Raw genomic sequence first — 70,402 nt, 5'->3', positions numbered from 1 at the left:
GGCTCCGCGCCACGCCACGGGGGACCGGGGCAGGGGGAGGTGGGGAACGATCGCGCTCGGCTTAATGGCGCTGGACGGGCCCTGGGCAGCCGGGAAAGGGGGTTGCGAGGGGGGACCCGCCACCCACGGGCCGTCGTGCCGTTAAGCCGGGCGGGGGCCGCGACCGCCCGAGCATCCTCTATCGCCGTCCCCGCCAACGCCTTACCCACAGTGCGGGATCCGATGCAGCCCATCACTCCGGCGGGGCTCCGGGAAGAGGCGGCAGCCTCAGCAGCGAGGGGGCGGAGGAGGAACGGAGCGGTGGGAGGTCAGAAAGGAGCCGGGGCTTTTCAGCGGGAAACGCCGGGATGGCCCAGCCGGGACCGGCGCGGGGTCATGGCCAGGTACGGGCGCGGGGTGCCCCCGCCGGGGCGACGCAGGCGGGAGGGCGGCCCGGGGGGCTGGGCTGTCATCTGTGTGTGTGTGTCCCCCTCCCCAGCCCCCACCGCGCCTTCGCGCTTTGTTCCGCTCGCCTTGCGGCTCCGCCGCCGCGGCCGTGCCGCTCCCCCCGCCGCCCGCTCCCCGACGGGGAGGCGGGCTGAGATTCGGTAAACGGCTCCGATTGGCTGCGGGGCTCCGCGGCCCGGGGGGGGGGCGGGTCGGAACGGACCGGACCGGACCGGGCCGCGCCGTCCGCCCGCGGGGAGCGCGGGACGGGGCCGGTGGCGGAGCGGAGGCGGGGGCGCGCCCCGGTGGGCGGACAGGTGCGGGCGCCGCGGGATGAAGGCGGGGGGGGGGGGGCGGGGGGGGCGCTGCGGGGCCCCTCCCGCCCACCGGCGGCGCGGAGCGGGGCGAGGGCTAGCACAGGTGAGCGGCGGGCGAGCAGGTGGAGATGGAGATGGAGGGGGGGGGGGGAGGCGGGAGAGGAGCGGGAGCGTCCCCGGAAGAAGAAGATGCGCGGGGGATGGAGGCGGCGGGGCGGGCGGAGCCGGCGCTTTGCCGGTAACTACACTTGCCGCCCCGACTCAATTACAAGCAGCCCCCAGCGCGGCCGCCTCCCCCGGGGCGGGCCCGGCGCGTTCCCTCCCTCCCCCCCTCCCTCTCGTCGCCGGCTGAACCGGGGCGGGCGGCCCGGTGCCGGGGAGCGGCCCCGCCGCATCCCTGCGGGAGATGCCGCGGGCTCGGCCGGGAGGACGGTGGTGCCGTGTCTGAGCCGCCCCTTGCGACCCCCGGGGGGCTGGGGTTTGTCGCAGGGTTCCGGACGCGCGGCGCTGCCCCCTCCCCGTCCTCCTGCGGAACGGGGAAAGACGCAGGATCAGCCCCGTGGGAAGATTGGTGAGGCCTTTTCCCACGTCCTCCCCTCTACCGTGGCAGGGAGGAGGGATCTCTGCAGATGGAGGAGATGCTGTTAGTTCCGCTCCCTTGACAGCCCAAATTCTTCCTCACCTGCTAGCAACAGGCAACGTTGCCCTGGTCCACCTCGCCAGCATCCTGGACTGTTCCCCAGTCCGCTCCTTCCACCCACGCTCAAGGAGATGCTCGTGATGAGGCTTGGGGCAACCTGGTGTAGTGGAAGGTGTCCCTGCCCATGGCAGGGGGTTGGAACTGGATGATCTTTGAGGTCCCTCCCAACCCAAACCATTCTATGATTTCTCCCTGTCCCTTTTGTGCTTCTGTCACCCCAAAAACCTCACTGATCTCACCAGCTTCCTTCCACCAGTCTCTAGTAACATTAAATTTGTATTTGCTGATCCTAAATGAGCCATTTTGTTCTCATCCTGGGGCCTGGAAAATTCAGGTTTTGTCTGCATTGCTGAGAAGTCACTCAAGACAGCTGAACAGCCCTGATTAACAGCAGTAACAGGGAGGAGGTAAGTTCCTTCATTTTCCTGTTCACAACTTAGTCAGCCTGAGGAAGGAAGAAAAACAAAGATTTTTTTATATATATATTTTTTTTTAAAAAAAAAAAAAGGAGTTCACATAGAATGTATTTTGCCTGAGCCTCTGAAATGGTGAGCAAGTCTACTCACACAAAATCAGTTAACAAACTGAAATTTAGGTAGGAATAAATACGTTCAGAAATAAAGAGAGCAATGTCTGAATATAAGCAGCTATTATATCTTTTCTCTTCTTCATGGTATGGAAAATTTCCTAGGTATGGTGAACATGACACTGCTGAAGTGTAAGAGATCATGGTCTGCTCCTGCTTGGGTGCCTGGGGGCCAGTGAGAGTCTCCTCTGGTGCTATAATGCTTATCACTGGGTACAGCACATTAGAGCTCTGCTGAGGATGAAATTTTTCCACAGCTAGAATTCTTTCCCTATTTCACTCCTCCTACCTCCCCCATTTCCAAACCTATCAGTTTTCATCTAGTCTTTTTGAATGACTCGCTAAAGATACCTTTCCCAATGTGTCTCCACTCTTGAAACCTAAGTTGTAAAAATGCTGGGAAACCATAGACCTGGTAGAACTTTTATGTTAACCAGAGGCGCTTCAGCATCTCTGAAAAGCGGATCCATGTTGACTTCCAGGGCTAAATGCAAGAAAAGGGGAAACAAAAGCAAATTGGAATGGGAAGAGTGGTGTATTAGGCCTGTCTCAGATGAATGTTTTGTAAGTTAGTAGCTGCCCAGCCAACTGTTGTCATCCACAGCCTCGTGTAGACTGATTGATGAGGACAGCTGTCCTCAGGAGTTTCACTGCAAACCCCACCAAACAGCATTTGCATCTCATCCTCGCCTGAGCAGATGTGTTACTGACACAGCTGTGGGCCATTTCTTTACCTCTGTTCTGAGAGATTTTGGTTTCATTTGAATCCCCTTCTCCCTGTTGCTCACCCACCCAATCTGAAACTGCTCCTCTGTGAACCTCCTTTCTGTGCTGACTGGTCTCTGCTCTGGTTTCCTTTTCGGTGAAGGTTTCAGGTAAGTCATGTTGACTCTTCTTTTGTTTTATTCCCCCTGTGTGATGCTTTAGCTTGTCTCTCACTTGGTCTCGAGCTCAAAGTCATACCCCAGGTCCTAGTGAGTGCACGTTTGACTTTCATTAAGCTACAATATCGTTTACATCAGCCTGTTCTGACTTCTGCCTCAGGGTGTGATTCCACAGGGAGGTGAGCAAGTCCTAGCACTTACCCTGCCTGAAAAGCAGCTTTCCAGTTCTTGATGGGTTTGTCTTCTGCTGCTTTAGTGGTTTACACAGGGATGTGGCAAGCATCTGTGCTGCTGCAAGTCAAGTGCCAGGCGTGCACAAGAGAGAAAGAGAACTGGAAAGGAGGAGGATTATACCCAATTGTCCCTTTGTTCACTCCAGAGAACTATTGGCCTGTCTCATGGCCGTCTCACATGTCCTGATGCCACAAGCTCTCTCCTTTTTTTTTTTTTTTATTTGGAATCAATATCACTTAGCTGCTGGAAGCACGGCCTGGCTTGGCACCTACAGCCCTGCTTGGTCTGACATTTTTAACATAGTTGATTTAATCAGAGGATAGACTCTTCACCATCTTCTGGTTCTTACTCGTACATGTATTCATTATGGACCTTGTGTACATAAATCTCTGTATTTAAAGTAAATTTCAATCTTATTAGAAGTTGGGAAGACTTTGTTAGACTATGAGCTTTTTGACACAGCTGCTCGGCTCTTCCATACCGTAGGTTCCATGCAACAGGGAGCTCATCATCAGTGAACGGCTTCTCGTTTTTAATAAGCCAATATCTAACTTTTACTTCCTAAATTGGGTTAAAACACGTTTATCATACAGTAGCCTAAGAAAACAGTAGCTATTTTACATTCTGAAGAAATACATCGTTTCGTGAGAATATGATTTCATGAGAATTATCATGTAGGAGGGAAGTGACAGGACTGAATCTTTGAACAAGGGACTAAAACAGAGCAGAAATCCAACTTTCCCCCCCAGTTTCTGTCCTTGCTCTTCCTGAGCAACAGTATTCCCACTGCTGCTGCAAGAACAGGAGGTAAATGACACAACATAAATTGTTTTATTTGCTTTATACGCTTCTCTGACAAGCTCTGCATATTTTCTCTAAGCATTGCAGGTACTTTCTTAATGAGACTGTAATTTCATGTAGGAAATTGTGTACAGAATACATTTTGTATAGTGCTGATTTACGTGCTGGCTGAAAGATCTCCTAAGTTTTCATATAGAGTTGGGAGATGGAGATGTTTAAGTTTGTAGAGAGAGGACCACGGATAGATTCTTTACATAGCTGGGTATCTCGGAAGGAGCAGTAGGAGACAGCCAGTTGCAGCATCCTAAATATGACAGATGAAGTTATTTGTGCCTCTGTTTATTGTAGAGCTGTAGACCTCCCCCTCCACAGACCCTGTTGTGAGAGGCATGCTGGGCAAGAGAGGAGGAAGAGCAGGGCTGTGTTCGAGCTGTCATGGGCTGCAGGTCACTGCCGTTAGGGACTTCTGCTTGTAGAGCAGAGCTTCAGGGCTGCCCAAACTAGGTCAAGGATGCTGCTGGTGGAATGGCAACATAAAGCTCCTTTTTTCCTCCCCTACCCCTGCACCTTTGCCACGAATGCAACAGAGAAATCGACTGAAACACCATCACTGACTCATTAAGCATGTGCTCCTAGGTGAGCAGTACCTGCTTTTGGGGCTGAATGCCAACGTGAGTTGGGAACAGACAGGATCCATGCCTCCAGTGGGCTCTTCCTCCCACCTCCTGCACACAGGCAGGGTGGTCACTCCAGGTCTGAGCAGGGATGAGGAGGGCAGGAAAACATACTTCCAGCAAAGCTGAAGATCTGACCTTGTGCCCTGTAGAAGGGCTGGTAATGGCACAGAGCAAAGCAGTCTCAGAACAAGCTCTGATCTTTAAGAACTTGTTCCAAGTCCATTCTGAGGCACCTCCATCATCATAACCCTGAAGACAGGCTTGTGTTGTAAATTGTTAACTGTTTTCTTTTTAAGAGACACCTGTTGAGCATTGTTTGTCTTTTCTATAAGCCATTGATGAATCTATTAAACCTTTTTTCCAGATGTTCCCTATAGCTCTCTATAAAGTTCTTATAAATTATAAATACTGGAACAGCTTCTTCCTAAGAAACATTACTTACAAAATACAGAGCTATTGTCACTGTCATACCCACTTAGTAAACGTATTCTTTTCATCAATTAATTATCAGGGATGCAGATTATATCACAGTAGGTAATGTACCCCTGTCGTGTCCCTTTGCTGCCATTTAAAACAGTTAAAATGAAAAAAAATACGAATATAAATCTTGCCACCCAATGTTCCACTTCCAAGTAAACATTGCCAACCCCCAAATCATTTAAAGTGTCCTCCTGCTGTCTGCCGTTCATCCTGACATTAGTTCCTGTGTCCAGAGGTCTCACTGGCAACCATCTCTAACCTCCCATGAAAAGGCTCTGAAAAACGATTTTTCACCTTCTTCTCCTTCTCTGATCCTTTTTTAAATCCTTATTTAAAATCCTGTGGCCTGACCAACCACTATCACAGAAAGACAGAGGGAAACTTCCTGCGTGCTTCCTACAAGATGTGTCTTCAGCTGTGGAAAATACATGGAGGCTTGTGAAGTTCATGAGCAGGAGATGTTTACAAAAATAGTATCTGTCTCAGATCTATAGAAGCAGGAATTGTCCTCTGGGGACTCTTGCTCCAATATGCTGCTCTGCTGGCCTCCTGCCATTGGCAGTATGGATTCCCCAGTAAATGCTGCTTCTGGCAGAGATCTCTCTAATTGCCTCACAGAAGTAATGGAGAAGATGCCACAAGAGTTAATTCTACATCAAGCTGCATTAGCTACTGATAGGATTTTCATGTGGACTGAAAAGGAAATGAGATAGCAAAATGACTCATACAGTTCTTCTTTCTTGTTCCGACCTCCTTCGGTGCAGGAGACAAACAGAAAGGCTTTTTATGAGGTTCAAAGAATGAAAAAAAAAGCAGTGCCAATGTAGTTGAGATCCTGCAAGTGCTGTAACTTACCTGACGTAAGTGGAAGGCTGGGTCTTTTCAAGCTGGGAAAATATTTGAGGCTGTGAATCAAGTGAAGATTAGAAGGGACAATAGATGGAGGTACAGACGTAGAATATGTTTGCATTAAATGATGATATGAGAAATGATGACGTGATATAAGCTCCTGCTTGCCTACACTCACATCTGAGGAAATGTGATCTTGTTCTGCCTGCACCCAGAGGTCATAAAAAACTCACTAGTTCTGTGCTGAGACAGAGCTGATCAATCCACCCCCTCAAAAAATCCTCCTGGGTATTTTGTCCCATATTGCTGAAGAGAGGGAATGGTGAACACCAAAACATTATTCTTCCTCTTCCCCAGTATGGTGAGTTCTCAAATTGGCCTGTGCTGCTGAAGTAGACACACAGGCTTTGGATATCCTGGCATCATCGATCGGAAACTGGACAGTGACGGAGTGTCCCGAATTAAGGACAGGCTTGCTCAGAGGAATGAAATGCTTCGATGCTGGCCAGATACCTTAAAAACACACACTCATTTCAGTGCAGGTTGGATTATTTTTTTTTAGTAAATTTCTGAAACAAATTTTAAGAATGATCCCTGTTGTGGTATCTCACTTTTTCGGCAGCGTTCTATTAAAACACAATCACCTTTCTTTATAACACGTAGGTTTGATGTATTGGTACACGGTTACATCAACGTTCGAAGCTCAGAGTTTGCCATTCTTTTCTCACCTCGTCTTGATATTTGCCTCCCATTCATTAGTTTCCATAAGGATTTGTAGTTTCATGGGTTTTCAGAACAACATCGCTGTTCTGCAGACTTTTAGCAAGTGTGACATTCTCTCAGCATCTTCATCCATGTTAGATTTTTATCCAGAGTCACGCAGAAGTGTCATGTTCTGTTCTATATATATATATTAAGTAAGATCTCATCTTTCATACAGTTCCCATTTCTAGACTTCACAGAAGACGTAGAAAAGGAATTTACCATCTGGAGCTGTGGTGGTGCGGGTTTGCCCTGTTAGGGTTTCACCAGTGCCTTTGTAGCACACTGACCTACTGCAGGTGATCCCACATCACCTTCCATTTGAGCATGGAGAACTGCAGCTCAGTATCAAAGCATTAGGAAGTCCAGCCTGCTTCATCTGTCACAAACTTCACCCGCTCAGCAACGCCGTTCTGGCGAGTATCTTTCATAAATCTGTTCTGCATCCTCATGTGGCCTTACCTGGTGTCTGACCCAGCTAAATCCCTGCTCACATGGAACGAGACTGGAGGGAGGCTGGGCCATGCTCTGAAATTCCAGTTTCTTCTGCCACGGCCTGGGGCTTTTCCAGTGGCACATAGAATCATAGAACCATCTGGTTGGAAGAGACCTTCAAGATCATCGAGTCCAACCATTCACCCTGCACTGTCAGGGTCCCTAAACCGTGTTGCTCAACGCCAAATTTACGTGTTTTTTAAACACTTCCAGGGATGGGGACTCCACCACCTCCCTGGGCAGCCTGTTCCAATACTTCCCAACCCTCTCTGGAAAGAAATTCTTCCTGATATCCAACCTAAATTTCCCCTGGCGCAACTTGAGGCCATTCCCTCTCGTCCTGTCGTTCATAACGTGGGAGAAGAGACCGACCCCCATCTCCCTACAACTTCCTTTCAGGTAGTTGTAGAGAGCAATAAGGTCCCCCCTGAGCCTCCTCTTCTCCATGAAATGGGAAGACAAGTGAGTTCACAGATGAGGACTCTTTCCCACTCCCTCCCTGCCAGGAAGGGTTCAGCAGATGCTGACAAACGAGGAGGGAGAACGAAAGGAAATTGTGGGGATGTAAGAGAAGAGGAACTTGGTGGATCTCTGGCAGTCAGTCACACTGGGAGTGTGCGGGTTCCTCACTATCAGGTAGGTAGTGCCAAGAGGGGAGGTCTGAGGAGGTGACTTCGGAGGGTCAAAAAGGGTACATGGTGTGCACCAGGAAAACAGACACCACCAGTGACAGAAACGTGAGGCGTAAATTAGGATGCAGGCATCTTTGATGCAGTCCAAGTCCTATTTTGTCTTTTTTTAAAACATTGACTCGATTCTCTACTGAATGTCTCATTTCCAAACTGTGAAACATACAGCAGCTACTTCTCCTAAATGTCAGTTGTATCTATACTGGTGGTGTTGCTCAAACTGCATTTTTAAAAATAATCCGCAAGCGGTTAATGTGCTTTCTAAATTCCCAGTGTTATGTAAAAAGGCACAATATTTTTAGCCTTACAAAATATCAGTTGTCATCTCACTCTCTCCCTTTCATACATTGGAGATAGGGGACTAGAAGCTCATAGAAGCTGTAGATACTAACGCTTTTAAAAATAGTTGTGGTTTTTTTTTTCTGAAATGGGTTTTTTTTGAGTTTTATGAATCTTAATAAAAACCTATAAAAATATCCAAAACCTTAAAATCAAGTCTGAACAAAGAAAGCACTTCTTTTTTAGAAAGCTGGTGAATCTGTCCTTGCTGCTGAATTCTTATGTCTGGAATGATGATGGTCTATCCACAAGCAAACGATTGACTTAAACCATTCCCTCCTGCCTCACATTTCAAAAATCTCCAGCAAGTACCCTCTGCCATATAACACAGAGCACACAGCTGCTGGTGAAGAAGCTCTGGCAAATCAACATTGACTCAGTTTATTTTTGGAAGCCAGTCAGGCCTGCTGCTGTTTCTGGAGGATGTGAATACATCCTACCTGCTCTGCAGCACCACGCTCCATAAGGAGTATGGTGGCATCTGGAATGCTTGCCTCTGTGCTTACTTGGAGGTGACCTTTCCATTCCCATCCGTGTTTAGAAATCTTCGGAGGTCAAATGTTTCCACCTGCTCTCAACCACCTTAATAAGCACATTTGGACCTTGCTGCTTTCTGTGTTTTCGACTGCAATTTGAGGAACAGGACCTCAGAAGAGGCTGCCTTGCTACCTGTTCTTCTTGCCATCTTGCAAGCCTTGACATCCTGCTGGCACCCTCAGGTGCTGCTGTCTAGGAGGCACCTCTGACCAGAAGCAGGCCAGGAAAGAAGAGCATCCTGTCCTCAAACCCATTGTGGTCGTAGCTGATCCTTGGAATAAATCCCCCTGACTTCCTGGGTTTTGTGGCACCAGTGCAATTCAAGAGGTGGTCACTATGAACTACTGGAATAATAATTGTTGCACCACACAGTACGTGGAGGGATATGTGGGATATTTGTCCTGGGCTAAGGCAAAGGCCCTGATGTCCATGTACAGGAAAAGTACAGGAAAGGCAATAGCCACCAGTCTGTCCGACCTGAAGGGCAGTGGCTTGTCCTCACCCAGCATCCTTAATCTTCAGCCAACCCTGTTCTGTCCATGTGTCCATGTTTTTGGCAGAATAGCAATTTTAAATGGAATCAAGGCATACATTGATTCAATATATGGGTTTTTTTTCCCCCCAGTATGTACTCAGCCATCATGGTGTTTCAGAAAATTTCCTGCTTCTCACACTCCCATGCATAGTAGGCTCATTCTTACATAGCGAGGCCCTGAAACATAAGGTGCAGTCAATGCCAGAGCATGTCTTCAACATTTTAGGGGATCTTAGCTTTTCTCTGCTCTCACAGAACGCTGCTTTTCCCTTCTATCTCCCCAAAGTTGGTTTTCATCTGCAGTAGGTAAGAGGACATTTATCATACTTTCATATTTACTACTTGTTCCTCAGTTTACTGTCAGCTGGGAGAAAGAATTGAAACAGTTGTAGATGAGAAGAATCCTGGTCTCACGGTCCCTCAAATCACATAAATAATTGCTATGTTTAGGAGAGTGGAATTCTTCAGGCACCAACTATGTAGCTTGAAATTCCATTCCTTGCTTGGAGGTGCAGGGATTTGGAGAACAACAATTTTCAAGTCGAAAGCAAACACAAACAGAGACTCTGGGACTCTGGTATAATCTGGTAAGAGCAAATCAGACAGGATGCAGCATGCTCGAGGCTTCTCATCAGTGTAGGCTGAAAAGACAAAATTAACTCTGAGTCTAATGAGGGAGTCATTCCAGCCTCAAAACCAAGCCAGGAACCTGAAAATATGGAACACGGAAGAGTCAGAGTCTACAATTGTGTGTCCCTCTAATCTTGACCACAAGCTAAGGTCGTTAAGTTGAATTTAGGCTTTTGGTACCAAAGGGCTGACCTGTCTGCAGTGATGTCAAGTCTGAGGAGTTAGAGGCAATGAACAACATCAACCAGACCAGACCTTCATCCATATTCTTCCAAGCATTCTGCTCAGTCCTGAACCCTACCCTCCACCCTTCTGTGTCCCATAAAATATGTGGTTCTTGCACTGTTACAAATCCACAGTATTTTCTGTTTTGCTTGAAAAACATGTTTTCTGTACAAATATATCCTTTCTTTTTATCAAATCTCATCTTAGTTTTATATTCTTAAGTTAGAGGCTTGACGACCACCTTGAGAGAACACAGTTTTGGAGACCATGGCCATAAAGGCCAAATAAACAGGAAGCGAAAGAATTATCGCTGGTAGGACCCAGCAATTCTTTTCATGACGTTGAACACTATGTACCAAGGTGTTGGGAAGAAAGCTGTTGGTGGGAGGCCCAGGAAAAGCAACACTGATTTGGAGAAATAACTTTGTAAATATCCCTTTTGGGATAGCTTTGTAAATATTTCTTTTGGCAGCAGTCTCTGGACCCACCCTATTTTCATTAGTAGCCTAATAAGATTCTGCTGGCTGAGTTTCCAGGCATCTTTCACTACCTGCTGCTCCCAACTTTTAGCCAGCACTGTCACAGACATCACCTGGGACTTGAGAATCCCAGGGAAGAAGTATATTTCCATATGAAGCCTGAACATCAATGACCTTCATGTGGATTTCAACTAGCCAAATGCATACCTCAGGTTGTTCCAAGAAACTTTTCATGAGCCATGGAAGCAAAAGGTCAGGAGGTTTGCCAAGTACCTAGGAGACATGGTCATCATATTGATGATTCTCCAGGCAACTGGAGAATGACTTGGTTGAAGGAAATGCATCTGCAGAAATCCACGTCCACAGCTGAGGTCTTTAATGCTACATCTTGAGCCCTTGCCCAAGAGCATCCACAGCTGACAGGCCGAGATGGTTCACAGTTAGGAGAGGAAAAAGCCCTTTGCATTGGTGTAAAGTGGTGGTAGTCAACTGATCCTGAAATTAGGCTATGCCTCTGCCATCCCAGCACACCTCTGGAGAACCCAATGTGCAAATTGTCAATGACTCAGTAATATGAGATGAAACACTTTGTGAGGACCTCTCCTGCCTTTTGAACAACAGCTGTGGCTACTGATCTCTCAGTGTCACTTAGACTACCTACAGAGTGCTGGCTACGATGGCCTATACGATGGCTACTACCCTCTCCTCCAAAATCAGGGGCTTTCATACAGTGCTCCATCACTTTGCTGGATATAGAATGAACTCAGCACAAATCTTCAGTCACACCCTTCTATTTTCAACCTCCTGAAAATCATACTCTGCGTGAAGACCAGCTCTCTCCACCAGCTTTGTCCCAGGGCCTTGGTTCCTTGATCATCTACACTGTGTACATACTAGGTTTTTCCAGGACTCCAGTCTGGAGTTAACCAATTATTTGGTTTTGCAAGGCTCAGACAAAAAGGTAGTTTCCTTCAAGATCCACACCCTATAGATAACGCAGGTGTGGACTACACCAGGCTTCATTCTTCCCGACCAGAACAATCTTCTTATGTATCCCTAATGTCCAACGTGCCCTGGCATATGCGTGGCACATCTTTATATAGCCACGCTACAGAATTAGCAGTCTCCAAAGCCTGTCCCTGCTTATTTGCAAGAAAATAATAGCACTGGGATAGAAAGGGGCCACATGGGGACTGGAGTGACCAGGGTCCTGTCCCAGGTTAATGTTACTGAGACCATAGCTTGGCATCGCTGTCCCTCCAGTATTGAGCAGCTGCACCAGATGCTTCTCTGGGAAGCCACCACAGAACTTCTATATGTGACATAGGAGGAGGCTCAGTAGGAGACCAAGGGAGCTGAGAACCTGCTTTTGCCTCTCAGCATTGTCACAGGGAGGATGTGAGGGAAGAGCCCTTTTCCAAGGACACGACAACCTCCCCAGACACATATACACACTGAAATTATTCCTGGAACTTTTTGTCGAAATCCCCCAGGATGCAACAAGGTGTGCACCCAGACCTGTTGAGTACATATCCCTGTTTGCAGGAAGCAGCGTGGCTCGTTTGCGCCATGCTTTGGAGACTGCGTAACGAAGTGAGGAAAGGAGACTCCTACCACGTCAGGGTGGCACTTGGGTGGAACTCCTTGTGGTGGAACTTCCTTGCGCCACACGCAGGAACTCTTGAATTAGCAGAGTGTCAGATCTGGTTCTTTGACAGCCAGCTCTGACAAGCAGCCTCTGCCACAGAACAGCCACAAACACATCGCCACGTATCTCGCCGGTGGCACGCCGTGGGGCATGCGGTTGAGGAAATGGCAAGGGTACCTTGGCACGTGGAAGCGGCTGCTTTCCAAGGAGAACGGGCTCCGGTGGCCATCCACGCTCAGTGGCATAGGTGGGCATGCCCCAGTCACCCATCCATGATTCAGCCGCATCCCACTGCCTTCTCCAGGCCTTGGCTGACTGCTCACGGTGTTCCAGAGCTGCAGAACAGTTCCTACTCCCCCTGGGGGAACAGAGATCCGCTGGGACACCCTGCTTGCTCCCCTTGTCCCTCGGGCACATGGCCCAGCAGCAGTGGGTAGGAGGTGTGGGAGAGCGGTGTGAGGGGGAGGATGCCTGCCGGGGAGGAAGCCTCTGGAGCCATGGAGCTGCAGATCTGCTGCGCCTCTGAGAAGCAGTCGGAGGCAGCAGCTCAGCAGGAAATCTTGGTGGCAGGAGACAAGGAAACAGCATCCGGGAGCTGCATCTCCTGCCCAGGAGCCCCTGCCATGGCTCTGTCTAGAAAAGACCTGCCAGCCCTGCTGGAGATGGAGCTTCTTGCTGGGGCAGGCACCACCCCAGATCCCTGCTCCCCTGGCTGCCTGGCCACTCCGGTGGCCTGCCAAGTGCTGGCATGACCAAGGTCATACCACAGAGACACTTTGCTCCCTCTTCCTCGTGTAGGGCTGATTTGCCTCACTCAAAAGTGTTTCCTGGCACAGTAAGGTGTGAGGTTTTTTGTTTACAGCTTATGGCCTATTCTGGTGTCTTGGTCAGGGTAATCCAACTGGATGTGTATGGCCAATGACCTCCGTGTGTGTGTGTGTTCCGTGCAAAACTTTCACAGCGGGGTGTGAAGACCTGCAGTGGCACTTTTCAGAGATCCTGGAGCTCCCCTTCTTGGGGAGGGACACTTCCAAAGTGTGCTTTGCACAGCAGGCTCAGTTTTGAGGGGAAGCAGCAGACAGACACCAGTTCTCTGTCCTGGGTAGCTGGTTGTTCAGGGACTTCTCCAGGAGGATACATGACCTTTGCAGACAGCGTTCCTGACTGCGTGCCAGATTGACAGATGCAGGAGGATGACTCGGCTCATCAGGACCGGAGGCTCTGCCGTGCCCAGCGCAGCTCCTTCTGTTTGGCACCCAGCTGTCGACACGCATCCTGCCATGGGACCGAGGCACCCCAGCTTGAAACTGCCATTTGGTCGGGAGAAGGACAGCTCTGCATCCATCACAGCCTCCACGAAGACTGGGAGCAGCAGCGGTGGCAGGCGTCAGCCTGTGCCAGATGTAGCCTTTCACATGGAAAACACCCTGCCTGAGGGAGAGAGGGGCACACCAGGAGAGGGATATGCTGTGGGTCACAGCATCCTACGAGAGCTCTGACCAGGGTGCATTACATCCTCTTGCCAGGGTGCATCACACCCGTTAGTCCGTACAGATGCAATTTGCTGCACATGGTCCTGCCCTGGACAGTGTGGTCTAACCTCTTCTGCACCTCTCAGCCTGGGGACCAAAGCAGATCCATGATTTGTTTCCAACTCCTCCAGTAGGCCCAGACATGGCATTTAATACAGGACAGAGAAAGCTTAGGAGGAGCAGCTTAGCATTAATCAGTAAAATGTGGTTAGACTAAACAGAAGTTATATGACTAAAGAAGTATCAGAGATGCAACACAGATATGAGTCAGAGCTTTTCGTTGCTTAGGAAGAACGTGGACTCCTACGTGGCATCACTAATTATTAACTAGCTCACGCTGAGATAAAATGGCTCTAATTGATCTGTTGATATGGATGGAAATTATACAGATGCAGACGGTTTGCATTATTAACACAACTGAAGCATCCTGTCCAGCATCCAGATTGCTTTCCTCTGATCTTAAACCTGTTGTTAACACCAAGATTCCCATCTGCAGCTACCTGAACCCTAGGCAAGGTTTCCTGCCTGACAAGTTTAATTCCTTGTTACTATTCTTGCAAATAATCCTTCCTTTTGCATTCAAGGACTTATTTTTTCTTCTCCTACACCTGTTTTTATTTTCATTCTATAGGCACCTAACCACTGCTCGCACACTCCTCATCTCAGTGCAGTCCATGACGTTGCCACGTCACTTCTGTATGGCATTATTCTTTATTTACTCATTGCATTACACGGCTGAATCACCAGTGAAGATTATATCTGTCTCCATGAAAACTTCGTCTCTCTGAGGTGGGTTCCTTGAACTCGTAAGAATTCCTAAGCTTTGATTTGACAGCCAGTACTGGGGCTTGCTTCCTGTCATTCGTCTCAAAGAAGCACCCAGCTGGAACTGGAACATTCTAAATCCCTCCAACATCTGCTTCGTAGTGGGCTGTCATTTCACCCGTGGTGCGCAGTAGCATTCCCACCACAATATACTCCAAGGTACCAGATCACTTTTTTCATGGCATGGGACAGCCAAAGTGATTTACGCAGAGGACTGCTGCTAATTCCAGAAATTACAAGGTCTGGTACAACCAGCTGAGTGTACCTGCTGATCCATCTCTCTACCCAGACAGCTAAATGCCTGTCCAGGACTCCTGTTTTGCTTCTGTTAATGAGACTGACTACCACTGTGCACATCTCAAGGCACTAATTTCAGTTTGCAGCAGAAAAACATCTACTCTTCCAAGCAAAGGATTGCATGAAGGAAGGTTGCTAGCATAACGAGATGCTTATTTTCTTTCCGGAGGAATCGGAACTAACGTAGGGAAGTTAGTTCATCTTCATTTCCGATTACAAAAGCACAAACTTTAAATCCACTTCATGGCAAGCACGAAACCACACTAAAGTTTCCCCCAGTGTATTCTGATTTGAGAATTCCAGCTTTCACACGTCCGACCTCCTCAACATTTCTCTGCTGCATACTTGTTTCCTTGCAGTGAGGAGTTAATACAAAACATCTGAGAGTGTCTGCTTTTCTTTTTCTTATTCCCACTTCGCTTGATGTGTCTTCACGAGCTTTTAACGTCAGCGTGTTGGTAAGATAACCAAACGTGCAAGCATCTGGATTTATGGGGGTGACCAGAAAATATGAAAGCTCAGACTTTTTTCCTATTCTCTCTGCACTTTTTAACTCCGTCTGAGACATTCTTTGTTTTCTCTGGAGTCAGGGCTAGCCCAGGGAACAGCAGCAGAGCACTCTGAGGTCAGGCTGATTGTGTAAGGTGTGCTGTCATGTGCCAGGATTTGGTTAGCAGTTCCACAATGACATCTTTTTAGCTCTGCACTGACATCTTTACCTGAACAAGCAGGGAAAATATTGTCTGCGCTAGAAAAGTGACGGTGTTAGAAGACCAAGCACAGAGATACCTTCCTTATCCTACATAATTACCTCGTGGATTAATCAGGGGAGGCAACAGGGCTGATGCCATACCTACAAAAGCAGCAGTAACTTCAGGATTAAGGGGTGATGTAAGGAGTGAGATGCTCAGTGCTACACATTGCTACGGGCGATTTTGATATGGTATGTCAAAATGAAAAACCTCACAGAGGGCCCAATTTTTCCAGCTGTATCAGCTGGTTAAATAAAATATATTACCTCTTTGTACAAACCTTGCTTGTATAGTTAAGGATTTGTTTACACTGAATTTCTTAAGCCTTGATGAATCTCTTTGCATAGCTCTCCAACATTAAGCATTTTGCAGTAGTGCACACTGGGAGTCTAACTGGTGTAGTTTGTGGCTTACTCATCCACCTGTGAGTAAATTACCAGTACTGAAAGGTACCTATGTTGGTAGCTAAGTCTTAGGAGCAGACAAGCCCCACATTTCCTGAGCATTACCAAACACAGTAATTCTCCAGGGAATTTGCAACAGCAGGGGTATTAACCCCAATATTAATGCCAAATTCCGGAGACAAAAGTACAATGATTGTGCAAAGCACAGGAATTCTGTCTTTATTGGTATCCCACCTCCCTGAGAGGCTCAGAAGCAAAGAGAAGAAGAAAAGCGTGGGATCAAAAATTACATATTCCATTGTGCCGGGTCAGGTTGTCCCAGGCCTGGAGGGGGGCTGACCCCCCCAGCCAGCACTGCAATAACAATAAACCCGATGTGCAGCACGGGCGACCCAACAAAGCAATTCAAGCGGCTGGTGCTTGGTACAAACCAGTTCAGCGTTTGCCTTGCAGCCAGTACGAGGACAACAAGTCGCTTTTCTGCGCTGCGGAGTCATCTGACGTTTGCTTTAATTTCTGGGAGACGGGGAAAGGAAAGGGGGTGGGGGGGAGCGTTGAGTCAGATGCTGGTTCGTGCGAGGAAGAGGCCGGTGGGGGGACCCTGACTCCCCAGGGCGGCTGAAGCTCTTCCTCAAGCCCAGCTCAGCCCCTGGAAGTGCAATCAGGGGCTGGAGGCGGCTCTGGAGTTCGGGAAGGCGGAGGAGCAGGGACGCCAGCCGAGGGGGCCGCAGTGCGAGAGGAAAAAAAAAACCCAACAACCGCTTCTTCTTCTCCTCCGGGACCGCGGGCGGAGAAACACCCCCCGTTCCCCCCTGTTCCGAGGCCGGAGGGGCCGCGCAGCCGCCGCCCCGACGAGCCGCCGCCGCCGCCATCCCCCGGTGCCGCATTCCCCAGCGAGTGAGCTCAGCCGCTCGCGCAGCCTCGCTCCTTTTATGGTCAAACAACTTTGCCTGGGCGAGGCTTTTTTTTTCGCGAGTTGTCGGTCGGAAGCGCTCGGGCTCGCCAGTTCCCCCGCCCGTCGTTCCTGCCGCCCTTCCCGACGGCTGGAGGCAGGCGGTGTGCGGGGCAGAGCAGCCGGATCCCGATTCCCGGCCCCGGCTCCAGCCCCCGGAGGTGAGTCGCTTCGTCTCGGTGTCGCGATAAACGCGTTTTATCCGGGCCGGCGCTGAGCGAGCCGGCATTCCTGCCTCTCCCCGGGGGTGCGGGATTCCTGCCGCTCCCGCCGGGAGGGCGGCTCGCCTCCTGCAGGGTCTCCCAGTCTTTTCGGGATTGATTTACGGTCGTAACTCCTGGTTTTTGTTTTGTTTTGGTTTTTTTTTTTGCCTTTCCGCAGAAGAAAGGTTCGCGAACGCGTGAAGCTGGGGAGTTTTCTTCCCTGCCGGGGAAATGGAGGCAGCGAAACGCCCCAGTATAGCTCCAGCGGTGGGGAAGGGGGGGGGGGGGGGGGGGGGGGGGTTTGCCTGGTTTTACTGGGGACAGGCTCTCTTTTGTGTGCGTATTGGCGAGTGAAACACCTTTTCCAGATGTGCTTGAGGGAGAGGAATCTGGGGCTCTTGTGCGTGAGGTTTGTTTAATTTATGAGTTTCTGTCTCTCCGGGAGCGCCCTGAGAAAGTGAAGACACGAGCGCTTGGAAAGTCGTGGGACTTCCAAGCGTTTTACATATGTTTGCATAGCTTTTTGGAGTTTTTTCCCCTCTTTCTGGCAAGCCCAGCGGATGTGGGAGAAGTTGGTAGCTCTGAATGCCCCCCCCCCATCTCCCCCAGGCCGGTTCTTTTACGGCTCTACCTTGCAGCTTGTGTAGCTGGTGGGACTTTGTTCTCTTTGGGACTTTGGGCCACGCTGGGAGAACTTTCTGGAATTAGCCTGAGAGGGTGAAGATAAGCATAACTCATACAGCCATTTAATCCGTTCGCTTCGTGTTCTGGGGTGGGTTTTTTTGCTAGAGTTCTTCTGACCCTCCTCGGTTGGGAGGAAGTTGGGAAATAGGGGAAGTACAGATGTGGTGTGTCAGCCCACGGTGCTGGGTGAGCTTTGACCTCCTCAGGTTCCTCCTCTTTTCACTACCCCAGGAAGGGAGCTGAGCTTTTGAAAGTGGTGGCTTGGGGTCAAAGAATTGAAAGCTGTCTGGATGCACAAGAGGTGGCAGGTCCACCATGGGACCTCCTGGGAGGTGTTGCTTGGTTCTGTCCTCCTACTTCCTCTCTGTTGGAGAGAAACCCTGTGTGAGGCAACTAAGTATCCTGACTGTGTCCTTTGGGGACATCTTTCTTCATGGCTCCACCTGAGTCATCTTAAATGCTGTTAACAACACGCAGAAAAATCTCTCCCCTCGGGGAAAACGTGAGGACAGAAGGATTTGAGATGAGGTCTGCTGGTGTGACACTCCCTCTCCGATAGCTTTTACAAACAGTTAGTGCCACAGGACTCACCTAAGTTTCTGGTAAGGCTTGGATGGTGTTGGCAACGCTGCAGAGCTGGGGGGGGGGTGACCCCCCCCACCAGACCAGCCTTCCTCAGCCTGTTTGGTCTGTGTGGGGCTGGACTGATAAACCAGAAGTGAGGATGAGCAGGGGCAGCTGCTGGATGGAGACAGCTCGGAGCAGAAAGGGCCCTCGGTGCGACGTAGCCTACTGCGAAATGGGCTGCTTTGGGTTAAGGGAGACAGCAGCTGCTGGTAGCAAAGCCAGCACTTTTTTGTGAAGTAGCCAATGTCCCGAGGCTGTCTCTGTGTTGACTAATCCCAGTATGGATCATGACCAGAAGCAACATCATCACTGTGGTGCCCTACTCATAGCGCTGTCAATTCTGGTAGAACTACTACCAAGTGGTTCGTTACACCATAGCGGAGGCAGAAGTCTCTAAAGAAAGGCTGGAGGTCTTTTCAGTGGCTGCTGGAGCTTGGTGGGAAGCTGCAAACCAGAGGGAGTTGGTCAGTCCCTTCTGACTTGCAAGACGGTTGGTTGGCCTCTGCAAGTCCAAGGGATCGAGGACAGACCTTGCTAATTACTCTTCTGCCTTGGCCCTTTCCATGCTGGATCATGTGGGAGATGCCCGCCGCAGCTCTCTGGCTGCTGCTCGCTGTTGCAGCCTCTTCCTACTTTTGAAAAGCCCCAAAGAGTTCAACTCATCAGCCTTGCACAACGGGAACAAACGGAGCAGCGAGACGGACTTCACCTTGTGTTGTCACACGCGTGTGACCTGGAGAAGCTGTCCCAGGTTACTGGATCTCGCCGCACTGCCATGGCAGTGCTTCAGACTGGGCGTGCAGGTCTCCACCAGCAACCACGGGTGAATTAGTGGTGAGCGGGTGTTTGTGGCACCAGGGCCCCCCGGTCCCAGCAGCTGTTATTGTCCGTGTGGGAGAGACCAGCAGCACAGAGGGGCACCGATTTGAACATGCCAACTGGAAACGCTGGCAGAGGGCCCCTGCGCTGGCGGAAGCGCTATTGTGCTGGGTGTTAAGAGGGCTGTAGGCATGCCAGGCTTCACAACAAAGCGTCTGGCTTCCCGGAGGTTTCTAGCATGGATGAGATCTCCAGCCTGGTTTGCAGGACTGAGGGCATCCTCAAAAACACGACTCTCGTCGTGAGACCCGCGGCTGCTGGAGCAGCTGGCTCAGTGTGGGGAAAAAAGGGGGAGAAGGTTTGTGTGCCTGCATGCTGCCAGGAGGAGTGGACCCCCGGGCAGGGGGTGGCGGGAGCCGCTGTCATCCTCACGGGGGGTGGGAAGGCCAGATCCATGGAGCAGAGGGCTCTGCCCAGGGCTGGGACACCGGGGAGCTCCTTGGCCGCAGCTGCCCGCGCTCCGCCGGGGGTAACGGGGTTGGGGTGGGGGTGAAGGGGGACATTATTAGGGCTGACACAGCCTGAGGTCGGGAGGAACCGGCTGGCATCATATCGGGTAAGCGGGGCAGAGGAAATGGTAATTCCAGTTCTGGGAGAGCGCATATGGGTGCCCCCTCCACAGGGTGCGTGGGGCACGGTGGGCGATGCTGGTGGCACCAGGGCCCCCGGTCCCAGCACCTGTTATTGTCCGTGTGAGAGGGGCCAGCAGCGTGGAGGGGCACCGATTTGAACATGCCAACTGGAAACGCTGGCAGAGGGCCCCTGTGGTGGGCGATGCTCGGCGTGGTGGCCCGTTGCCGTCCTCTCTGGCACACGTGCGTGCGGGGTTCTCGTGCAGCAAAGAGCTTGGTTTTCTTCGTGGCAGGAACCCCTTTGTGGTTAATGCTGTACTGGGTCGAAGTGGTGAAATGTGCCAGCTCGTTGGAGCTGTTTCTGTTCCTCCTTTTTCCTGTGCTGATGCTGGAAGTGCTCTGCGCTCTGCTTGGGCACCCCAGCCTCTGGCTGGACTTAAACTCCTCTGTCCCTCTGTTCCACATGGTCCCCTCTATTAATTTCCACTCTGGCCCAAGGCTGACTTCATACAGGTTTCCTCCCTCTTCTCTCCTGCCAGGTGCTGAGAAGATGGCCTCCCCGGGTGCCCCAGGGACCCGCATGACATCCACAGTCAGCATCAACATTTCCACCCCTTCCTTCTACAACCCACAGAAGAAGTTTGCACCTGTGGTCGCCCCGAAACCCAAGGTGAACCCCTTCAAGGCTGGGGGTGCATCGGAGTCGGCGCTGCCCCCGCCTCCTGGAGCTGGTGCCCAGCGTGCTCAGATAGGGAAGGTGGGGGAGATTCCATCAGCGCCCATGTCCCTGCTGGCAGAAGGTAGGTGAGGGCTGGCATGGCAGACGTGAATACATGTTTCTAAATTCTCAGGGTGAGGTCTGTAGCTGGGCTAAACATGACAGCAGGGGTGTAAGTGACAGATAACTCTTGCTGTAGAGGCTGGCAGGTTCCAGAATGAGATAAAACGATTGTAAAGGGATCTCAAAGTACGTAGTATCTCCATTAGGAAAGGAAGTGGGAAGGCAATCCCGCGTTGCACTGATGCTGGAGGAACACAATGGATTTTTCGTAGTATTCCCTGAGTGCAGGATCGTGTAACTGCAGCCAGTTTCTGGCCAGCATGTCTGAGAGCAAATACGTTGCAGAGAAGTTGACCTTGATGGTGCTGAATCGTGTTGTTCTCCTTGTTGATTCATCTCAAGTCAAGTTGGTTGTCTCTGTAGAGATCCTTCTCATGGACTCTGCAGTTGTCATCTTTGCTGCTGGAGATGGGGAGGAAGAAATAATTGCATGAAAAAATGGTGGAAGCTGTCATGAACAGGAAGTGAGACTTAGAGTTTGTGTGACTTGTAGAGTTTTATACTTTTTCCTGGTGGTTTGGGTTGGGTGTGTTTTCCTGTGTAGAGTGACATCTTGCTTTAGTGTGGTTTTCTTTCTCTTTTTTTTTTCTCTCCTCCTTTTTTTTTTCATTTCCTGTGATGGTGTGTGGGGGGGTGGTTTTGTGTTTCATTTTTTGTTGTTTGGTTGGCTTTGCGTCCTCTTAAGAAGCAGAAGATTCCTGGTTGTGTGGTTGGACTTGATCAGCATGGGGCCACCCGAAAGTTCCCTTGGGATCTCTTGCTGATGCTTGATGCTGTGTGGTATCCCAGGACTCTATCAGGGTGCACCCCAGTCGGGACACGCGTGTTCAAATAATGCTAACTGCTGGTTTAAATTTCTTTCTTTTCACTGTCCACCATAGACTGTGCAACACTGAAGGTTTCTAGGTTAGCATGTGAAGTTAGTGGGCAGCTGACCTGATGGTAGGAAGGCTGCCTCTGTGCTCAGAGGAGAAAAATTATTGAGCCCTTTTTTCAATTTCTTAAGTCACAAGGGCCTCAGCATGTTGGTGCTTCCATCTCCTAGAATTATACCAGCTAACTCTTTTTATCTTATGTTGTTGGCTGGAATCTTGTGTCTGTAATCCCAAGTCCCATCTTAGGCTTTATGATTTTCCACTGTAGTTCTGTGGATTAGGGATGTGTCTGTCGGAAGGTCTCATCACACAAATACGTTACCTGAAGTACAAAAGTAGCCAGGTGGATGCTAAAAATTATTTTTCAATATACAGTGCGAGTGGAGGGTTGAGTCTTGTTGGCTCCACTTCTCCCTTCCTTATAAAGCCTGTTATGGAGGAACTAACTTGATGGAAAGATTAGCAAAAGAACCATTTGGCTTAAGCTGCTGCGTCACCATGGGGTGAGGGCTGCCAGCAAGACATCTGAAGTACAGATGAACCACCAAAACTCAAGTTGTGAGAGAAATGCATCTGGGTTGCTCCTTCTCTGCTGCATCTCTTCAGTCTTTCTTTCCCTTTTTCATACACTTCCCAATCAAATAGTAGTAGGACATGAAGCCATAGCAGTTGGTCTCTGTCTTAAATGACAGGATGGCTAAGTTAGTATTGCTGTAGGAATGTTATATTTAGTGATCATTCCACAAATCTGGTATTAATTCCTTTGTGAGGAACTTAAATTTGTATGAATAATTCATAAAACAGGCTCGTAGTGCATCCGAAACAATGTGACAGCAGGCAGGGCCTCGTTTTTGCAATATTCTTTATCGTTTCAGTAAACCAAAGTGTATACAAACTTGATCCCCAAACAAAAAAATAATAATTTTTTTTTATTTTTTCAATAAATAAATTTCAAAAAAAGTTTAAAAGAAAAAAATACCAGCCTAGTATTACTTCCCTCTCCAAGCAGAACTGCTGTGGTACAAGAAGGCTTGGAAGAGGTGCTGCATACCAGTGCAGTTTATGCATTCCACTGGCTAATAAGATTCGGCTTCCTTTTTCTGAAAGGGCAGTAACATCTCCCTTAGGTTACAGCAAGAAGTCCTTATAAAGTCCGTCAACAACAGCTGGGTATAAAGATGAGACAATTCGATTCCGGCTGCCAAACGTTGCACATGGATTAGCAGGAGTGGAAAAAAAAAATGGTCTTTCACCCTGCTGCTGGTTGGGGCTAGCTAGGAGGAGAGGTGGGTGTCCAGGAAAAGGGATGGGGAAGTTACATCTCCTTGTCTTCAGTGTTCTCTGCTGCTTGGGTGATAAGAGGACAACTCTCCTGCTCGTGGTGGAGGGAAGAGGATTCACGTTTATTTGACCATGTTGTAGTAGACTGCCAGTTCTGTGTCTTCAGCAAATACAAATAGGTGGAAGCAATGGGTTTTTCTTCTAGGGGACTGAGGCACCTGCTTAAAAGGGTTCTGGGAAATGTCTCATGTCCTAAGCTGTACTGGGTATGGGACGTTTTAGCCCACAAAAGGAAAGCTGTTTTCATCTCCTGGAAAAACAAAGCAGTTTCAAAGATTCCTCCTATGCATCAGGGGTAGTTGGGGAGGGGGAAAAAAAAAAAAAGCAAGTCAGACCACTGGTTTCTTGTCGTGCTTACTAGCCAGCTGCGAGGTGCCAGCTTATTTTCCTGTGATAATGCAGGCTCTTCAGGGTCCTGGTTGTCCACTGGCACTTCTTCTAGTGCTGTTCTGTACTCAGCAATCTGAGCCAGTTACTGGCAAGAGAAGCACGTGCTAGGGACTGAAGAATGAGAGGAGGAGTGGGAAAGGGTGTGGTAGGACGTTTCCCACTTATACAATAACTATTCCCAGTGACTAATTGCAGTAGATGCTGAAGAAAGTTTATATGATGGCAAATGGCTTTCACCTTTTCCAAAGCTAGCCTCTGGAAAAGCTAGCCCCTCTAGTTGTCCTTGATGGGTGCTGGGGTCACCTGGATGGGATCTACTTGATGTAATACCTTCGAGACCCCTCCTGGGGTTTGCACTGGCTAAGAGTTAAGAAATGATCCAAACTTGCTTTTATGCTCGTTCTTCCCCATAGAGCTGCCGTTGCCACCGCCTCCCCCACCTGGAGAGGAGGCGAGTTTCTCCTCAAACTGTGCTTTTCCTCCACCCCCTCCACCCTTCGAAGAGCCTTTTCCACCAGCCCCAGAAGAAGTTTTTCCTTCTCCTCCTCCTCCTCCTCCTCCTCCACCGATGTTTGATGAAGGGCCACTGAGCAAGGTGCCTGCCCCACAGGTGAGTGAGGTCAAGGGAAGTATAGTTTGTTGTGATGCTCTGTGAGTTGGGACAGCTTCTCGCTACTCTGAGCTCAGCAGCAGGAAGCCCTGAGATCTGGGAAAGCAGAAAATGCCACCACCCCATGGACCAGCGTAGGTTAGGGTCAACTGACTGGGCTACAGCTCCACAGGTGAAGGACCTGGGGTTCCTGGTGGACAGCAAGTTGAATGTGAGCCAGCAACGCACCCCTGTGGCATTAAAGGCCAACCACATGCTGGGTTGCGTTCGTGAGAGTGTGGGCAGCAGGACAAGGAAGGTGATTTTTTTCCTCTTTTTGGTGCTAGCGAGGCTGCGTCTTGGAGGGCTGTTTCCAGTTGGGCTCCCCAGTATAATACCTCAGAGAAATACTGAACTAGCTGCAATCCAGCAAAGGGTCGTAGCGATCACTGGGGATGGAGCACATGGTGTAAGAGCTGGGTTTGCTCAGCCTGCAGAAGAGGAGGCCAAGGGCAGGGATCTAACTGCAGTCTGCAGTACCTAAAGGAGGACTGGAGAGAAGACAGATCCTCCTTACTGAGGCACAAAAAGAGAACGAGAGACAATGGGCACAGATTGCGGCAAGGGAAGTTCCTGTTGGACAGAAGAAAAACCTGTTCCTCTCCAAGGGTGGCTCAACACTGGCACAGGTGCCCAGAGAGGCTGGGGAATCCGTGTCCTTGGAGATGTTCAGAAATCACCTGGACAAGGCCCTGAGCAACGTGGTCTAGCTTGGGAGTGAGCCCTGCTGTGAGCAGGGTGTTGTACTAGAGACCTCCAGGTGTCTTTTCACACCTAAATCTGTGAGTTTCTTTGGGCTGTGTGTTTTCCCACTGTTTGTAGACCTTGGGTGCTGTGCCCTCTTCATCCTCACCAACTTGCTATCCGCTCAGAGCAAGGAGCAGATCTGTACCACGGTCCAAAGTGTCAAAATCTGCTATTGTTTAGGGGATACACCTGGTTCTCTGGCTGTTCCTGTAACGTGCTCTGCTCCCTCTTTCCTCATGGATGGTGGTGTAGGTACGTGGCAAGATGAGCAGCATTGATCTTGAGATTGACTCACTGTCCGTAATGTTGGATGACATGGAGAAGAACGACCCCTTCAAATCCCGGGTGAGCTCTCCAGAATGTCGCAGTTGGAAGGAGAGATGGCTGGTTTGCTGCACGGTTGTAGTGAGAAGAGGGCTACTGAAGATTAAAATGTCTGGATAAACCGTAGCGCAGAAGTGTACGTGAAGGACTAGGAAGCACAGATCTTGCAACCCGTCAGGACTGCTGAACGTGTAAAAGTGTGGGAGATCTTAGCGTCGTGGTTCTGGGATAGCTGCTGACTTACTGCTATAGAAGGGATATTTTCTCCTCCACTTTGCTGGTGACTGCCTGTGTCTCTCTTGCTTCTCTTTACAGATATCTCCAGGGTCCACAGGTTCTGTAGAGAAACCGTCGGCCCCAAAAGCCCATGCGGAAATACCATCTGCACCCAGAGATACTCCTCATTCCTTTCCTTCCAAGTTCACTCCAAAGCCAAGTGGAAGCTCACCTTTCAAGCCCCCTGGAGTGGATTTGACCCCCACCCCAACCCCATGGGCAGCCCCGCAGCAATGCAAGGAGCCCCTAGCACCCGTCCCTCCACCCACCTCTCTCCCTCCTGCTCAGCCTACCCCTAAATTCACCCCACCCCCTGTTTCTGGCTCTTCTAAGCCTGGATCCAAATCAGGTGCCAATGTTGCCACAGCTCCCTCAAACTCTACAAGATATCCTACCTCCCTCCAGACTCAGTTCACAGCCCCTGCACCTTCAGGTCCCTCCTCTCGGCCAGAGCCTCCCAATTTCACCTATGCCCAGCAGAGGGAAAGACCCCAAGTGCAGGTGAAGCCACGTCCTGCAGAACACCCTGCGGCTGCAAAAGACACGGTAAGGGATCGAGCCATGGGAGCAGCGTCTTTGGACAGGCACAGCATCACTGGGAGTGAAGTTGGAGGATGAGGAGGGAGGGTCTGTCCCAGGCTAGGGCAAGCTACTGCCCATCTGAAAGAGAGATGTAACTAGGGACAGTGGTGGAGAGGGGTAGGGCTTCATGTAAAGGTGGAAAGAAGCAAGCACAGTGGGTGGCAGATTGTTCTCTAGAGGGAGAGACAGAGAGAAGTAAAGGTGTGAGAAGTAGGTTCATTAGGGACAAGGTGGGACGGAGTCTGTCTATGTGTGTCCTTTGGGATTGAATGTTTCCACTTCCTGCAGCATAGACCCACAGGCTCCGGTGCAGATCCACCTAGGGGAAATTCCTGTCTGACCATGAAGGAGGTAGAAGAGCTGGAGATGTTGACCCAGAAACTAATGAAGGATATGGAGCATCCGCCCCCAGCAGAGGCTGCTACTTCTGGTGCGTTCCCTCAGCGGACAGCGGTAGGACTAAGACTGTGGTGGCTTTCATCTCTCCTAATCCCTTTCTTTTTCCATTGACAGAGCTCTGCGGCTTCTGCCGGAAGCCCCTGTCACGAACCCAGCCAGCTGTGAGGGCCCTGGACCGCCTCTTCCACGTGGAATGCTTCACCTGCTTCAAATGTGAGAAGCAGCTGCAAGGGCAGCAGTTCTACAACGTGGATGAGAAGCCCTTCTGTGAGGACTGCTATGCTGTGAGTCACTGAGATGAGAGCTGTGGTTGCTCCCTCTTGCTTTCCCATCCTCCTTCCGTCTTGCCTGTCTGTGGTGTAGCCTCCCAGGGCTTGGGGGACTGGATTAATGTGTTGTACTTGTTTCCTTTGGGCTCAGGGGACCTTGGAAAAGTGCAGTGTCTGCAAACAGACCATCACAGACCGGATGCTGAAGGCCACTGGTAACTCATACCATCCCCAGTGCTTCACCTGCGTGATGTGCCATACCCCTCTTGAAGGGACCTCTTTTATTGTGGACCAGGCCAACCAGCCTCACTGCGTGGATGACTACCACAGGTATGGAGGGAGCACGAGCACGTGGGGTCTGGCAGAAGGCAGATTCCCTCACACCTGTGTAATTTCACTGCAGTGTGGGGTTGGGTGGCCCATGGCATCTGTTGGACGCGAAGTTAAAAATGAATCAGCAACGTACCTTGTGGCAATTAAGGTCTTCTCCCACCTAAACGTCTTTGGGATTTATTATTCCTCTGCTGCTGACGCTGTTGGACAGCAGTGAGGAAGTTGCGTTGAACGTCACCGCGGTGGTCATGATCTCCGTGTTTTTGTGTGTTGCAGGAAGTATGCTCCACGCTGCTCCGTCTGTAGTGAGCCTATCATGCCAGAGCCTGGAAAGGATGAGACAGTGCGTGTGGTGGCATTGGAGAAGAATTTCCATATGAAATGTTACAAGTGTGAGGTAAGCCTGGTGGCCCCGCTCCTCCCATCTCTCCCATGCCCATCACCAACTGGGCACCTTTGTTGTCTGCCCTGACCGAACACTGAGGTTGTTTTGAATTAATTTGGAGCGTTTTTGAAGCAGGTTCGGAAAAATATCAGACATTTACGGACCACAGGTCCATGAACAAGGACTGTGCAGGGTTGTAGTCGCTAACATCTCTAATACCACAGCTCTGTGTTCCGGGAGAACGTGCTGGGATCACAGAAGGGTCTTGCTCTTCCCTCAAAGTAGTGTCTCCCATTAGCAGCATCAGAGACAGAGCAGTCGGCTGTGAGCCTGGTGGGGCATTTCTTACACCCTTGAATGCATTTACCCCGCTGTTGGCTGTCATTGAGCTCCCTCCCTCTTTTCCTTCCCTGTTTAGGACTGTGGGAAGCCCTTGTCCATTGAAGCAGACGAGAATGGGTGCTTTCCACTGGATGGGCACGTGCTGTGTATCAAATGTCACACCGTTCGTGCCAAAACGGCGCGCTGAGGAGCTTGGAGTGGGCATGCCCTCAGACCCCTGCACTCAATCCTCTTCCCCTCCCTGCTGTTGTCCTACCCCTCTGCCCGAGGAGGCAGGTTGCCACCAATGGAGACCATGCCAGCGCAGTTCTTTACTCACGTAGGATACACTGCTCCTAGACTTCGCGCCGCACGCCCACCAAGAAGGGGCCTCTTGTCCCGTTGCCACTCCCTGGCCACAGGGTATTCCAACATTACAATCTCTGTTCCCTTAAGACTCTGGAAGAGAAGGACCAGACCTTCACCACCTGGTGGAAGCGGCGAGAACCTGGTGACAGGTCCTGGGAAGGGCTGAGCGTTCTTCTGTTGCACGGAGCCAAGAACGATGATTTGACCTTAGAAGGTGGAAGCCTCTATCTCAGCACCACTTTTGTCTTTGATTTTATTTTTTCTCTCGTGCCACCTCATCATCAGGATGTCTTTCCCTGCCCCCTCCCTCCCTCCTGGGTTAGAGTGTGGAGGCAGAACGTATTGGGAATCTTATCGTTGCTGGAAGCAACTTAACCCACTATGCCTTTTCTCTTTCTAATGGATTTTACTGCCTACCTGTCTTTGTCACTTTTTTTTTTTTTTTCCTAGCCAGATTAAACTGGCACTGTTTGGAATCCTGTTCTGCTCCTGAGTTCGGAAACTTTTTTTTTTTTCTTTTAAAATCTTTTTCCTTCCCCAAAAGGAATCATTTCCCAGTGTGGTTTCTGGACAGCCAGGCTGGGCACCAGAGTAGCAAAGCAGTCCAAAGAATGCATGTTTACAAATAAAGACTGTCATAAGGACGGGCAGCACATGGTGAGGAGTCGTCTGAGCGCATGGATGAGGATTCAGGAGACTGAGGAACGCCTCCCCGTTCCAGTAAGGATTCTTTCACTGCTGTCAGTGAAAGCTGCAGTGTAATTGCAATGTACTGTCTGGCTCTAAGTGTTACTGCACTGAGCCCCCATTTCCTGGACTAGAAGCTCAAACTGAACAAACCTTTTGAATAACTACGCTGTCCAACCACTGTTTGCATTCAATAAAATGTGGGATTTTTTCCATTAACGTGTGTCTGCTGTATCTGTTGAACTGCCCATGAGAATTGCTGTCTTAGGCAGTAGGGAATGCGTAGCTGCTGTGCCACTCGGCCTCCAGAGATGAGAGTCTGAAAATCATAGAATCATAGAAGGGTTTGGGTTGGAAGGGACCTCAAAGATCATCCAGTTCCAACCCCCCTGCCATGGGCAGGGACACCCTCCACTACACCAGGTTGCTCAAAGCCTCATCCATCCTGGCCTTGAACACTTCCAAGGATGGGGCAGCCACAGCTTCTCTGGGCAACCTGTGCCAGTGCCTCACCACCCTCAGAGGGAAGAATTTCTTCCTTAGATCTAATCTAAATCTCCCCTCTTTCAGTTTACAGCCATTGCCCCGTGTCCTGTCACTACATGCCCTTGTCCAAACCCCCTCTCCAGCTTTCCTGTAGCCCCTTTAGGAAGTGGAAGGTCTCCCTGGAGCCTTCTCTTCTCCAGGCTGAACAGCCCCAACTCTCCCAGCCTGTCTCCATAGCAGAGGTGCTCCAGCCCTCGGATCATCTTCATGGCCTCCTCTGGACCCGCTCCAGCAGCTCCATGTCCTTCTTGTGTTGGGGACTCCAGAGCTGAACACAGTATTCCAGGTGGGCCTTTCTCTCTCCACTTCTTGGTCAAACTGTTTAGTTTCCTGCTTTTCTGTGCCTGAAGAGTAGCTTATTTAAAGCAGTGGAAGGGCAGCGTTTCAGTACAGCAAGATTGGTGGCTCATTGATGTGTCAATGGGAGGAGTTACTGGAATCTGCTTGCATCACACTGGAATAAAGTGGTCGATTTGCTTGCTTTGCCTTAACTACTGCTGCTCAGAAAGTGCTTGTGCTTGATGTTTATGGTTTTAAGCATGGTGCTATATTGGTCACTGCAGGTGAAACTCTTCTTTGTGGTGAGCATCAATGCTTCTACACTTCAAAGACATGAAACCTACTCTTGTTCTCTTGCCAGTTTCGGGAAATCTTTACTGACTCCTTGCAAATTGATCCAGTAAATGCTTTGAGGTTTCCTACAGGGTGAGTAAAGAATAAACAAATTGTAGGTTTGCTTTCCTTTTCTTTTCTTGTCTGACTTTTTGCTGGCTTGTAGGCACTGTTCTGAGTGGTTGTTTCTAGATGATGTGATGAAAAGTTCAAACACCAAGGAGCACAGAGGAGAGAAATGATGATGGGGGGAGAGAAGTCCACTAACCCAGCTCCTCCAAGAGGACTGTATCTTGGCATCTGGGTAAGAAACCTGTCCAACAGAGTCAATGGGAAGGGCTCTCTGGATCACCTTGCAGATGAAGGGGAGGTTAGTCCCTCTGAGGGGCATGGGGGGAAGAGCATTTGGGAACTTGTTATGGGATGTGTAAGGGCAGGATCAGAGGCAGGAGAAAGGAGTGATGAGGAAGAGGAAGCAGCATAGGAAAACTGGGAGGAAAGGGGCACAGAAGGGGCTGGCTGCACGTACACAGTGCACTTGTCTGGCCATGCCCTGTGTCATCCGTGCAGTCTGCTTTTTGGTGTGGGTGGTTTTTCCCCTGCGTGGAGGGACTCTCCTCAGCGCATGGAGAGGTGCAAGTGGCAGTAACGGAGACACCTGAGCTCATGCATAGTGTGTGGGTGTGCAAATCCATACGTAATCACCAGCAAAAATCAAGTCAGGACACTAGAGAGATCCATAGGATGTATGTATGTATTTCCTGCTAACAGGTTCATCCTGATGAGCCAGAGAAGGGAATAGGATGGGGCTGTTTGTGCTGTGCTTGCATGGCTGCTGTGTATCCTGCCTCAGGCCAGTGATGTACAGTGTGTGTGCACATATATACATGCACATATTATATACATGGATATTTTGCGTGCGTTGAGTGCCTGGTGGGAATACGTGCTCGGGCTTGCAACTGGCTGCACTTGAGGATGTGGAATGGAGCAGCCTCTTCTCTATTAGGGCAGCTGATTCAGCAGCTCTTTAACAGTTGAAGTTGGAAGGGACCTCCCTGCTCCGAGCAGGGTCAGCCAGAGCAGATTGCTCAGGAATACACATCATCTTTTTTTTTAATACCTCCAAGGATGAGAACTCCACAGCCTCCCTGCATAACCCGTTCCAGTGTTTTAACAGCTCTCACAGTAAGTCTTTTCTTACCTTCAAATGGAATTTACTGTATTTTGGTGTGTTCTCACTGCTGCTTCTCCTTTCACCAGATACCACTGAGGAGGATCTGGCTCCCTTTTCTTCACTCTCTCCCAGCAGGTATTTATACACAATGATAACAGCCACCCAAATCTCAACTCAAGGCTGAACAGTCCTGGCTCCCTCAGCCTCTCCTCATGTCAGGTGCTCTAATCCCCTCAAAATCTGAGTGCTCCAGCATGTCCACATCCTTCTTTGTACTGGGGAGCCCCAAATTGGACCCAACACTCCTGATGTCTGACCAACGCTGAATAGAGGGGAAGAATCCCCTCCCTCCAGCTGCTGGTGATGCATTTGCTCATGCAGCGCGGATACTGCTGGCTTCCTTTGCTGCAGGGGCACATTTCTGGCTCAAGTGCAACTTAACTGTTCACTGTGACCTTCAAGTCCTTTCCTGCACAGCTGCTTTCCAGCCAGTCAGCACCCAGCATGGGGCTGTTCCTCCCCAGCTGCAGGGCTCTGCGTTTCCCTTTGTTCACGAGTCTTCCTCTTCCCATTTCTCCCATCTGTTGAGGTCCCTCTGAATGGCTGCAGAAAGTTGCAGTTCTTTAGATCTCTGCTTGTTAACCCTTTTGTCATTTATGGTTAAGCAAGACCTTCCCAGCAGCAGGAGTGTTGATTGACAGCCTGAGGAATTTGGAGCATTATACAATTATGGAAACACTGATAGCCATCTACAGCAAGTAAATGATTGCTGAATGGTTAGCACTCACTTTCTTCACCGACCTAGACTTAGCTCAAGCACTGAAAAATAAATCTTGAGGTGACTATTCTTCCCAAGTAGGAAAAAGCCTTTGGAACATCAGTGAGATTTTTTTTTTTTTTAATTTTTTTTTTTTCTCCCTGTTCTGCAGTAGAAGAACACATTTCATCAAACTACAGCACCAGCTTCTGATACTGCTCGTGGTTTAGGGGTAAACACAGGAGCTGAAAAAAAGATGGACTCAGCTAATGGATGGATACAGCTGTAACTGGGTTTAGCAAAAAAAGTCAGAAGTGACCAGCTGCATGTGTATCCTTTAATCCTAATGCATTTCCATGTTAAATCTGCAGTTAAATGGAAAAAGCCCATCGGCTGAAACAACTAAACAGGGCTGTAAGGACTCTGCTGAAACTGAGAATGGAAAGTAAAGGTCTGTGCTGGGTTTGTGTGATGGGGGTTTGGTAGCAGGGAGGGGTTACAGGGATTGTCCCTGTAAGGAGCTGCTAGAAGCTTCCCTGTCTCCAAGTCAGACCTGCCCCTGGCCTGGTCAGGCTCCCCTCTGTCAATAAATATATTTAAGATGGGGACAAAGAAACCCACGCCATGTGGGACCTGCCACTGAGAGAGGGGGGAGCGGGGGGCCTGGCCCCTGCTTCCCACGTGGATGTCTGCCTGCACTGGGCCACCACTGGTGCCAGCTGTGCTCTGAAGTGCCCGGCTCCTGGGGTGTCCTGCCAGGACTGCTGCGGTTCATCGTGCCCAGCGTGGCTGCGGCGGGGAGAGGAGTGGGATGTGAGAGAAACAACGATGCAGACACCAAGGTCGGTGAAGATGGAACGGGAGGAGGTGCGCCGGAGTGGAGATTCCCCTGCAGCCCGTGGGGATTAATGGTGGAGTGGAGAGCCACCCGTAGCCTGTGGGGAACCCCATGCCGGAGCAGGTGGCTGTGCCCGAACGAGGTCATCTAGGACTGTCTCCCACGGACCCCTTCCCATGCTGCTGCAGATTAACAGTGGAACAGAAACGCACCTGCAGTCCGTGGAGGACCCCATGTCAGAGCAGGTGGCCGAGCCCTAAGAAGCTGGGACTTCATGGGAAAGCCTGTGCTGGGACATTCCGATGGGTAAGGACTGGATTCCGTGGGAAGGACTCATGTTGGAGAAGTCTGTTGTTGTATTTTTTCCTCTCCAGCCCATCGGCAGGGGAAGGGGTGCACAAGCAGCTGCGTGGGGCTTCGTTGCTGCCTGGCGGCTAAACCATGACAAGGTCCGAAGCATATTTGAAATAAGCCAGGGAACTCCAACACAGCCTGCTCTGCCACAGGTTTATTTACAAAATATTATTTACAGTCTCTAACTGTCTGGAGCTCTGATAAATAATAACATTTCCTCCACAGAGAAGGAATAAGACAGACCACCTACACATTTTTCTGTTACAAATACCCTACCCAGCCAAACAAGACTATTCTCTCTTTTAAAAAAGGGGCAGAGAAAAATGGGTAGCTAAAGGGTTTTTCTGTCCATGGCACAAGTAATGGTACGAAGCAGGTTGGGGAGATGTAAATCTCCCCGCTGAAGCATGCACATTGCAAAATAGCAACATGCTGAGGTTACGTGATCACACGAATTACAGCAGAGTGTGCTGCTCCTCCCAACTTCTCCTCCAAAGAAAGAAGTACACCACGAGTTGGTGTTCAAGGCAAGAAGAGCGGAATTAAAAAAAATACATCCCTTACCAGCAGCCTTGTGAAAGACTGAATCGTTTGTTCCTGTTGTAAAATAAGACAGACAGAAGGCTGCTGAAGTCAGAAGGTACGTCATGCCAGGGAGTGAGTGGGCCCAACCTCTACATGTCTCTGTTCTTCTGCACGTTCCGTGAATGTCTCGGTCTATCTGAACCCTCATCTCCAATCTGAAAGCACTATCCACTGCCCCCAGCCTGCTGTGCACGTATCCTTACGTTTCCATGGGATACTGGAAGCCCAGTATGTGGGCTGCAGGGATTACTTAGTGCTGTACAGAACAGACTATGGAAGAAGGAGCTGAGAACAGCTTCTAAGACCAGTGCTCTCAAACGTACTGGTGTTTGCTGCAGAGCTAAAGCAAGGAGGAACAGAAACGAGAGCAGGTGGTGTTGCCTCATGAACCTTTTCAGTCCTGGCTGTTTTGCTTTGCTTGTCCCAGTCACTCATTTGGAAGCAATTGCCATAGGAATGATTCCAAGTGATATCTGGGTAAGAATGGGCGTTTGGCAAGCTGAAGAGAGCAATGACCAATCACTCCTTAAAGCCTTGAATGCTACACAGGATCCTCTTCTGGTGGCCTGGAAGTGACACTCCCATTTGTTTCAAGTCCCTGAAGGAAATGGGAAAAGAAAAGAAATAATGAATTGCTTGTTCTTGTTCCTTGGGGACTGGGATGTGGGTAAGGGCTGAAACAGTTACCAAGCATTAGTTCAGAAAGCTTCCTTTCCCTTGGTGCCTCCTACTACACCTACAACTTCTAGATGTTCTTGCCCTTCCCTGGCTACCTCTGCCCATCCACCCAGCTTCTCCCACCTTGTGACTAGACCTGTGCTCCCATTAAATCAGGACTGTGTCCATGTCAGCTTGTGATATGGGCCATCTCTCAACCCTCTAGCAGGTGCCTGCTTGTTTGTTTTGTGTAACTGCTTTGGTTGGAGCTGGCTATACATCCCTGACCCTACAACAGAACATGCCTGTGTTGGTAGAGCTTCTGACCTGAGTCGTTCTAAGGTGCCCAGAAGAACTTTGCTCCATGACAGAACAGTGCCTGGCTGATGTGGGGGGAATATCACTAGCCCATCTGGAGTTCAAGGCAAGAAAATTATGAAGTCCTACAAGGGTGGGGAGATGGTCAGGTTAGAGAAATGCCTGCCATCTATTGTTTCCCATCTGTTGTGAGTTCAGAGCAGCTGAGGCCCCTGAAGAGCCCCAAGCATGGACAGTTAGGGAATTAGTCTCACAGTTTGGGCTGATCCCATTTCTCCTGGGATGATTCTTCCCTTTTAGGGTGAGAAGTCACTCCACGTCCTCTTAACTGTATAGAGAAGGATGGAGAGAAGCCTTCCAAGTAAATATGAGTGCCTGTTCCGACAGCACAAGGACAGACACAGCTATTTGTAGCACAGCCTGGGGTGTCCTGTAGGAGCTTAGCCTGCCCTTACTCAGCAGTGAGCTCCAGAATGGATTCCATAGTGTCCAGTCCGGCAGTGCGGAAGTTGGAGATGTAGCGCTTCATGCGGATGGATTCCAACCACTCAGGGATGGATCGATAGGGGATCCCATCAGATCCACTGCAGCTGGGGAGCCGGAGCGTTACCCTAAAGACAGATAAACCCCTCATTAGCCAGGTGACTACCTTAACCAGCCAGCACTATGACCCAGTAGCTGAACAGCAAGCACCCTCTGCCAGGGCTTGGCCAACTTATCCGCTCTCTGCCCAGTCGGGTCAGAATTCCCACGCCAATGGCTGTGCCCTCTGTCACTATGACAGAGATGACCACTGTCTTCTGCACACAGAGCATTCAAGGTGCCTCTTGCTAGCACCACCTCTCCTCCTGCCGGAGTCAGGGAGGTGAAAATCTCCCAGTTAACCTCTCCTCCTCCAGTGACAGCCTGCTTACCTGGGATCAAAGTCTGCAACAGGCCGGAGGAGCTGAGGACTTGAGATGAAATGTTGCAGCTGTGCCCGGATTTCCTGAAAATGAGGTCTCCTCCTCCGATCGTGTGACCAACAGCTCTTCATGAGCTCGTAGAGGATGGACGGGCAGTCCACAGGCGGAGGGAGACGACACCCATCCTCTAAGCTTTTCATCACCTGCACAGAGGACAGAGAGAAGTTTGGCCAAGAGCAGAGAGGGGGAAAGAGGAGCTGGTGACCTCTGTGGGGCTGGGAGCGGGCACCATGTGCAGTCAGGGAGGGGTTGAAGCAGGTTAGACGTGTATGAAGTAGGGTTTGGGCAGCACAGCAAAGGATCAGGACACCGAAGGGATGTCAAAAAGTGAAGTGGCACATGCAGGTACTTTCAATCCTTTACTAGCCTAGCTCCCGTTTGCCATTCGGGGCACGTGTTCGTTAGAAGTGGGGAGCAAACGATTCTGGCGCAGACCTGGTGAGAAAAGGGGAACCAGACTCTGAGGAATCATTTCAACAGCATGTGTTGAACCTAGGATGAGTATGAGACCAGGCATAATACTCTAGAGCCAGGGGAAGGAGAGAAAGAAACCAACAGAGAACATCTCCAGACCCAAAGGCTATGGCTGATTCAACCAGTCTTTAATTTGGGTCATTGCTGTTGAGACCTGAACACAATTCAGAGGTCCAAACACTTATCGCCCTTGACTTGGTTGCACTGATTTTTAGCAGAGAGGGAGACACAGTAGATACATGTTCAAAAGAACATCAAGCCTGCAGGCCAGGGGAGATCTACAAAAGTTGGGCCCACCTGCCTTGTTTACTTCTTTAAATCAGCACTTGAGCTCAGTGTCTGTTACCTCTTGATTGGACATGTCCCCGTATGGCTTGTCACCAAACGACAGCACCTCCCACATGACAATTCCAAAGCTCCAGACATCACTGGCCGAGGTGAAAATCCGATGAGCGATGGCCTCTGGGGCTGTCCATCGGATGGGAATCTTACCACCCTGTGAAAGAGCAGAGACACAGTGTCCCCAGCACGTATCATTAAGAGTTCTCCAGTGCTTGCATGCAAGGAGCCTACAAAGTGGTTCAAAGACTGCAACCTGATCTAGTTGTAGATATCCCTGTTCCTTGCAGGGGGGTTGGACTAGATGACCTTTGAAGGTCCCTTCCAGCCCTAACCATTCTATGATTCTATGATTCTATGACTGGGCCCGCTTCACTTGAAGTGAGGTGTAACCACCCCTGGGGAAACTTCTCAAAGGGACAGAAAGGTTCTTGGGCCATGAATGAGGTTAAGCCCTCTGTTCAGGTGAATGCTACACGAAACCACTGCAGTGGAAGAAAGAGCCTGACACCAGTCACAGCCCTTCTTCAGATGACACCATACACTGGAATCACTGGAACTTTCATTGTAGATGTCTCCAACCCAAACCCCCGACCACAGCAGGGCTGTCTACAAAGCCAGATTTAGTTAATTGAGTCCAGAAGATCAGACCTCTTATTTTGCTTCTTGTTTCAAAACCACGATCGCTCTGAATCTCTTAACAAACAAAATCAACACGGACTCCAGACAAAAAAGCACCACCTTCTGAGCCATCCACACTGTGACCTGCAGTCTTACTACGGGTTTTCCTCAGAGATTTTTTCCATCCAAATCTTCCCCCGGCCTGGTGTTTCCCATCGTGAAGAAATTCTGCCATTCCTATCTGGCAGAATCCCAATCCCCCTGAGACTACAGTTCATTTACGAGACTGGGATGGTTTTTGCATTACCTTGGTTTCGTAGGTTCCCTCTGCATCATTCTCCAATATTCGGGAGAGACCAAAGTCAGACACCTTGCATTGAAGACTGCGTGTTACCAGGATGTTGCGAGCGGCCAGATCCCGGTGCACGTAGTTGTGTTCTGAAAGGTAGGTCATGCCAGAGGCTATTCCCTGCAGCATGCTCACAAGCTGCACAGGGCTAAATTTTTCCTCGTTCTCCTGCATGGAAGAAGAAGTGAGAGAAGATCCTGGTCAAGGGACATCAGTCTGCTTGGTTTCTAAGTACTGGTCTTATCAACTTGCAGAAGTGGGCATTGGTGAACAAGTGAAAAGGCAATGCTGCAGCCCAAAGGACCCAACGGGTTCTCTCTAAGGGTCTGGTAGTGGTCTCCAGAGTCATCATAAGGCATCTGCACTTCAACTACCAAAGACAGCTCTCCGGACACTGCGCCAACTCGATGGCATCAAGCTTCAACTGCTGAGACTGCAAAGTAAGTGGATGTCTGGATCTTATTTCTAGTCTTCTTTTAGGGTCCTAAATGCAGGACAAGTGCAAGTTCCAGCAGTACACAAGCCTATTATAGATTGGAGTCTCTCACCCGGAGGAAGGTATCCAGCGCTCCATTCTCCATGTACTCGGTGATGATCATCATTGGCCTCCCTTGAGGAAGACAAGAAGGCGTCAGCCTTTCTGCAATTCCTTCCCCTACTCTTGCCTTTCAATGTTCTCCACGTTGCCCCAATGCAGAGAACCATAGCCAACCCCAGTCAGCATCCCCTCTCCACTAGCACAGCTGGCTGACCCTTCTCCTTAGACCTCTCTCAATGATTCTGTATTCCTCCTTGTGTCACACATATAACCTTACAGCATCCCTTACGCTATCCCAACTTCTCATCCACTCATAAACTCAAGAAGACCTTTCCTAACACTGCCTCATGACTGTTGGAAATCCATACCTCTCCTCCCTTCCTCATTCTCTGCCATAGGCTAACATGACAATCACTGTCTTCTCCCAGCACAGACAGCATCTTTTCAAGGAAAGGCACGAGAAATGTGCCAGTTTCTGCTCTTGTTCCAGGACTCCTTCTCACACACTCTTACTTTTGGTGACAACTCCTTCCAGACGCACAATGTTCGGGTGATTGAACTGCCCCATAATTGTTGCCTCGCGCAGAAAGTTCCACCACTGTGAGTCTGAATATGTCGACTTCAGGGTCTTGATGGCAACCACGATACGTTCTTTCCCTGGGAGCCGCAGGGACCCACGGTAGACCTCCCCAAACTCTCCTGAGGACAGCCAGAGGCACAAGGTCACAGATGAACTCAGGAATAGGCAGCAAAATAACAGTGGGGGGAAACTGAAAGATGGGGAGAGTGACCAGTAACTCACCCGCTCCAATCACATTCTCCATAGTGACACAAGAGACGTCCAGTTCCTTGGTGAATTCCAGTACTCCTCTGCTGGGGTCATCATATGGTTGCAGGTCTACGTAGGGCTTCAACCAGACCTTCTCTATGATAAAGGGAAACAAAAGAGCAAACTAATGTGTCAACTATTTGGACAAGCTTCGTAGGGCAAAGCTACAGAAGCAGAGGCAAATCCATGGGATTCTGACAATGGCAGCGAACAAATCTAGGGAAGACAAATCTAGGGAAGAGGCCAACTACATCTGAAAATCCATGCCGACGTCTGGTTTGAAACTACTGTTTCTTTTCATTCCTTCCAACCCATTCCAGGCTTCTCCCTGGTTCTACTACCCCTTTGAAGCTCACCTCGATCAAAGGCTGAAGTATTGTAATCTGGCCGTGCTTGTCTCCGACGAGCCTGCCTGGAACATTGAGAAAGCAGCCATGAAAATAAAATGGTCAGCAGATAGCAAAGCACCTACTTGGTAGAGTATAACCAGCAAGAAAATGAGATGCTTTGCTTACATTAGAAATGGAGGTAGTTTTGTTCATCCTTCTGCTTGCTGAATTACAGATTAATTTCTACTTGTTTTATGTTTTCTGTACACTTTCAGGACAACACCTGGTCTTCTTAAAACCAAACAATAGCAGCCTTACAGACATTTAGCAAGGAAGTTCGCATCTGGGTAGAAGACCACTACCATGACTACTACTATGGCAAATGGTTTGAAATGACTGGCTACACGTATTGCCCACTTAATTGGTCAGTAGCTACAGAAATGATTGTACCATAACAATATTTTCATTCATCTGTCATGATAACAGTATGATAGTGCTGGATTATAACAAAACTGAGGAATCACCACGTTCTCCTCTGTCCTCAGCCACAAGCACTATCTCACAGACGTATCAATCCCTCCCTAATCAAAATTACTTACTGAGACTCATTCCATCTGGCCGCTGCTCTTACTCTTTCTTCTCTAACCAACCTCTACCTACACAATATGCTGTAGGAATTCAGGGCCCCCTCACTTTCTGGAGCTCCCACAGCTATTCCTACACCTTTTCCCATACCAAAAATCAACACTTACTTTCGCCGAAAGATGACAAGTCCCACAAGCAGCCCAATAAAGAGTAGAACTCCGAAGATAATAGAGACTATGACTCCACCAGACAGAGCTCCCGTGTCTGCAGAAACAAAGAGAAAGGCCATGTCATTTAAAAGACCAAGAACTATTTGTCTGGAATGTAGCAACAAGCTTCTGCCAGCCCGTGGTATTAGGTAAGCTACAGCCATTTGTCTTCCAGGCAGCAGAGCGACCAGATTTGAGCCTTATCTTACTGTTATTCATGTGCAAGGAGCACCTTCTGGTGGGTATCTGGTTGACTCTTATCTACAATCTTGGTCTTCTAGTTGAACAACTTATCCCTATGACTGATTTCCCACATAATTTCCATTACACTTTCAAAAATGAGGAACAGCTCCTCCTTTACCTTCTTCTTCTCCCCACCTCGAATACTGCGTCCAGTTCTGGTGTCCCCACCATAAGACAGACATAGATCTGTTGGAACATGTTCAGAGGAGGGCCACAAAGATGATCCAGGGGCTGGAGCACCTCTGCTACGAGGACAGGTTGCGGGAGCTGGGATTGTTCAGCCTTGAAAAGAGAAGACTTCGGGGGGACCTAATAGCTGCCTTCCAATACCTGAAGGGAACCTACAGGAAGGCTGGGGAGGGACTTTTTACAAGAGTGTCCACTGATAGGACAAGGGGAAATGGGTTTAAGTTGAAGGAGAACAGATTTAGATTAGATCTTAGGAAGAAATTCTTCAGTATGAGAGTGGTGAGACTTTGGAACAGATTGCCCAGAGAGGCTGTGGATGCCCCCTCCCTGGAGGCGTTCAAGGCCAGGTTGGATGGAGCCTTGAGTAGCCTGATCGAGTTGAGAGGCGTCCCTGCCCACGACAGGGAGGTTGGATTAGATGATCTCTAAGGTCCCTTCCAGCCTACGCCATTCTATGATTCTATGATTCTCTCCCACTCCTCTCCAACTATTCCTTGAGATCAGGCCCTTCTTCCTGCTCAGTAGCTGATTTAGACTATGGCACAACAAAGGTACGATTTTCCCCAGCAGTCTGTCCTGACTCTCTCATTGTTCATGAAATTAATTTCCCCCTCCCCTTCCATCACTATCTGGGGTTGGTCCTTTGCCTCGTTACCTTGACAGAAGCCACTGTCTGCTTAGGACTTTTGAAACAAGCAGGTACTGACTTATGAACTTGCACTCTAACATCATATTCCTGCTTTCTCAAAACTAAGCATCGTGTGTTTTGATTTCGTGATTGGATAGATTTCATAGATTCATAGATTTCTAGGTTGGAAAAGACCTTAGAGATCATTCAGTCCAACCATCCCTAATCTCCCATTAAACCATATCCCTAAGTAGTTCATCCACCCTTTTCTTAAACACATCCAGGGATGGGGACTCAACCACCTCCCTGGGCAGCCTATTCCAGTGGCTGACAACCCTTTCAGAGAAGAAATACTTCCTAACATCCAACCTGAATCTCCCCTGACTAAGCTTATGCCCATTTCCTCCTGTTCTATCACCCATCACTAATGTAAAGAGCCCTTCCCCCACCTCCCCACCATCCCTTCTCAAGTATTTGTAGGCTGTAATCAGGTCTCCCCTCAGCCTCCTCTTCTCCATAGCATTCAGAGAGTGTTCACATAACACAGGTTGTCTTCTTCCATTTAGATGCTCATGCTAAAGCCATCCATTTCCACGCAGCATACTTGAATCCATCAGAAGAAATGTTAAATGACCTCTGCTGGGGAAGTCTGTGGTTTTAAACCTCATTTCCCATAACATAAAAAACCATTGGAAAAAAAAATACATCGATGAAAAGTGTTCCTATCCATATCTAATGAGAATCGACATTTTTTAGTATTTTCCCTAAAGAGATTTAGGAAAACATCCAGAAGAAAGAAAATTCCTAAAGAAATTGTTTCAATAAACAAGCAGATTTTAAAGCAAGGAACAGCTTGTGTTCTGGAAGTGTTTCCTAACATACAGTCCAACGGTCAGCATCCATAAAGCCTAATTAACACTCGTTATTCTTTCTCAATTTGATGTTGACTCATCCCACTGAAATTATTAAAAATCACCAGCTTAATTAAGAGGAAATTAAGAGGCAGTGCTAAAGTTCTTTTCTGTTAAAATCAAAAAGGCAAGATTTGGAAGGTGAAATAATATCTTTTATTAATAAAATGGACAAGCTTTTAGCTTGTACATAGCACTTCTGCAGGAAATTAGGGATCTAAATTCTCAAATTCCCATTTAAAAAATTGCCTCTCTCTGCAAAGCTTGTTCCACCAATATCCCCAGACCATTCCAGCTAAACGATGCTTCCAGTATTACCAAAGAAGAACTCCCACCAAGTGAAACCTTGCTGGCTCTTCTTTTTAATCCCTTTGGTATTGAAAATATCTTTGTCTTGGCATGATGAGGAGATCAACTCTTATTTTTAAAAAAAAGCATAATCTGATGAAAGTATTTTCTAACATGTCCTGTTATAATCAAAACCACCTAAGGTACATGTTAACTTCCATGTTTTCCATAGAACCCTTGTGGTACATTATTCTGTTGGTTAAATATAATTTATGTAATCATCATTTGGCACTGCAGCTGCATGAAAATTTTACCAAAAGCTCTTGGTGCCAAAAGCAGCCCAATAAATTTATAAATTTTCTCTTTATAAATTATATTCCAGTCATGGTATCACAACTACTTAGGAGATTTTACATGGTTAACCAAACTAGTTACATTAAGCCTCTGCTTTCTTCCATGTCCTTATTTCATTTCAACAGCATCATTTCAATAAATGTATTTCAAAAATTATCCACAGGCTCAACAGGAGGATCTGTGAACGTGTGGAATGGAGAGAGCAAACCCCATTATAGAAAACTTTTGATAAAGGGGAAGTCTCTGGATAACCCAGGGAAAGAGGATGTTAGATGTGAGGCCTGTATGAGATGTTCTTTGACACAGGAAAAAGGTCTTCTTGTGGTCTCAAGAGCTTGGCTCTCTACATGTCATGCTTTGGTGGAGAATTTCTTTCAGTGGCACATACCATCTTTTGGGGCAGAGTTACATTCAGGGGTTGGACGACATTCAGGGGCAATGATAAAGCTGGGAAAAAAAACAGTGGTGAGGTCCTTTGAGTTCTCCTTTTCACCAGTAACTTTCACAGAAAAGGAGGCATGTGGCAATCATCTTGCTAATGTTGACACTTAGAAACAGTGGCCAGCATCAAAATGGCTTTCAGGAGAACGAGATGAAGAGCTGGTCGGTAATTTGCCAGTACAACACAAAAATCTGACACTTTCTGAATGGGAAAGGACAAGTGGATTTGGTAGGACAGCAAGGGAAGAGGATAAATGGTTCCCTGTTCCGCATTTTTACAAAGCAACAGGCTTGGCCCTGGGGACAAGAAAGTCAGGAGTGTGGTGCTGGTGCCTCACAGCCAGCAGAACCCAAAAAGAGATCCATGTGCCACGTGAATATACGATCTGAGATGTGACTTTCTCCCGAATGAAATACCAGTGGTTGTCCTCTACCTGGTGGAAGGGTGCGGAATTCCTGCTCTGGAGAGTAGGGCCCGGGCCCAAGGGGTGTGATGGATCTCACACGAAGCAGGTAGGCTGTGTCTGGCTGCAGGTCCGTCAGGGTGACGTTGGGCTCGAGAAGGTGCTTCACGGTGTAACGTGCCTCCTCTCCCTGCAGAAACCAGACAGGTTCAAGCAACAAATACACGCTGAACAAAGAGGACACCTCCACCCCTTTGGGTGAAAGGAGGAGGAACAAAGAAGGCAAGCCTCACCTTCTCAAAGAACATGACCTCATACTCCACTGAGGTCCTGCTGCGCTGCCGTGGGGCGAGCCAAGAAACAGAGAGACTACTGTCATCTCTTTGTGTCAGGATAAACTGGGATACCGTCACTGGAGCTGCACAGGAGAGAGCAGAGAATATCAGGAAGGAATACAAACATAATGCAGATTAGGTCCTCTCTCCACCAGAAGCTCACTCTTTCCTTCTCTGGTCACACCATGCAATTGGAACGGACACTCACTGCCACTGCCATTCATAGAATCATAGAATGGTTTGGGTTGGAAGGGACCTTAAAGATCATCTAGTTCCAACCCCCCTGCCATGGGCAGGGACACCCTCCACTACACCACGTTGCCCAAAGCCTCATCCAACCTGGCCTGGAACACTTCCAGCGATGGGGCAGCCACAACTTCTCTGGGCAACCTGTTCCACTGCCTCACCACTCTCAGAGTGAAAAATTTCTTTCTTATATCCAACCTAAATCTGCCCTCTTTCGGTTTAAATTCCCTCACCTTCCTCTTCCGTGGTGAAAGGGAAATGAGGTCTCTGGTTGGAATTAACAGCTTTCCACGAGCAGTGTGCTTCTATCCCATATAGAGGGATATTTCCCTATATTCCTACACAGGGAAATCAGTGCTCAAAACCTCCCAGCAGACTGCAAACACACGCTGTTCCTGAATAAAAAAAAGATGATTCTCAACAGTCTGCAAGGACTGAAGAGTCAAGCCTGGTTCTCTCCTTGCCCATCATCATCACCGGGACGCGACGAGGCAAGCCAAAAGGAGCTTTCCTAGCTCAGAGCTGTGCTGCCCCACGGAGCATCAGGAAGAAAAGTCGTATTTTGTCACTAAATCAGGACCTGGGGAAAGCACCGAGGGCTGCTGAGCACTGCGACGTCACTTTTCCACCACCATGTTTCACAGCACTCTGGAAAGTGCTCACAGGACAGTGAAACCAGCCTGAAACTAAACTACAGAAACGTGTCGAGAACGTGCGTGTTTTTCACATCCTCGTTTCTCCATGCTTTCAAAACTTTTTTTTTTTTTTTTTTTCCCCCACTTACAGCAAGGTCTCTGTTGCTTTTGGTGGGATTTTTTGCAATATCCGAGCCATGGGAAATATTGCATGCCACAGTCCCTGTTCTTCGTGTCACACAAGAACAATATTCAGGCTGGTCTACTTTAGTGTATGACAGGGAGGGCTTCATCCTCCTCACCTCTGTTAAGTCCTTGGTGGATTCATAGCTCTTGGTGGGTAATGATTACTGCTGCTTTGACTTGCAAGGAATATGACTGATGGATTTTACGTAGCAGTGGCAGAGGCACTGGTATCATAGAATCATAGAATGGTTTGGGTTGGAAGGGACCTCAAAGATCATCCAGTTCCAACCCCCCTGCCATGGGCAGGGACACCCTCCACTACACCAGGTTGCCCAAAGCCTCATCCAACCTGGCCTTGAACACTGCCAGGGATGGGGCATCCACAACTTCTCCGGGCAACCTGTTCATCATACCATGATATGATACCATATGATACCATACTGGTATCATGGTATCATACCATACCAACACATGTGGCAGACAGAAGGAGAAGATCAAGAAAGCTTAGACATTCCCAGAGATCCCTCTTCCTCTTCCTGACGAGCAGGAAGAACTCTCTGCTAACCTGCATGTCCAACCGCGACCCAGACAGCTGGAGCAGTTCTCTGTGGAGCAGGTCCCATTCCTGAGACACCATTATGGGCTTCCACAGCAAACGTGTAGTTGGTGTAAGCTTCTAGGCCGTCCACGTCCACAGCAGGTTTGGTGAGACCAGAAGCACTGGGGGAGAACACCACACCAGCCTCGCAGGGCTCACACGACAGGAGATGGCAGCGCTGACAGAAGACGGTGTAAGTCACGTCCTTTCGCCCACCGTGGTCGCTGGGTGGCTGCCACCACAGACTCAGCTGCGTGCCAACCAGGGAGAAGCTGACATTGCGGGGAGCTGAGGGGGGGCCTACAAGAAGCACAAAGAAAGTACTAGATCCAGCTGCTCATACCCAAAGGACTGCTTCCCATCTGCTGATGCATGTTGAATGGAGCCCTCTGTCCCCCCCAGCCTCTCCCTCTCCGACCTCTCATCCCCATTTCCCAACGTTTCGTTTCCTCCCATCTTCTTGTTCATAGAATCACAGGAATGGTTTGGGTTGGAAGGGACCTTTAAAGATCTTCTAGTCCAACTCCACTGCCATGGGCAGGGACAGCTTTCACCGGATCAGCTTGCTCAAAGCCCCGCTCAACCTGACCTTGAACACTTCCAAACACTGGGCATCCAGAGTTTCTCTAGGCAACCTGCTCCAGCGTCTTACCACCCTCATCGTAAAGAATTTCTTCCGTATGCCATTGCCCCCTCTCCTGTCACTACAGGCCCTGGTAAAAAGTCTTCCTCCATCTTTCTTATATGCCTCCTTTAAGTATTGAAAGGCCACTATAAGATGTCCCCAAAGCCTTCTCTTCTCCAGGCTAAACAACCCCAACTCAGCTCTTCTTCGTTAGGAAAGGTGTTCCAGCCCTCTGCTCATTTTTGTGGCCCTCTTCAGGACTCACTTTAACAGGTCCACATCTCTTTCGTACTGGGACACCAGAGCTGCATGTAGTACTGCAGGTGGAATCTCACACGAGCAGAGCAGAGGGGCAGGGTCACCTCCCTTGACCTGCTGGCCATGCTTCTTTTTATGCAGCCCAGCAGACAATTGGCCTTCTGGGCTGCAAGCGCACAGGGTCAGCTCATGTCCAATTTTTCACCCACCAGTATCCCTAAGTTCTTCTCTGTAGGGCTACTCTCAGTAAGTTCATCCCCCAGGCTGTACAGATATTGTTCCTTCTGTCTGAGACTCACGGGTGCAAGCAATGTTCTGGCCCTCTGAAGGTGCTCGGTAGAAGCCTGCATTGCAGGAACAAGAGGTAGCCCCTGACTCGTTGGACAAGCTGTTGGGGGGGCACTTCAGGCAGCGTTTAGTCTCCAGGGAGTGACGGTAGAATCCTCGCTGGCAGGCTGTGAAGAGACAAACGAGTCAACAGAAGATCAACAGTAAACCAAGACCAACAAGGAGCCACCTGCCAGTTTTGTTCAGCTTCTAGAACACTCCTATATCTGCTTGTTTTTCTTCCATTTTCTTAGCTCACAGAACTATCTATGTTGGAAGAGATGCCTGGAGGTCACCTGGACCAACCACCTTCTCAGAGCAGATAGAGAGGAGATGCAAATTCAAGCTAGGATCAGTGTTATGATAGGACTTGTAGACTGAAGAAGGGGGATCTCATCCCTCACGGATGCTGTATGAAAACAGAAGCTGATCCACCTGAGAGACTTCTTTCAACATAAACCCAGACTGGTCCCCATCTTGCCCTTCAAGCTTCCCACACCACAAAGACCACCTGTAAATACTAGCTCCAAGTCCTTGTGCTCCTCAGAGTCCTCTGCTTGCTGACTTCACAGGGGAAAGCCAGTGAGCTTTTTAGCAGAAACATCTTTTCTGATTTCAAGTGTTGAACCAGAGCATCACCTAGCAGGGAGCTGGGGAACATCTAGATAAGTATCGGTTTGCCTTACAGTATTGAGCGTAACTGGCTACGAAGCCAACACAGCCTGCAAGAGAACAGGTGCTACGTGCTTTCTATTTCCAGCCCTACAAAAATAAGCAGCCATATCTTTCTCTAAGTATAACATCTGACACTGGTTTTCCTGCATTACTATTAGCTTGATCTACAGGAGCAAAAAAACAAACCAAGCGCAGGACCAGACTTAACCCAGAAGTTCTGATGTTCCCTGGATAATACCACCTGCCATAAACACGCCATGACATCTGCACCCTCTTATTATCAGACCGAGGGAGTCAGCAAGCAAATTAGGGAAATCTGGGGTTGGGGACCTTTGCAAGAACAGTTATCTCATAAGAGTTTGGAGAAGAGGAGGCTCAGGGGGGACCTTATCGCTCTCCACAATTACCTGAAAGGAAGTTGTAAGGAGATGGGGGTTGGTATCTTCTCCCATGTTGGCAATGACAGGACAAGAGGGAATGGCCTCAAGTTACACCAGGGGAAATTTAGGTTGGATATCAGGAAAAATTTCTTTCCAGAGAGGGTTGGGAAGTATTGGAACAGGCTGCCCAGGGAGGTGGTGGAGTCTCCATCCCTGGAGGTGTTTAAAAACCGTGTGGATTTGGTGCCGAGGAACACGGTTTGGGGACCCTGACAGTGCAGGGGGAACGGTTGGACTCGATGATCTCGAAGGTCTCTTCCAACCAGACGATTCTACGATGATTCTGTGATCTCCAACCCCGCACGGAACCACCCCGCATCCCGGGAGAAGCCTCCGGGGCCCCGGCCGGCAGGTGGCTGCGCAGCACCGGCGAGCGGCTCCGGGAAGCGCGGCCGCGGCGCCGCCCCGGGGCGGTGCGAAGCCTCTGCCGGAGCGCAGCGGAGCGCGGCGGCCGGCGGGACGAGCATCCCGGCTCCCGTCGCCGCCTTCCTGCCTTCCCCGGAGCCCCCGGGATCCGCGGCTCCCCCCGCAGCGCAGCCGGCGGCAGACGGGCACATCCCGCGGGCTCCGCTCCCGCCCGGCTCCCGGTTTGCCCGGCCCTTGGGTACCCGCTGCAGGCGACGAGATGGGAAAAGCAGGCCTGGGAAAGGGCAGGGGCCCTCCCTTCGTTCCTTATTCCTGTTCCTTATTCCTAAAGGTGCTCATCAGGAGGCTGGCAGCGAGCACTGGGCAGCCTGCAGATGCCAGGGGAGCTCGGCTGGCCCACCACCCTGCAGAGCCCATCAAGGAACCCGGGGCACAGCCAGCCTTGGTGTTGACGGTAAATGACATGCTTGAGGAAGTTATTCATGGAGATGTGGGTTTATCAGCAGCAAAGTCTGCAGATGTAATGCTCTGGGCAGGCGCAGTTTTTCTGGGATCATGGGCTGGCTGAGCCATTATGTACCCAGCAGAGCTTTACATGGCTGGGAATTCACCGAGAGGTTGAGTGACCTCGTTCGGAACCTTGACCTCTGGCTTTCTGTTGCCCCTGTCCTGTAACACAGGTAAGGTTCTCCTCCCTGACACGAGGCAAGGGTCATAGTTCAGCTTTCCTTTTTATCGGTTCCTGCTTAAGGCAAAACTCAGAACTAGAAGACACTGCCAGCAAGCCTTTCTCCATCCTGTCCCCCTTTCCGTGTTTGAAGAAGTCCTTCATCTTCTGAGGACAAAGCAGAAGCTGTGACCTCAGTCTTTATCCTGACCTGGATTGTGCCCCGTTGTTTGCACAACGCCTGCTCTTTTCCATCAAGATATTCCCCAGCAGGCAACCTACATTCACCTTCTCCTCCAAGCCTCCAATAAGACACTGCTCTGAACATGAAGCACCTCTCTCTACCCTTGCTAGGTTCTCCCCTCTTCCCTTCCTCTCCTGGGAGACCTCCCCAGTCCCTACTGATCCTACAAAAGACACTTCTGGCGGCAGCTGTACTTGGGCAGAGTGGGATAAAAGCACAGATGTAGAATGAACCTGTGCTGTGATAGCAGCCAGGACTTGTCCGGACACGACGGCTTCCCTGCCCCTTCCCAGAGGAGTGCTCTCAGGAGGGCGGGGAGAGCTCTGGTAGCACCTAAGTGGAAAAACTGGCTGAGCTGTGCAAGGAGAGGGGATTGCTGGAGAAGGGAAAGGATCTTGTGCTTCAAATTTTCCCCAAGCAAAATGAGCAGCAAGCAGTGGGAATTCGTAGAGGCACCGGAGCCTTGCAGGGGATTAAAGGCAGAATAAAGCAGAGAGACAGGGCACCCTGCCCGCTGACTCCAAGAGCGGTGCGTGGATTCCTTTTTCTGTACGCCTTAGCCTTGTGCCACGTGGCTCTGACAACAAGAGCAGAGATGTGCTGCCTTTCACCTTCCTCCCCGCAGTAACACGTATCCCCCAAAGCACCACACACACCCTCTCCCCTGACAAACACACAAAGTTGCCCGAAAAAGCTGAATCTTGTCCCTTCTGTGGCAAAGGGAGAGCCCTGCACCGCTCGCTCCAACAACCCTGGCTCGCTCGGTGGCTCCAGTACCCCGGTGACCCCTATGCCTGCTAACTCCTCTTCCCCAAAAACGAGCTGGGCACCAATAGTGCAATGTGCTTTACATGGTTTCCCATGGCAGAAGAGCCATACCGCTCCAGACAGAAGGAGACACAGAGGAGAAACTGGCCCCTCTCCGGCTCTCAAGCTTTCTCGTCGCGGGACAAATACACTGTTCCGTGCGTCTGCCCCGTCTGCCCCGAGAGAATAAGGCTGCCATTTAAGGGTTGGGAACCAGTTGTTGAGTGAGTCAGTGTCAATCACACAGTTACAGCTCGCAAAAACTAGCTCCAGAGCTGAAGGCTCCTGGATGAAGCCCAAGAGGGAGTGGAGAGGTGTGTGCAGGTCTTACACCTGACACATGAAGAGAAAAATCTCAATTGAAAACGAGACGCTAAGGAGAGGAGGAAAGGTCTAAGATACACCTGGCAGGCAAGAGAGAGGGAAACCACACTGACTCCCCTGATTCCACTTTATGCTTACGGATGCTCTGATCTCCAGCTCCCTGGAACCTCTCCCATGGCCTGCAGCCAGTGTCTGTCTGCACACTCACCTACGCAGCTCCCATCGACTTCCTCGAAGCCCACGGCACAAAGGCACCGGCCCATGGGTATGAGCCACTCGCCGTCAGCACTGCAGTGCATCCTGGGGGGAGAGCCCACTTCTTCCGCAGCATCCTCCACGCAGACCCCGGGCACTTCCGTCAGCCCCTCCGACCCCGCCAGCGTCTCCGGAAAACGGGCCAGACCCCGCACCGCCTCCGGACAAGTCTTGTAATACACTCGGACGGACACCATCGCTACGCAAGCTCCGGAGTTCTGGAAAGCCAAGTAGAAGCCCCGGCGTGAGAGTTTCCCGATGGGGCACACTTCTGTGTTCAGCTGCATGGCGCCCGACTCGATGTCCCTGCTCGTGAAACTTCGATCCGCGGCCACGGTGTTGAGCTGAGCGAAACAGAAAAAAAAAAAAAATAAACAGCATTAACATCTGGGCAGGCAGCAGCAGCTGGGACACCCGTGCCTCTCAAGCTTCTTCTACACTGAGGCCTTTCAGAGGCTCTGTGGTCAACTGTTTCTAATGCCAGTGCTCTCTTTGCACGTGGAGGAAGTGTTATCAACAGGATCTGCATCCTTTCTTGCCTCCATACTTTCCCAGATTTCATAGATTTCTAGGTTGGAAAAGACCTTAGAGATCATCCAGTCCAACCATCCCTAATCCCCCATTAAACCATATTCTCAAGTAGATCATCCACCCTATTCTTAAACACATCCAGGGATGGGGACTCAACCACCTCCCTGGGCAGCCTATTCCAGTGGCTGACAACCCTTTCAGAGAAGAAATACTTTCCAACATCCAACCTGAACCTCCCCTGACTAAGCTTATACCCATTTCCTCTTGTTCTATCACCTTTCAACTCCTTGGCAGTCATTCACCGGTCTTACACAGCACGGTGTGTTCTGGGTCTCTGATCTCAGAGCTTTTTAGGAACTGCCCCTAGAGGAGCAAGTCTCTCTTTTGGGATATTCTTCTCTGTTTGCTAATTGTAGGCAGGGAAATCACAACAGTGCTTAGAGTTGCATTTTTAAATTGACCTGTGAGTTACAGCCACCTGTTTCTAGGCTGTACTTGATGCAAGATCCCATCATCTACTGCAAGGTGCTTCTCGTGCAGCACTCAGTGTGTTCCAGCACTGCAGATATGCAGGTGAAAAACGGTCCCACGCTCTTACCTTCCCACTGCCTCAGCAAACAAAGGATGAGAGACAGGGAGATACACTTTCAATGCTTAGGCAAACGGAAAAGGCCTCCATGACATCATGGGATATGGAAAAGCTGGACTGCAAGTGTGGGGTGGCCTTTCTTCTCAGAGAGCCTGATGGTGCAGCAGCCTTTCTTTTCAGAAAGAGCCTGGCAACCGATCCCCTCCACTGCAGGCTCATCCTCATTACGTGGCACCACCCGCTCTGTGTAGGTGGATGGCAAATTAAAGGACCTGCACAGCAGCTGCACCTGGCAGTGGGATCCTAAGGCAGCTTTAGGAGTTGTGGAGGTATCACACCAATTCACCTGGCAGCTCTGCAGCTGCAAGGGAGGTGGGGGAGCACTGGGGAAGGAGGGGAATCGGTTACCAGAGTCCTGCTCTGCCTGTGGTGGCCCTTACCGTTGTTTTCATCACGTGTAATTTAAACTGGAGAGGAAAGGGCAGTCGAATAATTTAGGGCTGTGGCTTCCTTGAGGACAGAACTGGGTTAGAGAAGTTCCTTTACAAAAAAACTGAGGTTCCCTGTTCTGCAATTCAAATGTTTCCATGGCAAGAGGGCACCATGTTGGGGAAAGAGCAGTTAAAATATCGTGGTGCCAAGTACTGTCACACAAGGGAGAATTTCACTACGGCAAGCCATCACCGGCACTTTTAGGAAAAAAAGACCCTGTATCTCGTAACAATCAGGAGCACAAAGACCTGAACTGGATTGTCTTCTTTACTTGGTCTAATCTTGCTTTGTTACCTAAGGCAAGATGAATTCCTTTGGTCTCTGCTTCACTATCTCTTAAAATTGGTGTAACCATCCAGCCCTGTTACAACCCTTCCAGTCCAGTTAAATAAGTGCTTAGGCAGAATGGAGGGCTGATCTCCTTTGAAAACTCCTGGGCTTCCTGTGGCAAAGACTGCTCTGAGCATCACAGAGGGCACCCAGGGCAAAGTTTATTCTAAGGACAACGCTTACCATCCATGCCCCTCCCCAGACGCTGGTTCTCCTGGCATCCCCCAGCCAGCACGACACACCTAGTTGAAGCTGAAAGATCTAACTGGTTTTAGCAGAAAGGTATGACTCAGTCTTCACCCTCGGCGCTACAGACCTTGATGAAGAGCGGGCGGCGGAACTGGATCCCGACATCTTGTTCAGACTCCATGTAATAGAGATTGAAGGTCTCTTTGCAGGTCACCACCTCGCCTTTGAAGCTCTTGCAGTCCCTCACAGTAAACTTCAGCTCCACGTAAATGCGGGAGGCTGCCTCGCCCCGATAAATCCAGTTGGTACGAAGCCAGTGATCGGTGTCGCCCTCGGAAAGCACGCTGCAGTCCTGGTACATATAGACCGGGGTACCATTTATCATCTGCTGCACTTCACTCCACTGCTCCCGGGGCAGAAGGAAACACACAGTTAGACACATGTGAGAAACAAATCCCACTTCAAATATGACAAAATCCAGCCTAGAAGATCCATTCCCATGCAGCGTTCAGGGCGCGATGCCCGGCTAGCTAAAAGGTCTCTTCCACTGAGCAAAAGCTGCATTTGGTCCAGAGCCCCGTATCCGCCTCAACTCTTTACACAGGGAGCAAAGAGGATACTGGAACTAGGATCTGACTTAGGACAAACGGAAGGGAACAGTGCGTGGACACTCACACATCCCCTTCATCCTACCTTGGTTCCAATCTATTCCTTTCATCGCTGTCTTAGATTGAGAAAAAGACCCACTACTCAGCCTGGAGAAGAGAAGGCTCCAGGGTGATCTTATCGCAGCCTTCCAGTACCTAAAGGGGCTACAGGAAAGCTGCAGAGGGACTTTGGACAAGGGTGTGTAGTGACAGGACAAGGGGCAACAGCTTTAAACTGGAAGAGGGGAGATTTAGATTGGATATAAGGAAGAAATTTTTCACTCTGAGGGTGCTGAGGCACTGGGACAGGTTGCCCAGAGAAGCTGTGGCTGCCCCATCCCTGGAAGTGTTCCAGGCCAGGTTGGATGAGGCTTTGGGCAACCTGGAGTAGTGGAGGGTGTCCCTGCCCACGGCAGGGGGGTTGGAACTGGATGATCTTTGAGGTCCCTTCCAACTCAAACCGTTCCGTGATTCTATGATCCTACTCCCATGTATTGGCCACTTCTCTCTGCCACCCTTTACGTTCGAAGTGTATGGTAGGACGTTCCAGATCAGGACTATTATCTGCCCTGGAAAATGGGGCACAGCACTTTGCAGTAAGAGAAAAGATGGCCCGACACAAGGGGAAGGTCAGCTGCAGAAGGACTGTGCTAGAGCCAGCACTCCTTAATTTGGAGTTTACGCTGCTTTGAGTGTGATATTTTGCAAACCCTAATTTAACTATTAAAATTCAGTTGATTTTCCTGACATCATACTAGGCAGGCTTCATACTTCCCTGGGCAAATAATGGCTGGGAGGAGGACGTGGGCCCAGCTGGTTCCATGTCCTCACCGATACTATTTGTATCAATACGATAGGGTTTGACACGCGTTTTAACATGCACTTTTGTTGAATTTTATGTGGTTCTAGTTTTGTTCCCTTACCACAGGTCAGATACAAAATGCAAAGAATATTCACTTTTGAGTAAGTTGCACATGAGAACTGAGAACTTGGAAAGCAAGGTTTTGTCCACAGGGAAAATAACTTAGATCCTTTTTCCACCCGTGCTAAGACCGCCTTTCTCATTATGCTTTAAATGTTTAATCAAATTAAATTGAAGCAAGTGCCCACATAGGTACTGGCACAAGTTTAAGCATCTTGGTTTTAAATGCACCCCAGGTTAAGATGCAATTTAAACAAGGCCTCAGTGTCTCCATTACTCCAGGCTTGTCAAGTCTCATGGTCTGAGCGTGAGACACACGTTTCTCCAGCACCACCACCTCCTGTCCTCCCAGCACAACCCTGCAGCCTCTCTCCTAGCTCCCAGTCCCACAGACCAGGTCACTCTGCAGGTGGGCTACCAGATACGGACCCCCACGGTGCCAAAGGCAGCTCTGCTTTCATGCCATGGCTTGGAGCCTACCTCCTATGCAGCCCCACTCCGAAAAATATCGGAGTGCTTTCTCCACGCTAGCAAGCCCTGATGATAGGACAAGCTCATATCTGGCTGATTTCAGCCATTTGCCTAAGTGCATACTAGCAGTCTCCTCCCAGGAAGTTCTGCAGATGGTATCTATGTGTCCCTTCTTGTTCCTTTTTTCTCCGTGTAATTAATCTCCAGCGTTACCCCACCCTCTTAATCTGATCCAGCTGCCATATACCTGCACCACACAGGATTTACACTTAGTTCACTCGCTGGAGGTCAAAGGACCAAAGGACTTAGAACAGCAAGAGAGAAACAGGCTCATCAGTTGAACAACCAGAAGGGGCCATCACTTAATCACCCCTTGCACCATTCCATTGAAAAACTTCTGGAAAATGCCGCAGAACTGAATTTACAACACATCCTGGAGGACGTAGAAATAGAAGAAAAGACATCAGAAAGGAGAAGAAGAGCAAAGTAGCTTTCATAAGAAGCTGCCAATGTTAGCACTGCCTTTCAGAAGCATTCTTCCATGAGTTTCTGCCTCCACCAAGCCGATGGGAAACGCGTAATTGCATTTGAAGGCTGAGAGTTGGACAAGTTTCCATGAGCAGCCTGTCCTAGGGCAATGCCACAGACACCTCTCACCAAAAGACATGAGCTGTTGGGATGCACGTCTTGAATATACCATTTTCGAAACTGAAGTGATACAGGAACAAAATTTCGTTTTCAATAGTGACAACTCTAGCAGAAAATTTTCCTTTAAACTCTACTGCTGGAAAAAATCCAGCTGCTAACTCCCATATTTCTTTGCTCATCTCAGCCCAGCTTCTTCCAGACTGAGCTCTTCAGGGCAAAGATGCTCAGCACTGACTATGCAGAGTGGTGCAAAGAAATAAGAAGGGAGTCAGACTTGGTTTTTCTCGACTGCTGCTGATGGGTAAAGGAAGTAAAATGAGGATATTATTTATGCTAACAACACAGAACTACTGTGGAATATGCTTGTGACTTCTTTCAATTATTCAGTGAGGCTTTTAAATTCAAAGTAGTAGAGGAAAACTGTTACGTACAACACTTAATGAAAGGGTGATGAGTCCGTAAGTTGCTAAGCAACTGTCTGACATCCTCAAAGAACCCCCTGCGAAATCAAAATGTATGCCTCGGATTTTTAATGTCATGTTCTTAATGAACATGTGTGGTAAAGTCTGGCTCGATCAATATGGATTACTTGGCCCTCCAGTTTGTCTGCCAATGACATTGAATCTACCTCCTTTGATAATACAACTTCCTACCCATTTAATTCCAGAACTGTATCCTTATTCCAGTCATCAGCTTGGCCATGGGATGGGAAACGTTCTTCCAGGAGAAGTGGGGGTCAGTGGGAGTCAGACTTCCTCATTTTAGCAGTGAGTGAGCTGTGATTTTATGATGCTACGGAACAATTTCACACGAGACTCAGAATCACAGAAAGACACAGGTTGGAAAGGACCCTTGGAGATCGTGTAGTCCAATTCCCTGCTCCAAGCAAGCTAAACAGTTCTTAAACTCTTTAAATTTTATTCTTTAAAACTTCTTTTAAATTCTTTTCAGTTTAAATTCTTTGTTAAGTTTAAACTGTCTTTAAACTAGTCTTTAAGCTTTGAAAACCTTTTAGAATTCTTAAAAAGTTGCTAAGAAAACAAAAGCCAATACATTCCAGAGAGGGCCATAAATTAGCAGCTTGACTTTCTAAAAAGTCAAAATAAGGATGTATTCATCAGATTTGAGAACAAAAGGGTGTTCTGTACTTCTCAGGAACCCGTATACAGGCACTTAGTTCCAGAGATTTGTTCTTGAAAGTCTTGGTCTGGTGGTACGATACAGAGCAAAATGATTCCAGCACAACAATTAGTGTTAAGTGAATGAAAACCTTAAAGCAAAAGTACTGTCTCAATAACCTCAGGACACTGCAAATTTAGGCAAAAAGAAGGTGACTTTCCTCCCATTGCTAGATGGGATCCGACATAGGGAAAGCAGTGGTGGAGACCAGCTGTCTTCATGAGGGCCATTCAGAACGACTTCGGTGACAAGCTGGAAGGGCGCCAGTAGGTGCTTGTAGTAAACAGGATTGGTTTGGCCTGCCTTGTGAGTAAAGATCCAAAGATAAGATAACCTAGGTATAAGATAACGTGGGCGCCTTTTAATATCTGCCTTGATGGACTCTGAATCGATGATGCAGTTGGAGCTCTGACGTCTGAGGAAGGCTCACTCTGCTTTTTGTATGAATGAGTCTTCTCTAGGTTAGGTCTGCGTCAAGGAGCCTACCCAGGGCAAGCTGTGACTCCTCCATCCATCAGTGGGCTGCTCCTCCTAGGATCTGCGATGACGTCTAACATGGAAACAAACTGAGACAGTTCCTATGTCTTCTTGGAGCCAGTCTCAGGCTCTGCAGGCATCAATGGCGTGGTCTCATGGTTTTAGTCTTTTTTATGTGGAAAAAAACCCACAACACACTTTTTATGATGACAAACACAAATTTCATCCTTGCTAACAAAGAGGTAAGCTACCAGTGACAGAGGCAGCAGACTGTGACAGTACTGCAAATCCTTAGGCTCAGACTGGAGTCAGAAGAGCTCATGGCTCGTAACAGTGACACTGTCTCCATCTCCAGCTTGCTAGGGACTTGCCCTGTCTCCTTTCAGATGACAGCCTGCCTGCTGGGACCTATATTTCGTTCGCCTTCACATTCACTTAGCACAGTGGCTTCCAACCCGTGGCCTGCAGCCCCTGGGGAAAGGCACAGCAGTACTTTTAAGAGACTTTCAGAAGGCAACTACAAGTCAAGCATCTTGCCAACAGGCTTAAAGTTACTAAACTAAGATGCATATCTCCACTGGAAAAGACAGGAGTTCACTGAAACCAATAACTTGTTTAACTTTGGGTTAGAGAGCTGGACTAAGATGAAAACATCAGGTGCAGTGCACCTGTGCTTGGCAAGTGCATATCTTTCCCATTTAATTTGCAACAGAATTCAGAGTGCCGTTTTAATCCATGAATCACAGAACCATAGAATGGTTTGGGTTGGAAGGGACCTCAAAGACCATCCAGTTCCAACCCCCCTGCTCATGGGCAGGGACACCCTCCACTACACCAGGTTGCCCAAAGCCTCATCCAACCTGGCCTGGAACACTTCCAGGGACGGGGCAGCCACAGCTTCTCTGGGCAACCTGTGCCAGTGCCTCACCACCCTCAGTGCAAAAAAATTCTTCCTTGTATCTAATCTAAATCTGCCCTCTTTCAGTTTAAAGCCATTGCCCCTTGTCCTACCACTACACACCCTTGTAAATAAAAAGCCCCTCTGCAGCTTTCCTGTAGCCCCTTCAGGTACTGGAAAGCTGCTGGAAGGTCTACAGTATCTTTCTGGGTGAGATGATATATTTTATCCCCACAATGATCCATTGATTATTTGCTGGGAGAAGCGACTGCATTACGTAATTACTTGTCCTTTAGGGCACTAGCACACAGGTCTCCATCCCACCCATCTCCTTCTGATTTAATTTGTACCCAGGTTCTTATGGGAAGATAAGGTGGTCATGTGAGCCACGGAGCTCCAGCGTATCGATTACAGAACCTGTTTATCAAACCCAGGTTCTGCTGTCTGCTTATTCTCTGAACTGTCTGGCCACATTAAGGTCTTGCATGAAAACAGTGCTGGTCACAACAGATGCTACTAGCTGATGGATAGTGATTCTCTACTCCAACATTTCTCCCAGGTATTTTGGAACACTTGTTTCTTATATACCCATTTTACTGACACCTACTATCAGTATCAGTAACTACAAAAAGGACAGGAGTGGAAAATCAGATGGTGCATTTAAAGAGTTCAGAATTCATGGTGAAAGTTGTATTACCAATAAAGCAAACGTTAGCTCTCACGTTATTTCTACACTATGTTGTACATTGCATAGGATCCATTGGAAATGTTTGTGGGTTTTTTTTGTAGGTGATTTTTTTTTTCCATGGCAAAGGGCTTGGTATGGTGTGTCAGGTATACTTCCAGTATTTACAGAGAACCTGGGAAATGAGTCTTGATGGTGATGGGTAATACTTGCTCTGATTGCATAGGTTCCTTTTAAAGATGAACAACAGACTGGGTGGGATGCCACAGAGGGAAAGGATAATTGTGCCTTTTCTTTGAGATGATCAAACCTGTCTGGAGGAAAGAAGCTGCAGGAGATGGTGGCATGAAAGTCACAGCGAGGAGCTGGCAGGCTCCAGGTCAAGCACAGGGCAGCCAGGAACTAGGCCTTAGAAGCAGTGGAAATAGCCCTTCAAGAAAGCAGAGGGAATGAGCACATCTACTGCAACTCTGCCCCTGAGATAGAAAGAATCACTCTCCAAAGCATAGATCCCCCCAGCAAGGACATAGCAGGCAATAAAAGATACAAAGCCTTTCCTTCCTAGCCTGCCTTCCTGCAAACTCACCAGTATTTTGGTTGGCATTACAAGAAAAGTTGTTTTTTACTTTAAATAGCCTGTTAAGTCTTCTCGGAGAACCTTCCTACAGGACTCATCTCAAAGCCCCAGCTGACTTGTGGTGCTTTTGCGTTGACATGAGGAAGTTCAGTGAACCTTGTACACCCTCATGCAACAGCTAGAAAAGGTTGGATCAGCTTCCTGAAGCTGCTAGGCAACCGTGCTGTCATCGCTGTAGCCCCCGAGCAGCCGTGGTGATGAACATCATGGTTGTACAGCATCTTCTCTTTGGCTCAGAACGTGGTCTTTTCTGCTCTTCGGGTCACAACACCACGCGTGAGCTAAGATTGCTACTTGGGTCTGTGGCAGTGACCTCGTCCTGGGTTGGTGGCTCATGCAATCTGGCCTACAGTAATTAATTTACACTTTACTTCCTCTCATCTCATTTTTTTCACTCCCCTCTCTCACCCCTCTGAGTAAAGTATATCCGGCTATGCATAACATTTTTTTTCCTTCTCTCCCAAATCCACACAAAGTAACTAATTTTCACTTAACAGAATATCATTGACAAATATCTCCAGCAGTCCACGTCCCAACAGCAGCGGGGCATGTCAGGATATGACCCCGAAGCCAGAGCTGTTCCCATTGCCAGTTAGTTGTTGGCTTAGTAGGCATTTGTCCCTGATTTCTATACGGATCCTGTGCACTTGGAAGAGCTAATCCCCTATGCCTGACACTGAGAGCAGGCTGAGGTATATACTGCCACTCGATCCCAGGTTTAGAGGAGATGACAACCCTTTGAGTTCGATCTTAAAGGACATGCACTGCCAACAGCAGTGGGAAGAGATGCACACAATAGCAGTTCTGATGGCTATTTCTCACACCACCTTCAGATGCTACAAAAAGCTGACTGGTTGAGACTCATTCTAAGCAAGACTAAGACACCAAGGAGTCTGATTAAAAGTGAACTGCCCTGGTTTAATGAAATAGGAGTGGTGTGCTGGAATAACTTCCAGGCTGAAGGCTGTGTGGCCCACAACACTATTTCCTTCATGCTCAGGAAGGAGCAGAAGTGGTGGAAACAGAAACCAGCCATCATGAGCTGTTATTACCATCTGGGACCTCTTAGCCTGGTGGAACACCACCTTGCCTTGCTAGAACCTGAAGGCATGTGAACATTGTCATGTGGTCAGTGATATAAAAGTTGCTGAGACTTGATCTAGACTATTACCTAAAGACAATAATTGAGCAGTGTAGAATTTGTACAATGCCTGGGATTTAATAGGAAAGTAACGGTGTAAATAAAAATAAATCTGAGCACTGGCTTACTTATATTGCATTCACATAGCTTTAGCAGCTGCTGTGTTCATAACCAGACCTCCTGTGAAACAGAACTACACAAGAATTACATAATTTCCCAAGTTTTTCCAGTGGTTTTGGAGCCACAATAGTTGCAGTTAGTGGCTATCCATAAATAGGGATACATTAGGTCACTGGGATTGAATGCACATCCTTAGTCCTGTGTGAAGGTAGACTTTGGAAAAGTTGAGCAGAAGAGGTGCCATGCACACTGAGAGACCTGGCAGAAAGTTTGATAGCAACACTCTGAAGCATGTGTAGAAGCAAGCAAGAGTATGGAGTAGGCAGATGTCCTCCACCTCACCGTGCATAGGAGACTGAGAACAACGGCAGCCTAGAAAGAAAATTATGAAAATAATATGAAAAGTTTAGTAATACTATGATCCATGCAGGAATATCATTTAGGAAAAATAAGCTCCATAAACCAGCTACCAGTTGAGAACTCAGCATTGCTGAACCTTTAATGTGTAATAAATAGGACATGATTTGGCAATTAGTGGCAGCAGCAGAGCTCCTGTGATTTCTGAAATAATAGATATTCAATTTAAAAACAAAGTTACTGGGAAAAAGGATTCTTTTACAAGCAGACAGCTGTAGAACTGGTGAAAGCATGCCTCCCAAGAAAACATACCAACTAAAAAAGAATAAAATATGTTTAATTTACAATCCATTCGACAGCACAGAGACACAAAGTCATATTGAGAAGCCCAGTATGCAGCATCCTACAGTACAAATGACTAAGAACTCAAGTAGTCACATATATTCATGAAAGCATCACTGGGTTATGCAAATACTATCCACAAAGACAAAAAAGAAACTGGAAAAAGTGGATAAAAGGAAAATTCCGAGATAAGTCCACAAGCTAGGGGTGAAATAATCATAGCAACTAAAGACAAACAGCAGATTGCCCAATAAGTTGTATCACAGGCCCACATAAACTGATACACAAAATCTTTTGGACTAGATATTACAGAGCTCAAAGCATTGAACCAGGTGAAACTGGGAGGGCCTTTTGTGCCTGGGCTAAAAATGCAAGAGGACAACATGGCTCCTCCTCATCATCATCTGTTGAAAGCTGATGCAATTATACTTGAAAGCAAAACAGAGATAAATAACTTTTTGCACTGTTATTTTTATAAGCTGCCAAGAGGCGATGCTACTATGCCCAGTAACTGAAATTTGTTCATGATGGGATTTGAGAAGTCCTTTTTGGACAGTTTTCGGTGATTTCTGAAACCAGTTTAAGTAGCCATGCTGTTTTTGCAGCATGAGGAGCTTTAACAGAAATGTCAGAGCAAGTAAATTCTGGACTTCTCACGCCTTCAAAGTGATCACCATCAGCTCTGTAACACATGCTGAAAGATGGGGATCTATAACACCTCTCCATGCCCAACTGGTATTGCTATCTCAAAAGTTCAGAGACAAAAAAAGTATTGAGGAATTTGTTAGATGATGGGGAGGTGGGAAGGAAGATAAAGTGATTACAGGAGCTACAGTCTGCCTTTTTAAGGGCTTATTTTCCAATAGTAGCCTCAAATGAATGAAACCCTTTCTAAAGAGCCATTACAAAGCAAGCTAGCAGAAACCTCTTAGCAAACAAACTTCTCCAGACACTTTACTGAGAGCACAGACACCTTCACTTAAAGACCACCTTTAAGCTTAGGCAACATCCCACTGCCAGTTAATGCACTCCAGGAGTCCAGAAAAATGACCCATGCTGCCCACAACTGCCTGGTTTACAGCTCAAGTGTTCTTAGGCTGACCATGTGTTAAGAGAAGCGTTGTCTATGCTGGCTACAGACCAAATTTGACCACGAAATTATCACACATGATGACCTCACCCATTGTCAGTGGCTAAAAGTGAGGAGAAAACAAAGGTGTGATTCTGCCTGCGCAGAACTATCCAACCTCTTCTGAGCTATGCCTCGGAGACCTCGTCCGTATAAAGCATGAAAATTCCTCACTGCAAATTCCTCCTCCGTGTGATAAGCATATTGACACAAATCCAGCTCACAGATGGGAGATCTCTGGCATCTGAGGTCAGGTACAAGCAGCAGTGTCACAAGAAATATGCCCTTCAACTCTGTATGCAATACAGCTCAGATGTTTCCAGCATGTTGCTAATCAAGCTAGTCAGACTATTCCGTATTAATCTCAGCTCTTTTGTGTCAAAAAAAATGTTCTGGATTAACATTTTTAATGTTAAAGAAAGAATTAAGTTAATTAAAAGAACCTCAGTTCTTTTTCAAACATATTTACTTCTTCGTTTTGGAAGATGGTTTCAGAAACAGTTGTTCCAAGTTCTGATTCCAAGAGAATTACCCATTGTTCCCTTTTTGCTTGTGGCAATTTGTCAGCCTTCCACCTAACAGTTAACGAGAATTGATGTAATTAGACAAATCCCCGCAAAAGAGTTGCACATCAGAAGTCAAATCAATCTGTTCTTCATCCTCTGTAAGTTTCTCAGTCATCAGCATCCTGATGTATTAGTTTAGAATGCTCTCTGGCCGTGTTTTCCAGCATCTTCCACAATTCCCAGTTACAACTAATATATTTTAAATATATGTATCTCTTCGAGAGGCAGACTTCATCCTGAACACGCCTGGAGCCTAGAATTGGTGAAAATTACCACACAAGCAGTGCATGGGGACAACAATGGGCAAAACACAATCTACATGTATGTCTCACCAGGGCACCTGTTTTGAGTAGGGTATACCAATAATAATAATAATCAAAACAGCTGCACGATTGAAACAAATGCAGTTATGCCAGTACAGGAGAACCTCACTGTCTGGCTCCAGTTCACCCAGCAAGACTACCAGGAGCCAGAGGAACTGCTCAGCTGCACTTCACACAAAATAGCTGCACTTGTGCAAAAATAGCTGAGAGCTCAGCTGGTCCAATTCTGCAGTGGTTTCAGGAGTAAATTTTGAAGCACTTCTATCAACTAAAAAAAAAAAAATTGTAACTGAATCATTCAATTTAGTGCTCAAGAGCAAAAAAAAAAAACCAACCCAGAACATCCTTAAACAGACAAAGATTCTAAATTCTTAAGAGACTTGGAGACAGAAATACTTCTGCCGTGGCTATTTGCCCAGAAAAGGAGACATAAGATGTATCTGCAACATGTTAGGATGAAAAACTGGGTGATTATTTGATTTTTTCCCTTTTTCTCCATTGTTTTATTACTTCATGGAAGCAATATATTTCAAGGACATGTTTAATCATGGAGAGCTACTGGAAGTCAACGGGCATCTGAAGGGCAACTGGAAGTCAGTAAGGCATCAGTCCTCAAACAGCTGGCTAGTGGGTGAGGCTGCAAAGGTGAAGGGGCTGCAAGGGAGAGAGACTTAAAAAGCACACAATGTCCAGGAGAGAGTGGAGCTGCAGAAGAAGCCTGATTCTGTGAGGCAGGGTGAAATTTCAACTTGGATTACGTATTTCCATCATGTAGTACTCCCAGTGGCTCCCCTTCCTTGAACGTGCGTACTCACCCCTACTTCTGGAGGGTCTGGAAGCCAGCCCAGTTCACCCTGTGCAGTGCTTGTGTCAAGAAGATCCACTGAAAACCAGAAGAAGGGGAAAAAAAAAAATAAATCAGTGACCCAACTCTTATAGCCCATGGAATGGCTTCATCCCCCCCATTTTGTCACAGAAGACAAAGCCTCCACTTTGTCACTCAGCCTACACCCTACATCCTTTGTAGGATTTTACCTATTGAAGGATTATTATAGGATTGAAGAATATATTGAAGGATATATTGAAGGATTATTGAAGGATTTTGCCTATTGAAGGATTATATTGAAGGATTTTACCTTCAATAAGCATGGCTAGAGGAAGGATGGGAAGACACAAGACAGTGCAGCTAGCTGGGGAGTTAAAAGGTTTTCCTCATAGGTGAGACTCCCTCCCCTTCCACCCTCCTCTCAAGTAACACACACATACATCCAAAAAATGCAACCCTGACAAACTTCTCCTTCCTAAAGATGCCCCAAAATGGGAGCAGGAGGCTGAAGCCTATTGAAATGGGAATGTGTCATTAGCAGCTGAACACATCTCTCCTTGGAATGGGAAGGCAGCGGACCAAACGGATGAAGGGGCAGGCACGAAATAAATTACCAACACAAAAGATCAATCAGTGTCACCCAGAGGAGCTTGAAACCAGAAAGCACAGAGGCAGTGTGGAGTTGCAAAAGGGACTTCCCACTGTCACGCCACCCAAAAGCCATGAGATGCACCAGTTGCTCCAACTGCTGAGCCCCCTACCTCTGACCTAGGCTGTCCACCATCTGAAGGTGGCCCAGAAATCGTTTCATCCTCCCCCCCAAAACTGGTTTAGCCAGAGAATAACGGCTCCCAGGCACAGCGTTGTCACCTCTCGCAGAAATTTTTCACTCAGAGGGTGGTGAGGCACTGGCACAGGTTGCCCAGAGAAGCTGTGGCTGCCCCATCCCTGGAAGTGTTCCAGGCCAGGCTGGATGAGGCTTTGGGCAACCTGGTGTAGTGGAGGGTGTCCCTGCCCATGGCAGGGGGGTTGGAACTAGATGATCTTTGAGGTGCCTTCCAACTCTAACCATTCTATGATTCTATAATTGCCCTGCGTGGCTGTGCTGTTGAGCCTTGGCTCCTGGAGTCATGTGGCAAAGGAGAAATTCAGCAGCACGTTCATTTTTAGCCCTCCAATAAATCTGAAAACCGGATCAGAGTTTGCCCTCAGGTCTGGATCTGAAGAGAAATTAAAAATATATGGCTTCTTGGGCCAACAGGGAGAAGGGAGAGGAGCTGGAGCAAGGCGTACTGCTGGATGCGCAGCTTCGTGCCTGCCCTCGGCTCTGCCCGTGCTGCCAGGACAGACAGACAGACAGACAGACAGACTACCTACTGGTTTTGGTACACCCATTGCAGCCCCAGCTTGGAAACAGGAAAAATTCCTTGAATTCCCTTTTAGATTCATTCCTTGAATTCCCTTTTAGATTCCTGCGGGTGTATTCACAGGGGTCATCGCTACACATCTCAGGAAAGAATTTGGGGGTGAAAGGTAGGAGAGGGGGTGATATTTAAATGACATTTAAACAAGCAGATTTCCTCCCCCTCATCCCGACTGCTCTGCAAACACTGCCTGCCAACGACAAGTAATGGAGTGTAAAGTGCACACCAGCCAGAGTCCCGTGGAATGAGGAAGCAGGCGGTGAGCCCAGAATCAGAGATAAGAGGGATTGCACTGCTGTTCTCACCTCTGCAACACCCTCTCAGGATTGGGAGAAGGGAAAAGCAGGAATCCAGGTTTTGCAAGTTTGCAACGTTCACGGCGTGGTCATATGGCAAAACCTTCCCAGCCACAGCCTCCCTGTCCAGACACGGCTCCTCGCTCGCTTCCCTCCTGCTCTCTGGCTCACTGCTGGAGATACTATTCTCGTGTTGTTGGCTCCAGAAACTCCCAGGGTGAGGTAGCCTGTCCTTCCAGAACCGTCACCCAGATAATATCTATCCCACGCGCTTCAAGCCCGGAGCAGTGATGTGCAAGTGAGAGGGGCTGCGTGGCAAGTTCTAGCAGAGCAAAGCAAAAGGAACTCGGAAGCAGGCAGGATGGGAACCTCGCAGAGCCTCCTTCGAACACTGAAGGGGACGAAGTCCACTCTCAGGAAGTAGCTCTCAAGGTGAAACCTACAACAGGGATTCTCCAAGGAAAGGAAGAAGGAGTCGGCAGGACTACAAGAGCACAGGGGATACGAGTACTCGGGGGCTACCAGCTCTTTGCTCCACAGCCTCACTGCTAGGAATCTCACATGGCTGTCCAGCCACATGGGAGGAGGCCTCCCCAGAAAGAAGAAAGACTTCAGCTAAGAGGGAAGGCCAGGGAAATGAGCTGTTCCCTGATAGACACCACGTTAAGGAAGAGTGGATGACAGACACAGCCCAAATCAGATGGCTGAGATAGGCGAGAAGGTGGCAGAGAAGTCCCCGAGTGTTGCTGCCAACTACTGGTCACACACTTGTGGAAACCAGAGCCTGTGTGGCACTACCTTGTATTACTTCTCACCTAGGCTGGCCTTCTCCACGATGTCTGCTAGCTGCATCCATGGAGCTGGATCTTTAACACAAACGTGCTTGTCAAGAATATGCTTTAAAAGAGTGCTCAGCACTTGCAGAGATCGTGAGCCCATGGCTGAAGTGTCAGTTCGGACTCAAGTCCTCTTGATCCAGAGGCTGGAGCGGCAAAGGAGAGGGCTGTCCTTGGGATGGAGAAGCCCCAACCTCTCTCACTGTGCAAAACAAGAGACTAGAAGTCTCTGGCAGGAATTAACTGCAGGAGGAGGTAGGGAACAGAACCGAGATTTACTCTTCCTCACCTCTCTGTTAAAATTCCCATTCCCCAGATGTTTCATAACCACCGTGCAACTGCCAAGATGGAAGAAAAAAAGATCGCTACACCTAATAAAAGGGACTAAGTTGAACAGGGAAGGGAAGCAAGGAAGAGAAGAGGTGGAAAAGGAAACTGTAAAACTCAGCTCTGCCTTCCAGCACTGGAGTAGGTGGAACAGACTGCCTCACCTTCAAGCCTCCAAAAAAAATGACTGTCCTCTTGCTCACAAGGGTTAACTCCCAAGAGGGCTTCCTGAGGAAACTGCGGGGGTGTTGGCGGAGGGGGGGGAGGGGGGGGGGCGAAACTTTCTGAGTTTATGTTTAAACTTGTTATCTGCAACGCTTGTGTTTAAGGCAAACAGAGGCAGAATTCTCTTGGATCACTGGATACGCCGGGGCATTTGTGCTTCAACTGGGGAGGGGAACGACGCGCACATACCTGGGCACAGTTCACTGAGCCACCAGGAGCTGGATGGGGTTTGTGCCTGGCCCCCGTCCCCCCGTCCCCCCGCCCTCCCCAGACACCCCAGTTCCTTTCCAGCTCCCTCCGGGCAGGCCGTGGTGCCCCGGGTCCCACGCGTGCGGACCATGCCCTGCTCCCTGCCCCTCGGAGGTCCCTCTCTGCCCACCCAAACCCACCCGTCCAGGCAGAGCGGGGCCCCGCGCCTACCTTCTTTCCCAGGCACCTCGGAAGGAAGGAGAGCCCAAAAGAGAAGAAGCCCGACGGAGACCCCCATCCCGCTGCTCCAGGTCCTCAGCTCCACGCCGGCTGGAGAGGGGGGCTGGCTGCCAGCCCCGGCTGGCTCTCCCGGCTCAGGCCTCCGCGCCCGGGCTGCCGCTGGCAGCGCATGGAGCTTTTTCCCGCAGCCTCCCGACGGGAGCGCACGCGTTGCACAACCGCCCTGCCGGGCCCACGGGGATGATGAAAGATCAAGGCGAGTGGGTGGAGAAGCCGTACTGCCTTTACCAGTTCCAAGGGGCTGGTCACAGACTTCCCATCCGGCAGGCAAATAAACCCACCTTCAAGGCAGCCACCTTTTTTTCCTGGGAGCCTCCCTCCACCTTTGCTCCAGTCCCGTAAAGAGGCTCCCGGTTGCCACCTCCTGGGCAACCCTGGCCACCGGCCCCGCTCCTGCGCCGTCCGGCTGCCCCGGGGCGCTCGGCGGGCGCTGCCCCCGCACCCCCCACCCGCCCCCGAGGCGCACATGGCTCCCGGCTTTGTTTGGAGGTGAGAACAGCCCAGACACCGCGGTGAGGCAGCTCGGTCCGCTCCTGTGTGCTGGTGTGGCTAAAACCACCCAGTCTTCCTCGTGGGAGGTAGCCCAGAGGAGGCCACGGAGATGATCCGAGGGCTGGAGCACCTCTGCTATGGAGACAGGCTGGGAGAGCTGGGGCTGTTCAGCCTGGAGAAGAGAAGGCTCCAGGGAGACCTTCCAGCACCTTCCAGTACCTAAAGGGGCTACAGGAAAGCTGGAGAGGGGCTTTGGACACGGGCGTGGAGTGATAGGACACGGGACAATGGCTTTAAAATGGAAGAGGGGAGATTTCGATTGGATATAAGGAAGAAATTCTTCCCTCTGAGGGTGGTGAGGCACTGGCACAGGTTGCCCAGAGAAGCTGTGGCTGCCCCATCCCTGGAAGTGTTCCAGGCCAGGCTGGATGAGGCTTTGGGCAACCTGGTGTAGTGGAGGGTGTCCCTGCCCATGGCAGGGGGGTTGGAACTGGATGATCTTTGAGGTCCCTTCCAACCCAAACCATTCTGTGATTCTATGCTTGGAAAAATCCATCTGTACGCAGCGGCAGCGGCCCATTGTGTTCGCCAGGCTGTGAGAGCGTGGCACAGAGCGATAGCCATGCCACTCGATCTGGCAGAATTACTGCATTCCTTTTAGTAAAAACTAGAAGTAAAAACAGCATCGATGGAAGGTGTCTGCTTTTCAGTAAAAAAAAAAAAATTGTGGGAGAGGAACTGAGCCAAAAGGATTCTCTCTCTCTCTGTCAGAAGACCTCATGGGATTTTCAGTATTCTTCTTGAGGAGCATAACTGTGAAAGAACTCTTCTGCCATTCATCAAGGATGTTACTCCGACCCGTGCACGGCTATCACACCTCTCCCCATGAAATACAGATGGCATTTTACCTCCACTTGCTGTAAGGCTGCATTCCTCCTGCTCTCTTCCTCCTCCTCCTCCCCAAGGAAGGCTAAAGAAAGGACTTTGTCAGGTTGCCTAGAGAAGCTGGGGTATCTCCACCCTTGGAGATGTTCCAGGCTTGCCAGCACACAGCCGTGAGCAACTTTATCCAGCTCTGGAGTCAGCCCTGCTGTGACCTTCTGAGTCACGTTCCATCTAACTCTTTCAGTGAGTTCTGTGATTCGATAACCACACACCTCAGAAAACCAAAATCTCTCCCGAGAATTCCGAACACAGGCAAGAGAAATTTGAGAACAAATGGTTTAAATTTAACATAGCACGTGAAGTAAAATACAAATACAGATCATTCAAACGTTAATGTCGTTCAGAGTAGTTACATCTCAGATTTATTCCCGCTTAATCCTATCTAAAGTGCTCTTTCTTAGTCTATGGTGCTAAATCTCAATTTTTGATGCCCATCTTTCCCCCACATCTAAGACTCCCACTGCAGCTCCAATATAAGGTTTTGCTGTCCATGTCTCATAGCTTGAGTTAGCACTAGTGGATTCTATCCATTTTGGTCTTCATCTGGACAATACTGTGCCTTCTTCAGTCTGTGATGTTGCAGTGAGACAGACAGACCCATGACTACACGGCTGCCTTCTCCTTTGTGATGGGACAACATAGCAAGGCCTACGTAGACATGAAATGGGAAAGAACCGTTTGCAACTGGAGGGTAAGGCTCTAGGGCAGCTCAGGAGCTCATATTTCCTAAGGCAAAAAAATTCGGTGTTGCAGCCTTACGTTCAGTTCCTTGGGGCTACCTGAGTTTGCATCTGTAGAACCTCAGAAGAAGTGCCCACACTCTGGTGTGAAGAACCTGGGGATGCTCTGTCTCTGTTTCATTAGAGGGCAGATCCTTGGGACGTTGGATCCAAGCTATTTGGAACAGGCAGGAACAGATTTACTAGGGCTTACTGGAGAAGATGACTTAAAAAATATCAATTTGCTTTTTCTCCCCCTTGTTGGTGTGGGCTGATGGGGGTCAGAAATTGTGGTACTCCAGATGATGGTGGTCAGAGATGGTATGCACTGCTTGTTATTTTGCAGGTTGGAGTTCACCTACTGTAGCTCCCAGTCGGAATGTGTACAGTGATAATCAAACAAAATCCAATCTAATGTTACAGCCGGGTCAAGATCTGCAGCAAATCTATAACCAAGTGGAAACACAAAAAAAAAGTAGAAACCCCAAATGCCTGGAACTTTCCTGATATCTCTACAAACTCTGCTGTGTTGGTTTCTCATGTGTCCCCTACACCAAAATGTAGATCCAAAGGGAAAAGAGAGAATCTACCCAAAGGCTGTGCTCAGTGCAGGGGAGTGCTACGTTTGAATTGTTCACACAACTCTGCTGAGTATTTCCTGGACAGGATCCTTTTGCTTGTACACCACAAGGTTGAATTTTTCCTTTGTCAACTGTTGGACAAAATGAATTCCCTGAGTGCCTAATGCAAAACAAAACAAAACAAAGAAATCTGAAATAACTTGATTTCAAAAAATATCTTTACAGTCATATTCTAT

At 48.9% G+C, this 70,402-nt stretch overlaps 2 protein-coding genes across 2 annotated transcripts; one reads left to right on the top strand and one right to left on the bottom strand.

Moving 5' to 3' along the window:
- Positions 1 to 17,184: 17,184 nt before the first annotated feature.
- ZYX (zyxin) lies at positions 17,185 to 29,006 on the top strand. Its single transcript, XM_086616768.1, has 10 exons — positions 17,185 to 17,216; positions 20,560 to 20,820; positions 23,881 to 24,077; positions 25,116 to 25,208; positions 25,503 to 26,009; positions 26,334 to 26,475; positions 26,559 to 26,728; positions 26,865 to 27,043; positions 27,323 to 27,443; positions 27,850 to 29,006. The coding sequence occupies exons 2-10, from the start codon at positions 20,571 to 20,573 to the stop codon at positions 27,958 to 27,960; spliced, it is 1,770 nt and encodes a 589-aa protein (XP_086472894.1). The 5' UTR covers positions 17,185 to 17,216; positions 20,560 to 20,570; the 3' UTR covers positions 27,961 to 29,006.
- Positions 29,007 to 34,193: 5,187 nt separating this feature from the next.
- Positions 34,194 to 67,427, bottom strand: EPHA1 (EPH receptor A1). The gene is made up of 18 exons (XM_086614642.1): positions 67,361 to 67,427; positions 63,822 to 63,889; positions 52,592 to 52,867; positions 50,287 to 50,677; positions 46,528 to 46,683; positions 45,313 to 45,645; positions 43,639 to 43,763; positions 43,376 to 43,535; positions 39,846 to 39,942; positions 39,121 to 39,176; positions 38,738 to 38,860; positions 38,449 to 38,634; positions 37,946 to 38,007; positions 37,356 to 37,565; positions 36,435 to 36,584; positions 35,564 to 35,757; positions 35,105 to 35,260; positions 34,194 to 34,272 (listed from the first exon to the last, which is right to left on the bottom strand). Exons 1-18 carry the CDS (start codon positions 67,425 to 67,427, stop codon positions 34,194 to 34,196), a joined length of 2,889 nt encoding a protein of 962 aa, XP_086470768.1.
- Positions 67,428 to 70,402: the final 2,975 nt, after the last annotated feature.

The sequence above is a fragment of the Tauraco erythrolophus genome, chromosome 1 (genome assembly GCF_009769465.1).
Source record: "Tauraco erythrolophus isolate bTauEry1 chromosome 1, bTauEry1.pri, whole genome shotgun sequence".
NCBI lineage: Eukaryota > Metazoa > Chordata > Aves > Musophagiformes > Musophagidae > Tauraco > Tauraco erythrolophus.
This window is presented reverse-complemented; position numbering and strand designations above follow the sequence as displayed.

What these genes read in the sequence shown, in the direction of transcription:
- ZYX (XM_086616768.1), top strand. Translation starts at nt 20,571, where the DNA reads ATGGCCTCCCCGGGTGCCCCAGGGACCCGCATGACATCCACAGTCAGC. An exon ending in GCAAGGTGCCTGCCCCACAG is followed by an intron (nt 24,078 to 25,115) that starts GTGAGTGAGGTC and finishes ATGGTGGTGTAG; the next exon opens with GTACGTGGCAAGATGAGCAG. An exon ending in AGCAGAGGCTGCTACTTCTG is followed by an intron (nt 26,476 to 26,558) that starts GTGCGTTCCCTC and finishes TTCCATTGACAG; the next exon opens with AGCTCTGCGGCTTCTGCCGG.
- EPHA1 (XM_086614642.1), bottom strand. Translation starts at nt 67,427, where the DNA reads ATGGGGGTCTCCGTCGGGCTTCTTCTCTTTTGGGCTCTCCTTCCTTCC. An exon ending in AGGTCATGTTCTTTGAGAAG is followed by an intron (nt 43,536 to 43,638) that starts GTGAGGCTTGCC and finishes TGGTTTCTGCAG; the next exon opens with GGAGAGGAGGCACGTTACAC. An exon ending in ATTCTGGAGCTCACTGCTGA is followed by an intron (nt 34,273 to 35,104) that starts GTAAGGGCAGGC and finishes CATTTCCTTCAG; the next exon opens with GGACTTGAAACAAATGGGAG.